The following is a 60,948-nucleotide window of genomic DNA, read 5'->3' on the forward strand; positions in this document are numbered from 1 at the left end:
GGTTCAAAATAGGGCTGGAGAAACACTGCACAGTCAACCCTTGCACAGTACATGCTGCTGGAGAACAAAGATTTTGCCTTTGAAAACTTCATGCTTGTTCTCATATTATAGAAGAGATCAGCTTTTGGAGAGACACAAGATTACGAGTAAGGAGGTTTTATTAGAAGCGCAGGTCAGGTAGTTTACAGGCTTTCGCTCCAGAGAAGACAAGTTAAAGCTGAAGAAGATCAGAGTTAGCTTCTTTCCTCGCCAAATTTCCTTGCTCCTAGAGTGGGCAGATTCCTTGACTATGCTTCACACGGCCTTTCTGCATCTCTTCCAGCATTGCAAGAACACAATGGATCCGGCTCATTTGAAGTGTCTAAATTCAGCTGAATAGTACTCAAAGAGACTTCAGCCATGAAGCAATTCAGCCCCGAGAACCTTTAACTCTAATGAAAATATTCTGCTCATGTTGTGTGCGTGTTCCTAATGGCAAATCCAAGATGCCAGGGGGAAGCGAACACAAAGCCATTGATTATTTCCACAACTGCTGTATGCTTCCTATCACAACACTATTCTTTTGTGCAGAATGGCAGCATGATTGCAGAGTCCTCTTTAACTTTACCATTTTAGCAAGCCCAGGTCCAATTAGAGCAATTATATCTCAGCAGAAACACTGTCTGTTGTCCTCTAGACCTGTCTGTCAAGTGTCCTATTCATAGCTGTTTATCTTGCGTGAGGTTTTTCATATAAAGCTGTTCTGACCCTGCTAAAACAGTCTCATCTGAAGAGTAGCCTGCATGTTTGTAGACTGATTTCACCGACTGATGTGAACAAGAAGAGTGCAAAATTATGGCTAGCCAACATGGACATCTTTCAGTCTAACCACGGTCTCCTCTTGCTTGAACATTATTGTTGGTTTGACACAGCATGCAGATTTCACTTTCAGTTACTTCACTTCACCCTTCACTTTCAATTATTTTACTGCTAAAAATTGAGAACATTATCAGAATTTGCAGTTCTTCCTCGCCTCATTGGAGAGTTTCCTTAATCAAATCCCCAACGTGAGTTGCAAGGCATGTAATGTTTGACGGCACATGATGTCAAACTACTTAACAGCTCTGAGGTCTGTGTGGGACTATTCGGTCATTGAGTTATTGAAGAGCTGCTGGGTAGTGGGCACTTCTGCAGAAAGACATTCTACGTTTTGCTGTCAGAGCCTGATGAAGGAGCTGAGTGACTCCTGCCAAGGAAGTCCCACTTGTTCCCGCTAAGGTAAAAGCTGAGAAGCAGAGCTAAGTGAAAGGCAGAAGTGCTGGGACTCGGGAAGGTCAAGGGCAGTGAAAAGAGGAACTCTTCTCTTTCTGAACAAAGTATAGATTTTTTCAGACTTCTCCTGGAAGGGAAAATCCAGGGAGCAGTGTTTGGGGTCTGCTTCCTGAAAGAAAAAAAACTCTTTTCTGAAAAATTCAGGAATTAGATTCCTGTGAGAAAGGAGCCCCCATCCCTGCTGCTGGCTCTGTGGCATCCATGGGAGTCCCAGCCAACTCGCACAGCAGTGCTGAGGCAGAGCACTGCTGCTTTAGGAACTGAAAACACAAGCTCAGACCTTAGTCGTTCTTCCTCCAGCATCATCAGGACAGCGGTTCCACCACATTTATTTCCTATTTTGCCTCTCATCTGCTAGGTGTTAGCCCACGTGGGAAAGTAACCAGTCCCTTTTGTCAGAATGACCTGCAGAGCAGCCCACAGCGGTGGACCAGATGTCACCTGTGCCTTCCTTTGGCACAGGATGCCGCAGGCAGGAGACCTGTGCCAGTGCTGATGAGGGCCGCAAGGAGACCTTGCAGACCTGGTCATACTAGCGGCAAGGTTAAGTGAGAACTGATGAAACAGTAATATAACATGCTCCATGTCAGCTCTGTGGGGCTCTCAGTGAATTTGTTAAGTTTATAATGTTTACCTGGATCTGCAGCATTGGCAGATTCAGTTTCTTTTCTTGCAGCAGTGATGGCCTTTTCTCTGTGAACCATGGGCAGCGAGCTGCTGTGCAGGGTTAGACCCTCCCATTCATCATATCCACATAGTGCTTGCGATGCTTCAATTAGAAAAATACAATTGTTTCGGAGATGACAAAAAGTGACAGAAGAGCTAGTAGGGTGACTGCTTGCCTGACTTCTTCTCTTTTTATTAGACACTGGGACCCTTGCAGAAGCCCCCACCTCACTTAATTCAAAGTGTCTGATTGAAAATTGAAGAGTATTTCACTATTAGTTCACTCTGTGTCAGTTATTAGTTCACTGTGGTGTTGCTCCCATACCAGGACAATGCAGTAAAACACAGCTTTCCTGTGTGCCACTCCCACCGTGCTTGCAGACAGCACTCCAGGCAGGGTGGTGGAGAGACAGCTGGGAGAGAAGGGGTTAAAACAAGCCACGGTTACCAGTTTGAGGCATTTTCGAAAATAGCAGATTTTCTTTTGTTTGCTGAATTCCCCGTGCTTTTCCAGTGCTGTTCCCATTATTCATTTCTTTCCCAAAATAACATTTTTAAGCAGAGGAATGGCTTGAACGGAGAGAGGAGGGAATTTGCAGCCGAGCAGGACAGCTGCACGCTCTCCTGTGTCTGCGCCAAAGGGGCTCTGAGCTGCCCTTGGATGCTAATGGCAACTATCAGGCACGTGGCAATTCCCAGTATTTCAGGCAATTTTACCTCCTGCATGGCAAGCCTGGCAATTCCTTCCTGACAGCCCTCAGTGGTGCTTCTCGGGGGCAAGCTTTGGGTTTGCACAGCTTGCAGATTCCCTTGCAGATAAATGGCTATTATTCTTCTTTCAAAGGGGAAGCCTGAACACATCCGAATGTCTTCCAGCTACACAGGGGACATGCTCATGGCCAGAGCGGTGGGAAGGTGCCCTGGCAGGCAGCGTGCTCCTGCCGTCCAGTGTCTTTGTAGACCAACTTGACTAGAAGCATCTCTTGCTGGTGGATGCTGCTTTGAAAGAGAAGGAGGGGAAACCTCTGGGAAAATAAGCCCGAGGGAGCCTGGCCCCCAGGACCAGTGATGCAGTGATCCCACTGAGCTGGGACACAGCCCCAGCCCTCTGGCTGCCTCGGGTCTCCCGTCCTTGAAAGCTGACCCAGGAAAGAAGCTGCTCAGGAGGGGCTCCCAGGCAGCACCCCCCAGAGTTGGCTGGGGACACCCATCTCTCATCCCTCATGGTCAGGCAAGCAGCCAAACACCGCATGCTGCAGAAACGGGTGCCGGCAGCCTTTCCCTGGGGATGCGGGGGCAGGAGGGGAGGACGGTGGAAAAGAAGCCCTGTAAGAAATTAAAAATTAAATGCTCACAGCAGCAGCTTGCTGTTACCACGTCCCAGCAGTTCACCTTCACTGTGGCTGGCCGGCTGCCCAAGCACTGAGTGGGGGGAGAGGAGCATCCCATCCTCACTGCCCTCGCTGGAGACCAGCAAGCCCTCCTGCGGCCCTGGCGGAGGGATGGAGAGGAGCTGCCCTCCACTGTGTGCGGTTCCTTTGGCATGCAGGTCCCCCCAGCCTTGCTTCACCAGAGGCAGCAGTGCCTGCCTCTCCGTGGAAATCCCCAGAGTCATAGTGAAAGGCACCGTGCGAGGAGGTAGCCAGACCCAGATGAGTCACCCACCGCTTGGACAGACGCTGCTGCTAAATACAGGGTGCTGGGGGGCTGGACCAGCCACGCCACAGCCCTCTCTCTCGTTTGGGGTCTGGAATAACCCCAGTGACGGGCTTGCTTAGTGCGGGCAGAGGCTGAGTCCACAGGGGCTGGCATTTGGGGTGCAAGGGTCAAGCCTGCCGAGGTTGGTATTTGGGGGTACAAGGACTAAGCCCCACTGGGGCTGGCTGACACTGGCGCATATGTGAAGAGCAGTGTCCATTGCGGTGGAGAGCAGGACCCACATATATGCAGTGTGGGAGGAAGGCTCTGGGCTGTGTCTCGCTGTCAGCAGAGGGCTGCCAAAATCAGACAGAAGCCTGGGTGCAGAGCTGCAGCGGAGATGCGCTGGCTCCTGCCTGCTTGTATCACCAGCACCAGGCAGATATCGTCCCCCAGCACCCTCCTCCCCAGTGGGGCTGCCACTGCCCACCTGACCATTCCCACCTCCCCTGGCCCTTCTTGCTGGGCATTTTTCCCCTGTGCATTTGGCCCTCCTTGGCGTGCCAGTCTGGCTGCTTGGTCTGCAAGTGTCCTGAAACCCCTTCAGAGCCCCAGCAAGCCCATCACAGAGTCCAAGGCCGCTTGCAGAGCGTGTCCCAAATGATTTGGACCCGGGGACTAATTCATAATCCCCTCTCAATACCCCTTTCCCAGTAGGTAAGAGCTTGCTTCCCCCAAGCCTTGACATTTGTTATTTTAGCATTAACATTCAAGTAAGAAACCTCCAGTTTCCTGAGGCAATGGCTGTGTCTGTACTAAGGCTGCTGGATGTGCCCGGACTGCTTTAAATAGGGAGCACCCCCAGCACCAGAGCTCAGTGATCAAAACCACTCTCTGTCCAGAGCCGTCCCTATCACAGTTTTGCTCCCAGCCAATTCAAATCCTCCCAGCTGGTGTCCAAGCCCATTCTGGGACTTAGCCTGTGCCACATGGGCCTGTCCCATGGGGCAGATGGCACATGGTCACTCTTCAGGAGGGTGCAAAATTTCAATAGCACAGAGGAGGGAATTTCTGTGCCAGCTGGTCCCCGTGCTGCGGAAGGCACCCAGATGCATTTGCTTCATAGTCACAGGTGATGTGCTAAATGCCATCATGCATAACTGGGAATCCTTGGGAAAAAAAAAATTAAAACCAGAAAAGCGGTTTTTCTGAAGCCCAGGGCTGGGGAGAGCTCATGAGCTGCAAGCTCTCGCCACGGCCACCAGCAGGAAACCAGCCCACTGGAGCATGACAAAAAGGCTGGCAGCTCCAGTCTGTCCAACAAAACAGTGGGGTTTTAACAGGACCAGAGCGAAGGAAGTGAGGAGCATGGCTAGAAGGAAGGATAAAGAAAAACCTTTAGTCTGTAAAGAAACAGCCATCTGTATAGAGGGACATTATCATGCACAGTGCTGACCTGTCTCTGTACAGAGGTTTCTTTCCCCTGTGTCTGGGTTTGATGCTGATTTCATGTTGGTCCTTAGTACACACACTTCATACTCCCTGGTTCAGTTTTAAACCTTTTCTAAGATGTGGAAACTGCAGAGATGGATATCCAGTGCTACACCCCTTCTGTTTCACTATTTCTCCAGAATGAGTAAATTGTTATCCACTTGGCAGATTATTATTATATATATACTATTATTATATTATTAACCCCCTCAATGAGAGACTAATGCTGTATTGTGCCTAAAATCTGTTTTCTAAATCCTCCCTTTCCTGAAGCGAGTACTGTGCGCTGCTTAACACCGCTGCAGCAACCCAGCTGCCACAGCCTCGCGCGGCAGCACTGCATCTGCCATGCAGCACTGCCAAGTATTTTGTATTTCGCTCTGCAAGAGGGAAGTGATGTCCAGGTGCTCTTTTCGTAAAACTTGAAAGAGGTAAGAAGGAGATTTCTGAGTGCAGTTTTCTCCAGGTGCTTCTGTTTTTGTTGAATTCAACCTTTACGTTTTTGGCCTTGGAGCATAATGTCAGTGGGGTTCAAGAGAGCCAGGGAAGCATTTACCTATCTCCTTGCCTGCGGCTTTTCAAGCACATTTGATTGTTTTTATTACTTCCTCTGTTAGACATGGAGTGTTTTCCACTTCCCCTGGATTTTCCAGTCAGATCTGGCTGCCCATGCCTCTGTTCTGGGGCAGCAGCCTCCTGCTGTCCCTGGGGACGTCGCCAGCTGCGTGGCCAGTGGGACGGGACTAAACCTCGGCCTTGCTGCATGCTGGAAATGCAGCTCATTTATCAGATGCCGAGCAGAGGTAGGCTATGTCACTTGGTAGCAGGCAAAATCTGTCACGCTGGGACTCTTGAGGCTGGGGTCCTCATTTAAAGCCCTCCGCAGGACCTTTCATGGAAGCCATGGCACGGCTTTCTGATATTATTTGCAGCTTTACATCAAATCCCTGCAGGCCATGAAGATATTGGCTGGGATGTTTTGAACAGTGGGGTTTAGTAAGGCAGGACCCCAGCTTTTAGTAAAGCAGGACATGGGCATGACTGCATTAAAGTGTGAAGTTTTCTACTTTCACTTGTAAACAGAAGTTGCTGTGCTCATATTGCTCCAAATAATAGAGGGAATTTAGGAAGACTAGCATTAAGACATTTTTTCAGAGTCACTGAATATGTTTTAATCCTTATTAGCCTTGAGCAATTGTCTCCCAGTGAACTCACGGAAGGATAGGTATAATTAAAGATCTGTCCTGCGCAGTCTGCCATGCATTTATAGCTACACAACTGCTCTTGCTAGTGAAACAGATGTATGTCTTTCTAAAGGAAAGCTCAACAGCAGGAAATATTTCTTTCACAAAACGGAGCACAAGTGTTTCTTCCAAGCACCATCAGATAAAAGCAAAAACTTTCTGAAATTTCTAGTTCCACTAAGCATCTGGCTCTAATGTACAATTCTTTGACTTTGCTAATTTTTTAACCAAAATGTGATCCTGTTTTAAAGCACAGTTGTTTCATTTGGTAATAAAAGCCTATTCAACTGTCTACATGTTTCATCAGTGTTGGCATTCCTTGTTCTGTATCATATTTTGCATTTTGCTTCAATCTTTCCACTGAAGAATCAGTGTTGTCCATATTTCCACTGCTCAACTGGACATGACTTCCTATTCCTTACTACTTAAAGTTGGTTATCTAATCCTGCTGGTGGGTAATTTTGATGAAGATTTCACAGCGTGCTAAATTTGTTCACACAGACAATACAGTGACAAGCTTTTCTCCCAGTCATTGATGAAATCTCCCACCCCACCCGTTGCAGAGGTTTATGACGCTGCCTCTCAGGTGTCTGGCACAAATGGAAGCGGCACCGTTGCGTGACATGCTCGTTACTTCAGGCATTAGCCTTGAGAAGTGCTGGGTAATTGGATGGTTTGCCATGTCTGTTTAAGCACTTTATTCCTGAAACTGCTCCTCCTCCAATCAATAAAAGACTCCATAAAATTGTTTAAACATATTAAGAAAAATGTGATTTACTCCAGGAATCTTTATTGCATTTCATTATAAGCTGCTGAATCTAATGTACAAAGAAGATCACTTTAATTGTAAATGGACAAAAGGAAGATCTATGCTGCGTTCCCACTAAGCAACTATCAGCAACATGCACTTTCTCCATCTAATGCAGTTACATAAACTAATTAGGTTTGGTGTTTCTATTGGGAGCAGTGGTTAACTACATTACACAGCCCCCAAGAGAAATTGGCACCAGTTGAATTTGTTAGGTATTGTGGTACCTGTTCTCAGCTATTTTTACCTGCCCTGAGGAAACTCATGAGACGATAGCCAAAATGTGGGCAGACAGTTCAGACGATGGGCCATTGATCTCCCCGCCTCATCTCGAACCAGTTTCACTGCCCTCGGTGCTGCCCTCTAGAACCTCATCAGACGGCAGAGGAACTGTGGTGTTCCTCTGCGCTTGCAGACCCGTGCAGGGCTCGTTTTTGTTTTACAAAGTGAAGTGCCTTGGTGCCATTCACTATTGTTTTTTGTACTTTATTGCTATTTCAAATCCTGGGCAGACAATTTTTGAGGAGGAAAAGAGAAAAGTCCGTCCAAGGGAGTGTCCTAGAGCAACAGAACCCTTCCACCTGTGTTCTTCCCCATTAAGGGGACAGTTGACAACTGTCATGCAAGTCAACTTGACTTTTTGCATATCAGCACCTGATAGCTAAACAGCAGAATCAAACATCTCCTGTACCCTGCAGCATCCAAAGGATCTGTGTTACATATTGCAGGAGCAGCCCTCCTTAAAACTGTCATTTATAATATTTGAAACAGAGAAGACACATCGAAGGGTGAATATTATGTTATTTTGTTACACAAAGTACTTTCCAGCCATGAATATCTGAGGGTCATTTTTCTCCCTGTGGAGGGATGGGTGTACTGAGGCTAGCGAGGAAAGGAGACCCAGCAGCAGAGCAATATGTGATGGGGATGCATGATCGGGAGCACAGGGACGTGGGAGCGCAAAGCCTGAGCAATGAAGCAGAGCCTGTGCACCGTGGCCGTGGGAACAGCCCCGTGTGTTCACGGCACTCCTGCGTGAACGTGATAAGTGGAGGGGTTCCTCCATGTCTGTCATGGTGTGGCTTGTGGGGAGCATGGGGCAAGGTCCCTCCCCACTGTCACAACCGAGACAGTCCTGGGCATGCCCTGGAGCAGAAGGATGTCTGTCAGGAGGTTTAAGTGCCAACAGCCTCTGTGGCCTGCTAGGGTCAGTCAGTGCCTGATGAGAGTCTGTCCTGTGCTGGTCCCCCTGTGAGTCCCTGCCAATCCAGGAACCTTGAAAACTGACCCCAGCTGGTCCAGGAGCACAGGACCAGCTGATACAAAAAGCCATGCAGATGTTTTAGAAAAACCTTTTCTCCCTCTTCCTGTGCATCGGTTCAGTCAACACTGAAATGCAGCTGTCACCCAGTAATCTTTGTAAAGTGGCCAGAGGTCTTCAGATGAAAAAGCTCTGTGGTATTAATAAGTTATTGTATTCCCTATAGGAGACAAAGGAAAGAAAGGAAGAAAACTTTGGAAGAGGAAGACACTTTGTAGAAAGTGTGAATTGCTCCATCAATGCTGAATAGAAACTGGGCACATGATTCACTTTCGAAGAAAATGGAAAACTTACTATTTCATAGACTTGGACAACATATTCTGCTAATCCTCTTGACTCCAAGGTTAAGCCCAACCAGCTGTGAATTTTACTGAGGTTCTCGTAAATCTTGATTTCAATTAATTTTTTTACAATAATCGTATTGCTGCTCCCAGTGGTCTCTGATGCTTGAATTGACAGAGCTAGCCAGCTCTCCTGACCTGTCTGCTGTGTCCAGGCAGTCACTCATCTGCTTGTATAACCCTCTGCTCACATTCGTGCCGTTCCGCATTACTGATGTGCGGTGGTGGGAGATTACATACTGCAGAGGAAGACAGAGGTACTGTAACACATTTACTTAACGTTACTGCCTATGGCTTTCCTCTTGGTGATCCTTTGTGCCAGAAAGACTCTTCCCGCTGTAAGAAGCACACTTGGTTTATAGGATACAGTTTCTTTTCAAGAGGAAGGCAGGACAGGAGGGGACCTCCTGACTCACCCAGTTCACTGCAGGTATCTACGTCATATAGACCCTATTCATGGATTTTTCAAACTCCATTTTCACATGAGCTAGGCCATTTGTCTTGTGATCTTTGGAGAAGGCTGTTCCACAAACTTCACTGCTCCTGTGGTTAGAGATTTGCTTCTCATTCCCAGCCAAAATTTATTCATGGCTAGTTTATACCCATTTGTTCTTGTGCCAGCATTGTCCTTCAGTTTAAATAGCTTTTCTCCTTCCCTAGTGTTTACCCCCTCTGATGTATTTATAGACTACAACCATATCCCCTCTTGGCCTTTCTTTAGCTAGGCTAAACAGCCAAGTGCCTCTGGTCTCCTCTGAGAGCACAGGCTTTCCATTCCCTTATTTAGCTTAATAGCCCTGCTCTGCAGCTACTGCGGGCCAAAATCCCTTTTCCTGAGCATGCTTTCCCGGCCACATACTACAGTAATCCAGGTGAGCCCTCATATCTCCAAACCCTTTTCCAACCTGCTCTGTTTTCGCTAATAGCATTGGCACTTCCCCCTCCCTGGACTCGCCAGATCAGTCTCAGCAGGTTCGTTAGGAAGCATCATTTGTCTCCTGCGGGTGACACCATATTGGTGTTTTCCAGTTATCTTACAGCTATAGAAGATCTTCAGCTCTTCTTCCTGCTTCATCATTTCTAGTTAAAAACATCAATTCTTCCTACGGGTCCCTCAGAAACTGTACTTTGTAATAAGGAATTTCATCCCATTGCACTATTCCAGTGCTAAAATCATCCCATTCTTGTGTGGTTGCCTGGCTGTCCAGCTGACAGTGCCTCTCACCTTGGTGCCATCAGCAACTGTACTGCTCTGAGATTATGCATCATGATTATTAATGAAAATGTTAAACAAGATCCATCCCGAGACTCATCTTTGAAGAACCCTATTGTAACCAGCTTCCACCTGATATTTCTCCTTTCATTTCACCCCATGATCCTTAAAGACGAAACATCTGTCTGACTCTGTCCATCACATCCCCCAGCAGGAATGATTTACCTTGATTTTACCTAAGTGGTTTTGAATTAACCTTTCTATATACATCTATGTATCTATTAGAAACGAAAGCTTAGGTGCTGGTTTGAAGGCCAGTGCAGGCAGACTTTCTACAGGGTTTCCATATAAGGTCAGTTCTGCCAAGAAACTTCAGTTCTAACCTCTAACATTTCTACAACTTCAGTCTGAGATCTCTCTTCAGCAGGACTTGCCAATTGTGGTGCTCAAGTCGGGGTGTTAGCAGACGTGTTTTGCTCTGCTTCACTCTCCCAGTGGGTTATGAAGCCAAATTCATGATTCAAATGACTAAACTCATTATTCAGGCTTAGTACACTTTTTTATGGGAATTTGGAATGGGGTGAAAATTCTTTTGTGCTCTGGCCTGTGTTCCTCTGATCTTGGCCTGCAGAGGAATAGCAAAAATGATATTTGTACCCTTTACATTCAAAATGGGTGAGACTATAAATATCTTGTAGTCCTAAAACAACATTCCTGCTAGTTCTTCAATTAAGACTGCAAGACTTCTCCCTCAACATCTCCCTGCAATTCCTCACAAAGATCTGACTGTCTTCTTTTCTTCTTTGTGCCAAAGGCTTTAGAGATTTTTGGAGGAGTTGGTGGTGACATCCCACAAGCCAAAGAACAGAGCTACTTCTCTTTTAGGCTCAGATAAAGCAAGACAGGAGAAATTACTGAATATTTGGCTGCCCTTTTGATGACAGGAAAAGCAGTCCTTGCCCTCCCTCCCATGTTTTGGATATCTCTCAATGTTATCAGCTAGTTCTTCTGAATGTGTTGTATACATGAGAACTGAATGATTCTCCCTTTAAAAAGAAGAGGAAAAAGCCTTCAGAAATACCAAATCAGTCTAGTTGAGCCTGTTCCCTGCATTATAATTTAGCTTTTTTTATTAACATTAGAGCATTCTATGATCTGATGAATAAACTTTCACCTTTGCATATTGAGGGCTGGCTGACAAGCCTTCACCTCATTCCTACATCTGAGATGTTGTAAAGCCAAGGACCAGATACTCCCATGACACTCCAGACTTCATCTTACTCACTTGATGGACAGTTATCCTGGCTGCAGCTCTAAGAATATTTGATTTGAGGATTTGTCTGCTGAGCAATTGGGCAGAAAAGGCTTTAATTTGGCATGAGATTGCATTTTCCAGCTCTTTTTGCTAAAATGAAGGAACTTCACAACAACAACAAATAATATAATTCAATTTGATATTGGATGTTGAGCAAACTGAGACGGTGTTCTCCTCAAGCAGTTTGGTGAAACTAGCCTCCAATATTTCTGTTTCTGCCTGAAATCAGCCCATGAATTTGAAGCTTGCTCAGTCACTCTCTAGACACCAGAGATGGTGTTGACTAGATTTCCATAGCTTGTATGGAGGCAGCTAAATTTAGGTTTCTGAATCGGGAGTTAGATGCCCCCTGCTTTCTATAGGTAAGTAATGTGGAGAGTTTGATAGTAAAATGATCACTTCCTGAGCTGCTGTTGAAGCATGTAACTTGGTAAAGGTTGTTTCTAGATTCAAAGCATTTAGTGTGTACCTGCACACATGCTCTGACCCGGTCCAGCCCCCTTGCTATATTCAGGCAACACTGTGGGTTCTGGCTGTGAATTTCCAGCGGAGGACCCCTCCCACCAAGGAAGCTCCCTGCTGATCTGAACCCAGCAGAGGGAACACTTTTGCTGGGCTCTGCCTCTCCTGTCAATACAGGACACAGGCTGAAGATGAACAGAGCCAGGCACGTGGGTCCCCAGCGCGTACAGAGCTCGTGGTATCAGTTGGAGACGTCCCTGGGAGCTGCAGACCCCAAGCCACTGCACTGGCTGGTGCAGAGTCACAGTGTACAGCCAGTGTGGAGCCAGATTTCTCCCCCTCTCCTCTCCTCCCCTGCTGAAGCATCGTCTGTTGCTGAGAAAAATTGAATGTAGGAAGCATCTGAACCAAAAGCATAGGGAGGGGACTGTACCAGCCTACCAGCCTGCAGCTGCTTAGCATCTCAAAGGGAAGACTGAATTCCTTGTATCTGGCAATCGAGATGCAGGCAGTCACTTTATTGACAGAATTAGTTCATATTCCAGCCCATCATGTGTACAGATAATGCACTCTGAGATTAAGCTACTGTAGCAATAAATTTGCTAACCTAATTTTAAAAGATAAAAGCTTCAGTGAAGTGAGGCTTCATGGCACACTCCACTCCCTTTGATTTCCAACGCTTTGGAGGAACAGGCAAGAAAACCCTCCCTCAGGTAGTTGCTCCGTGCCTCCGACTTCCTCCTCCGAAAACAAGTCTTCTGGGGAAGGAAATAGAGCAGGACTAAAACTCCTCTCCCTCTGTGTACCAGCATGTGCTGTCACTCTTCACAGCGCACGTGAAAGGTCGTACAGAGCAAGGCTTGAAGTCCTTCGAGCAAAATAAGGAGGAGTGCTGCCCTGCATCAGAAGACCTGCCTCCCCTTGCCCCATCCCTCCCCATTTCTGCAGCAGTTCCTGACTGCCCTCCTCTCCCCATGAGTTTCAGATAGCCACGAGCACTGCCAGACCAGCCTCTGGACCTCTTACTGGTCTGGAAACAGGGGTAGCTTCTGAGTACTGGTGGCACAGGAGATGCTGATTCCCACAGGCTATTGCAGCTCAGCAGCAAGAAGTGGCACCAGAAGGAGGACGGATGGAGCAGCCTGCGGCATGGAGGTGCTGGACAGACACCTCAGGTCTTTGTACGTGTTCTGGGGTGAGGGATGGCTGAATGCACTGGGCATTGCACAAGGTCGGATGGTGTCTGGGGATTGCTCAATACCCACAGGCCTCCTGTGGCAGCAATTTAGGGGTAGCTATTGCAGCCCGTAAGGAAACCCCAAGAGCTGGGTATTTCAAGCTGGATGGCAGCTCGGACCTCAGCAGAGGAACCGCTGAACTTGTCCATCTCTGCAGCCTCAGAGACAGGAATGGCTCTACCACAGTGTGATCCAGACCTGGGGAAAGAGGTGGCTGCGTGTGCATGGGCAGCTGTGCCAAGAGGCAGTCAGGTGTTTTGTGCCCCCTGCCCCCCAGAGCATCACAAGTCTTAACAGGTCATTGATTTTCACTCATGATTGAGCTGCCTTGCATTGCTAATAGGACCAGAGTTTCTTACGCATCTTAACTGAATTAGATTTTTCATCTGGTCATGCTGCAAGGATGGCATTGTTAGAAACCACAGGCACGAAGCCCATGTAATGTTGGTGGCAGTAGCTTTATTTCTCTTGGCCATGCTAGGGGAGTTTGCAAGCTACACCAAATATTCCTAAGCATTTATTTGGTTGTCTTCATATTTGAAAAGGCAGTATTTACATTGCAGGCTCTAGCAACGTATGCACAGTGCTTACAAGCTCATGTTTGAACGAGATGTCACACAGGTGCATAAAACACTGCACTCAAAGAAGCCCTTTCCTTCACTGCTGGCTCTTGGTGCAAGTGGTTTCAGTCATCCTGCACAGCTGCCGGAGCTGGTTATCAGCTCTGTGCACAGCATGTTCATATTAGCCCACAGACCACATCCATATTATCCACCACCACCTCTGTCTCAGCTTGTCCTGCCCCTCTCTGCTGTGATTTTTATTTTGTTGGGCTTCATTTGACTAATGACCACCTTCTCCACTGGTATGTGCTGGAGGAGCTGCAGCGCCTAGTGGGATGCAAGGTGGAGTGGACTACCCAAGCCACCGCCCCTGGGCAGGACAGTGTTAGAGGAGACACTGGAGGCAGTAGGACAGTGAGCAGGGTTTGATGAGGGCAGGTGTTTTTGAGGAGTCTCATCAGTTTCCATCAGTTCGCCCTCAGCTGAGCCAAGGAGGTTTCCAGGCTCCGTTCTTCAGGATCCTCCAGAAATGCTGCTTGTAGCTGCTGGGCTTCACTCTGGTATAAGCAGCTATCACTTCACTGATCTAAGGGAGGGAGACAGCTGCATGTTAAGGGAAGATCTGGCCCACTTCCATCATGCTACATTGTAATTTTCCACAAAAGCATTTACCAGCAATTGCTCCAGCCCATTGACAAAAAAGAGCAGTTTTTCTTCCTTCAAATGAGAGTGAATGTAGCACTTGAGCCACACCATGTTCTTATAAATAGTAGTTTCTCACAATAAATGTGCCACATGCACAGGAAGAAATCATAATAGAGGGACCAGCACACACATCAAGGCTTTGATTGTAAACTTCCAGCTCTGGGAAGGAGATGAGCAATCTTTATGTTGAATTGTAACTGCAGATACTTCCTTTTTCCTAAGCTGGTGTCTGTTACCATGGCCACAACCTTCAGAATTTTCTGGCTATTTTACAGTCATTAATAGGAGTGAAAGAGCAGACGTTTAATCACATTCTTCTTATTCCATTCACTAAGGTACAGCTGACATTTTAGGAGTCTTCAGTAAAAAAAAATCCATTTTTATTTTTTACCATTTTCCTAGAGAAAAATAACATAAGTTAATTCATATATCCCATATATTCGTCTACAACTTCTAAGTAGAAGTGAGGAAACCAGTCTCTTTGCATCTTAAAGAGTGAATATTAGACTGGTATTAGCAGCAGTCAGAGATAGGCGAAAACTATGCTGTAGAAAATAGACCAGGAGCTTCCAATTCTTGTCCTGGCCACCGATGACCCCAAATGACTGAGTATGTCCTTTGAACCCTCTGGTTTCCACCTAAAGAAACACTGTTGAGCCAGGGACCGTCTCTCCGTGTATTTGTACATCACCAGCAGAGTCCTGCACGGGCCCTGCAGGAGCTCCTGGTAAGCTGCCCAGGTGTTGTGACTGTAGGTACACTCTCAGCATCCCCACTGTGCGGACAAACCTCTGGGATTTATTAAAACACGAGACCTCGCAAGAAGCTGCTTCTCCACCACTTCGTGGCTCTTCTGGTTTGTGAAGAGAGACAATAATTACCCAGGAGATTCCTCAGTCAACAGGACTGCAATGCATGCAGTCCTCTAGGTCTCTCATGGACTGTTCTTGGTCTGTTCCTCTGCTTATACAACATTACCACATGTGTCACAGTATAGAAGATCTGTTCATTAAAGTTTTCTGGAGAGACAAAACCAAATACAGGGTTGCCTAAGTTTAACATTTTGTCTCTAAATGGTGTTGACTCTAGAACGTCATAAGAGCCTTGGCATCTCCCTGTGCACACCTCCCCACTAGACTCTCTCAGGCCAAAGGAACAACTAATTTCTGGATCATAAGAAAGGTCAAGTATGAGGTAGGTGCTGAGTCCTACCGAGACTGGTATGTAACTTGGTTTATGCCGAGAAATGTGAAAAGAAGGCAACCTCTGACGTCTGTGCACTGCCAGGGACAAACAGCTGCTGAGCAGGGACTTTTGGCTGTTTGGCTTGAGCATGTTTGGATGGAGGGACCATACTTCTCATCTCGCTCTTACTTTCAGTCTTTAAACTTATTTGGATCTGCGTCTTGTTTCTCTGTGTCCGAGCTCTTCACTAACGACTTCCTTGATGGACTGAAGTGTTGGGAAGGTGAATGCCCTAGAAGAGCGGCTCCCGAGATGTGAATTCAGATCTGCATATTCAAGCGGCTCTCCCATTCCCTTCTAAAGACAGTTGGTCTAGTCCAATGCTGTTTAACTCCCTCTTTAGTATTTTCTTGACTTGGAGTTGCTAGGTATCACCTTTTTGATGAGTTACGAGATTCCATTATTTTGCTGTTGTTGCCCGGCTCCTCTTGGTGTTGGAGTTTGCTCTAGCTAGTACGGCTGCTAACTTGAAGCTATTCATGTACTAAGATGACTATAATCTCAGCAGCAATTATGCTGATGAACACTGATTTAAAGATTTTGCAAACCAGAGCAAAGGACAGTGCTGTCTTTCCCTCAAAAGCAGAGCACAAGCTATGGAAGGAGGTCCAGCATGGGATTCTCACTGAAACCCCAAATGGAAAGAGAGATGCCAAAAGAGGGAGTTTAGGTCAGGGTCAATGGCTGCAGAAAGTCCCACAATGAGAGATGTGGTCAGTGTATAGCAGCTTCTCACAATCCCTGCTACTACATAGTGCTTATGGCATCTCCACCGTACCGCTGGCTCTGGGTGGGCATGGGAATAGCTGACCGATGACGGACATTCCTTTCAGCCGTGGCGGGGAGCAGGCTAGTTGCCCAACAGTCCCTTCTCCTTTGACCATGTGAAGGTTGGCTGTCATGTTTTTGCCTTTATTTTTGGCTATGCAATTATTTTGCTAAGTTGCAATCCATTTTGTTGCTGTAAAAGCTGCTTTTGCCTATGCAGTCTATGCAATTAAATGTGTCCCCTCTCATTATTTTGTGCCTACAGTGCACTATCCACTATCCAAAACTCTCATTTTCCTACACTTTTTCCCATTCACCTGTTTCTTAGAGGCAGTGTCATTTCCCTGGTGGCAGTGAGTGCAGCTGATAGAAGGCTTGAGCTTTGGGCTTTAGGAACTGATTCTTTCTACAACAGTAGTAGAATGCTACGGATTTATCCTAAATAACTTGGTGAAAGCTTCACACCATGCTACCTAGCCTGGCTGAGTTGGTGTAGGACAGAAATAAACTGTTACCTGCATAGAGCAGAAACGTAATCTCCCTGGAGCAGGAGAGGAAGCAGGAGAGGGTCCATTCAGTGGGCAGCAAGCTTTTAGGCAATCCCTTGCTTAAGGCGCATTTTTAGTTTGCAGCCATGGAAGAGAAGCAAGTGACCAGCTTCCAACATCTGCTTCACACTCCGTGCATGTCTGATCACATCTCTCACTGCAGCCACTCAACAGACCTGCAGTGCCAAGGTCACGTGAAGGTGCAGTCAGTTCTGTGCAAAGCAGCTCTGATGGCTGACCTCAGATCTGATCCGTCTAGCAGATCTGAAGGACCCATTTGGTTCTTTCCTCAAGGTATTCACTGTTCAGTCTGGCATCCCACCCCTGCAGCCTGCTCCCCACTCTGGTTTGTACTAACCTATCTGTAACCTAATCAGGGGGTCTCTTGTTTTCTCCTCTTGAAAGTGTTTCCATTTTTCTATATTATTTAAGCTAATGTTATATATATACACACACATATGCACACGCATATATACATATGTATTGTGTGTATATATATATGTAGTTCATACATGTCCATATACATATATTACATGAAAAGGTAAAGGTGAATTTTTAAAGTCAGATAGTTGGAAAAGTTGAAGTTTGAGTGACCTGTGCTTTCATCTCCCAACTTTTCTAGCTTGCACCTATTTTCATATAATTAGAGCATATATATTAATGCAGTGAGATGTGCCTTTCCTTTATGCTTCATTTTTGTGACTCTCCTTGGAAACTAATTGCAGAAATTCAAGAGTGGGATCTCTTTGTGAATGAGAAAGATCGCTTTGGAGAAGGGGAATTTACTTATAATTCAAAAGCTGTGCACCCCTGAGCCTTTTATTCAGTGCTTCCTCAAATGTAGAGAGAGTCTTTACTTGCAAATTGGTGGAAACTCCCCTGCATCACACCACAACTCTCCCCCCCAATAGTTTCAGCGTTTCTGTGTGTGAGTGTACAAGGGGACTTACAAGCGTTACTGTCCCATCAAGTGCAACTTTGCCCATTTACTTGAGTATGGGTCTGTGAATACCTCAAGAAATATCTGGAAAGCTTCCTATTTCAAACAATCCAATCTATATGTCTTTCTCAGACATAACAAGATGCATCCAGGCATCCTTGTTCGGTGGTGATTACAACGCAACCTTCAGTAGGGTCTCAGTGTGTTTCTAGAAGATCATCTCATCGAGGAGCCATAGTTTCCTCTGCAAATGAGATATTCTACACATTTTTCAGTCAAATTTTAATTAAATATGCTTTTGTTATCAGCTAGCTTTGTAAATGAATGGATTTGGAATATATAAGAACTGCTGAACTCCCAGATGAAAAATGTGATTTCCCAAGTGACCAGTCATTGAAGACAAGAGTGGTAATCTGCTGAGATAAACTTCTGCTGAAAAAAAATCAACAGAATATTGCTTTTTCATTTGAGACTACTTTCAAAGTTCATGTGTTGCTTTTTTTAGGAAACAACATACTGTTGAATTCGGTGATGATATTTTTGTCCCTCTTTGCATCAATTATTTGCTGTGCTTAAATTTGAGTGTTAGATCTGGCAACAGTATTGGAAAAAACAGTCTGTGCTTTGTGTATAATGTCTGTATATGTAATACAGTAAGATTATACAAATTTAAACAAACTGTTCTTTCACCTCTGTGACCATTAGTATGTTGGTAATTCAGCAGATGTATATAGAATGACTCAGAAATGAGAGACAGAATCATCCCAGCATTGTATCAAATCTCTGACAAATGTACGATTTTTTTGTTCTCCAAAATGTAGCTCCTTTCATCATTCCTCCAGTCCAGCTACTACATACAGAGGCTACTTTCTTTGAGCATCTCACACGTATTCTGATGAACAAACAATTTAATGATAAACCTGAGCTGCCTAATCTTTCCTGAGCATCCTTGTTTACTTTGGGCCTGCTTTAAAGCTGTGCCTAAAAGGTCTGTTATTTATTTACTAAAGAGTAAAATGAGATTCTAGGTGAAATATGTAAAATACTAGGAAGTCTATGCTCATGATTCCAAGGGGAGCTGGACAGCCCATGCTCTGCTCAGTGTAAGGCACCACATGCTGCCTAGTGCAGAGGGCATTTGGAGCTATGTTGTTGCTACATGTTTAGCCTAGGCAGTCCAGTTCTGCCTTCTAACTTTGGGCAGAAGGAAAAAATCCCCTGCATGTGTGCATAGATGAACAACTCGCACTTCTTAGCTGATAAGATGCTGGCAAAACTGAGCAACTGCTTGGCTGTGAGGTGTCTGTGTTTAGACCTGTTATAGCATTTGGGAGCTCCCTTCTCCGTTTCTTCATTCTTTATTGTCACCAATCAAGAATTAGACAAGTGAATACATATGTGCACGGATATACCTGCCCATATAGTGTGAAACAGGTGTTGTCACCATGATGGTTTAAGAGTATAAGAGATTTGTAAGAGAGAGAATATTTTTATTAGATTAGTTTATATACTGTGAAAAAGCAGAAAGCAACTCTGATGTATGCTGGTGAGTGTTACAGGCTGGAATCTACATGAAAAAATCATTAAAGAATTACAGCCCAGGCTGGAATGAGGTCCCACCTGGAAATAAGTTTTTTCCTGAGGTCTCCCACTTGGTTTCAAGTAGCCTCCAACCTCGCCCAGTTCACCAGCAGAAGTCAATTGTCCCAAGAACCAAGAAGCATCAGGTGAAATCAGGCCTTGCCAAAGCCCCCCAAGGTCTTAAAAATCAGTGGGTTCTAGACATGTTTGTCACCAGATATGATACAGGCCTTCTAATACATCATCCGCTTCCTTTAAAATGAAGAAGATGAGACCGCATAAGGTCTGCAAATCAGAATGAGCTGACACAGACAACTGAGAAGTACAGAGATGTATAATCATGATTAGGAAAATGTTCTTTTGTAAAATGGCTGATCTAATGCTGGCCTCGCAGTCCTGTTCCTGAAGAGAAGGCCTATATAAAATCTTTAAAATGAGCTTGAGGTGTCCAATACAGACCATGGTCTCAGGTTTGGCAGTTTGTGGCACGCTGCAATACACCTCTCACCACGCTTTTGTTAATCCGCTGCTTTTCAGGTGCTAACTGCCTATTGCCCCCTCCAGAGAGGTTGATGACCACCTCCCCCTCCACTAATATCCCTCTCTGCTCCAAACATGCTAGTTACCCTCTTCTGTCATGTTTCTAGTGCATTAACAATGATTAATTTACAGGCAACCTGCTTCTCTCCTGTGTTTAGCTTGGGGGGTCACTGCTTTGTCGGACCTACTAAGGTAACTGTGAAAGTCCATTTATTTTTACCTCATTAGGTGGTCAAATAAAAGATCAGTGAAGACCTTTCTTCAGAAATACAGCTTCTTAGCAGTGGTTTTTAACTGTTCTCATGCAGTTGTGTAGTATTTGTCCTTTTCTATCCATGTCATGTGTAAAAGAGGGTGAAGACACACAAGCTTTGTGCCGTTGAGGACTACCTGCTGGTACCCTGCTAAGGGGAAGCATGTGGGACCTTCCAGGAGTGCTAATATAGACCTCCAATCAGAAAGCAAACCCACTATTATATTTCCAGATGCATATCTAAGCTGTGGGTGGAGAAAGGTACACAAAACTTGTTGGAAAGACCTTTTTTTTACCTACATGAGCAACAGGGAAAATCTAAGTGATGAGACTTGCATTATTTCACAGCAGCTCCCCAGCTTTCAGCTTTGTGTTTGAGGTGGCTAGAATAACTGTTCTGCCAGGACTCTAGCAGACCATGTCATTGCCAGCATGGATTCTCACCTCTTGCCCCATACAGGGTTTTTTACCACTTGCTAGCCACATGCAAAACTACATTATGGTTGAGCCAGCATCACGGGGCATGGATTCTCCTCCATGCACTCATGTGCCTGGCCCCTGGTAGTCCCTGTTAGAGGCCCTAGTATGTCCATGTCCTTTGCTCCTTTGGAAGGATATATAGATACGCAGGCAAGAAGACTGCTTCCCGGTCTCTGTGAGATAAATCAGGGTTTATTCAGGGACTGGGAATTGGGGGCTCACCATAGGATGCCCCCACCCACATAGCACTGATGAACACTTGTTTCTGCGTACATATAAAACTCAGAGTACTGGGATCCCATCATTTAAGTGAAGTACATGTAGCTGAACTTTGGCCGCTACTGCTTTGACTACAGCAGAAAACAAGGGTCTAAAAATAAGGAAATGTTTGCCTCTTGGAAATTTTCTAAGCAATTAATCTAAGAATTATTGATGTTTCTAATTTTGTCAGCACGGGGAGGATCATCAGTCACACTCAGAAATGCCAGCTCTTTGCTGATAACTCATAAAGTGGAATGGCTTTTTAATGAAGTTGCCAGAAGAAAGGTTTGCTGCCAAAATCAAGGCTATTGCTCTATCCCACTCCTACTCCTTCATCAAGGAAACTTCCAAGAAAATACTGGCTTTCTCCCAAAGTTATTGTGTGGGGTTTTTCTTTTTTTTTTCTTTTTTTTTTTTTTTTTGAGTCCCTGAAAACCAACTCCAAAGCCAACTTTAATGCCAACCTTTTAAAAATCAGAGGAATGACAAGACATGGTGATAGGAGGTTTCACAAATCAGTATGAGATCACTGAAATCAGTTCCCATCTGATCACAAATGAATGAACAATGTGTGGGTTTGAACTGTGTTCATGATATGATGATAGCTACATCTTTCATTTAGATTGAGATCAAATGAATCTTACCAAGTGCTGGGTGGTAAACTGTTGATAAGTAACTTTTTTATCATCCTGTGGAGACTAATGTGAAAACATCCTTATTTTAATTTAACTGAGTGATAGATTTTAGAGCCCCTTGCAATGAAATACATACTGTTTCTTCATGAATGGCTCCCTTTCCTAGAACATTCATTAAAAACCAGTAAGTCTCCTGGGGAGCATCCTTCTTTTAATAACGAAAAAGTAAGTAGAAAATCAGTTTTATATATATATTTGCATAGTTATCAATTTCTTAATCTTTCTTGGAGGAATCCTTTGGCAATTCACAGGAGGATCCCTGTGTTGCTCACTGATTTAAGTGACTTTCCAGTGAAGTCATTAGAACATTAAGATATGAGACATGTTTGGTGGAACAGGATGTGCTTTTATTACTGAATAAGTGATTTGTATGGTGATTTTATATGGCACTTTACAAACAGTGGGCTGATTCTTCAATGTTCATCCTGTTTCTAAGCAGTGGAGCTTCACTGGTTTTCATAACATTGGTAGCAGAGGAGAGAATTAGGAAATATTTGATGCATGAAGTGAGAGGAAGCATGGAGTGTCCAGGGAGTGGGTTGGGACTGAATTTATTGATGAAGATCATGTGAAAAGGAGAATTGACAGCTGACGATGTTTTAAGGACATCTTAAAAGCTATATGTAGCAAGCAGTGAGAGGGAGAGATTTCAAGTACAAGGCCTTTATTTTTATAAGGCATGATACTGAGAATGCAAGAAGTTAAGGTTACTGTATAAAGAACAGGGCATATGGGGCATACAGAGCAAGAAAAGAAACTGGAACAAATAATGCCAGAGATAGAGATCTCTGTCAGTGAGATTATGATTACATAAAGGCATATGTTGCTGGATGGATCTGAAATATTGGCCATCATGTAACTGGTGAATCTTCCATTAGCCACAGGCAAAAAAATTCTGATTAGAGTCAGCATCTCACAGACTTGCATATGTTTCCACTCCTTTTCATGTCTGAAAAGTATTGTTTCCCAGGAAAAGGAATTAAATCATCAAAATCTGAAATTCTAATCAAATGTTGGTGATGATGTTGTTCAGAGTTCAGAAACTGCTCGTACTAACGGCAGCACTGGTACTCTACCATTAAGACAAAAGCAGCAAGGCAAAAGTATGGTGGATGAAATAATTTGCTAGGAATTAGATACAGAATAAGTCTTCCCTACATATGTCTTTTGGATGATTTAATTAGAGAAAGAGACACAGAGATTAAGCCATAGATGGTCTCCTTCCAAGGTTTCCAAACCCTGCTGCTTCTGTCATAGTATATTTCGTTGTTAGGATACTGTTTCGACTCAGTGTACGGTGTGGGAAATGCCACTACTTGGAAACGCTAAGAGTAGGAACAGAAATACAGAGGAAATAGAGAAAAAATTGAGAGAAATTATATGACATGGACTTTTTCAAAGATAATAGAAAAAGTAAGAAAGGTGGTGTTTGTTCTAGGGAGCTAAGAAATCGTAGTGAAAAGTAAGAGATAAGGGAAAAAGAAAAATAAAACATCAAAGAAAGAACAATGTTTTATACAATAACACAATAAAAAAAAGTCCTAGGAAGGGAAAAATGGGGACAGGGACTAAAAGTCATGTACAAGAAATCTCAGAGAAGCCGACGTCTTGAGAACACCAAAGAGGCAAAAGTAAACTGGCCTAAAAATGTAACAGGATCAGCATTTCTATTTATTTACAGTCACGAGGAAGTGGTGAGAAGTGGCATTTTGTTGCATGTTAGGTAAAATCTGGTTTTTCTAAAGTTAAACTTTGGAAAGTTTTCTGGTTCTGCCACTTCTACTTTTCTACAACAACAATACAAATTGTTTGTTGTTCACATAAGAAAAAAATAGTTTGTTTGTCTGAAAACAGTTATCTGATGAACTTTGTTTACTTCCTTGGAGGATGTTAATAGTGAAGGCAGAAATGCTGTTAACCCATTCATTTGTGGAGGAGTTTGTGTTAGTTGAATTTACAGAAAAATTTCAATTATGCCAGAAAAGTTTCCAAACTGATAATTCAGATTTTTCAGTCTAGATTCAGTCCTAGTTTTTATGCAGTATTCCTCACTGCAGTTTGTGTAATGCTATGAACATGTAAATAGTTTTTGTTGACTTCTTGCAAACAATTTATTTTTCTTGCTACAGTTTGTATTATGACTATACAATAGATGCAATTACAAAAGTTCCTTTGTAAAACAGCATTGTTTATATGACTGGCTACTACCTACACTTAATACTGAGAACTGTTAGGGTTTTGCTTATTGATAACAAGTAATAGTAAGAACATAAAGATTACACAAGCATTTGTTTATATATGTGTGTGAGAAATGGACAGAGAAGCATATTTTTGTACTTAATGTGTAAAATGTTTTTCTATGCCTCTTAAGGGAGTTTGCTTACCGACCTTTACCATGTTGTTCAAACTCCCAAATTCATTCCTGTTGAGTAATTTCTAAAATCAGGCAGCACACTGTGTTATGCATGAAATAGCAGTCGGGTAATACATGGGTCTGTGTTTTTCACGGCAGGCTGTCAGGACTGGATGTCATTCTGACTTTCAGAATGAATACAAATCAACATCTTCTTCCAGTAACCTTATAGATCATATCCAAGCTAAGTTTCCCATCAGGTTAGTACACAAATGGTGCTCAGAGGGAACAGAGAGCAGTATCTCTACATGAAACGCCTGTTGTACTTCCCAAGATCCAGCCCTCCCAGGTCAGCTGCCCCCGTAGAGTGGGGACAAGCAGGTACCCTGAGGTGGCTTGAGGAATCATCAAATTGTTAGGAAAAAGAGGAGATACTGTCATCACCAAAGGTAACTGCATTCCTGTCCACAGGAAACTTTTCAGGGGGCACAGCCAAGTGCCTGAACTGAGGTCCGTGGCTGAGTTTAACAAGCAGACTGGATTGATGGACCAGCTTGGGGGCAATTATGTGATTTTCCTGTACCTTATCTGCAGCATGAAGAATATATCTGTCAAGACAGAGAAGAGCTTTTAGAGAAAATAACAAAAGCATTGTCTTAAACCAGAATTAAAATGGTTTTTTATTGATGCTAGTCCTCCTTGTCAATAGGACTTCTCAAATAGAATTCAAATTATGACTCATCTGGATGAAGTTATCTTTTGAAAACAAATAGATTTGTCTTCCTATGAACATTCAAAAATAGGCATTTAACATGGAATGAATATTTTATTTAAATTATCAGTTTAAAACCTTTGTAAAATGACAGTAGCTTTCTGCACTGTAATTTGGGAATTACGAGTTCCCTTCAGATGTAGGGGGTGTAGGCTGTGCCATATGTCACTGGGAGGATGTTTTCTCATACATTCGCAGGAAAATCTTGGGTTTGAATGATGAATTCCATGAATTTGGCAAGACAGCATGAAGAATAAAATAAAAGTGGCTAGCCTCAAACTTCCCTAGACAACTAGGAGCAAGAAACTTGCCATATGTCATTGGCTTCCATTAGCAATGCTGAATAGTAGAATATCACCCTGTTCTACAGTGTTGCATACTGCCCTAAGTCATTAATACAAAGCAGATGGCTTTGTTGTTGATCAGAGCTGGTTAGAATCTTAAATTCCCATTCCAAAGGAAATTTTGACATTTCTATTTATTTTCACTGCAAATTGGAACAAAACATCAAAATTTCCTGGTGGGATGGAAGTTAAAAATGATCTGGAAACACCGAGTTATTTCATTTCATTGGCAATGAATTGTTTTCTCAATAATGTCAAAACCACTGTAATGCTAAAATTAGCATTAATATAAATGCCAAAACAAAATTAATAAAAATATAAAGTCACACTGAAACTTTTTGCTTTATTAAAACGAAAAGATAAAGTTGAAATTATCAGTTCTGACATTTTCCCAGAATTTCTTTTCCTGAGTGTGACACACTTCCACAAAACATTTTTATTTCAGCTAAGCTGCATTTCCTGATGGAAATGAGTTCTACTGAAAAAGTGTTCACCCAGTGCTGTTCCTTCCAGGGCCAGTAATTCACAGGCTCATCTTGCTAGTTCAAGGATACAAACATTCTGAGAAATAAGACATGCACAAAGAGAAAATTAACACTTTATCTGCAGTTTAGAAACTTCTTGGAAAACTGCTTTAAAAAATTCCTACAACTCCCACAAAATTCCTTTAGTCATCCATATCACCTCTTACATTAGGTCCCTTGTGTTCAGGCACACTTGACAGTGCTAGGTGCTGGACAAATCATCCCTGGTGTGGACCTTCATATTTATGAGCTTATAAACTCTGACATTATCTTAGTGCATCTTGTTTCCATCTCCTTAGCAAGATTCTGGTCCTGGCTGCCAGAACCTCCCACTCCCACTCTCCTGTTGCCTACTTTCCCAAAGAAAGTTCCACTAGATTTCTTCAATATGGAACAGAAGCTCAGTTACTTTCCAGGTAGGAACCTCCACCATCATTCCTTTCCCCATCATAAGAACATCTTTATAGGAACCTAGTTTGCCAGTTAATGGCTCCATTTTTCCCAGTATCAGGCTTTCATTTTATCTGTCAACACCAAGTCTCTGCTGTGGGATAGGAGACCATCTGCTAACAGTTTTTTTAAGGGTAGAGTAAGCACGAATGTCACTCTTTGGGAGTCACATGTTATTTATTTACAAAGATAAAAGAATCAAGATCATGAATTCACATCAGCTTCTCATGTTACTTTGTGCAACAGTAGCTCTCTGCTTCAGTTTCCACTACCTTCCACCAAGATATTGCATATATGGTTACATAAAAGGACCAAACGAGATGTAGGACAGATTAGAAACCCAATAACGTTGCTGCTAGATGAGTTTGATGACTGGTGCGCTTAGGTGCATTGGGGAAGATTATGTTACTACCAGTGAGTGCCTTACACAAAGGAGAGAAGCACTTCAGAAGGAGAATGAACCACGTTTGATGTAGCTGGAGATGTGAGTATCAGGATGAAGACAAATTGCAGTGATGCAGACATGGAGGAAGGCTGGCTTTTCTGAAGCACTCAAGCCCTCGTTAGGTACCAAAATAAGTGGTGTGATTTTCTGGGAGATCTCAGTTTACTGCGTACAGATGCTTTTTGAGAAGCTGCCTATTACACAGGTGCCCAAATGGAAGATGTGTTTCTTTTGGGAAGCCTGAGTTTAATTTTTGGTGCTGAGCACTTGAAAAATGTGACCTTGAGCATTTTAGGAAATGTGGTACAGAAAGGGATTGTTAAACAAAGAAAATTTAGGCTCCCAAGTTGCTCTCATAATAGGAGACACAATAACTGCAGAAAATGTCCGTCATTCAGATCTTGATATATGGTCTCCTTTTGAAAGGAAGCCACTAGATAAAGTCACCTCCAGCTGGAACGGGCTGAGAAGTTTTGCCAGCTCCCCTGCTGTTAGCTTAACACCCATGTTTACAAATACTGCAAATGTCCTGTGCTTAGTGAAACGGTTGAATGCAGTGAAATCTGGACAAGCAACCTCCTGAGGGTGGATGTCCTAATGTACTGTGTTAGCAAAGTCTTCCTTGCCCTTTATCGTACAAAATTAGGCAAAGGCAAACATACTTTTACAAAAATACTATTTCCATAGAGTTTGAAGAAATCAAATATATAAATATATATCTAATTCCCAAAAGAGTCATGTGAAGTCTGCCAAGACAAAGAGTTAGTTGTTTCAAAGACCTTAGATGGTTCTACCCAGGATTAATGAACAAATCTTTTTTTTTCTTACAAAGCCTATGGTAAACTGTTCTTCCTCAACTCTTCACAAATAAATTATTATGAACCAAAAAAGCACATGAATATTGGCATGACTTTCATTGTTGTGAGCTCTTAAAGAATGAGGAAGAAATGCAATGAAATAGTGAGACCCTTTGGGAGTCTGGGAAGAGGGCTTAACAAAATCTGTGTGAGTTTTTGCCCTCTTGTCTGGTTTCTGTTTTCTTTTTTATTTCCTCATGTCTCACTAAGCAGAGAAAATGTTACTTTTAAGCTGTTCTGGGAGGGTGAAGCCTTTGCTGATCAGCCCTGGGGAATGACTGACCGAGACTTAGAGGATTATTTTTCACACTGCTCGTAGGTTGGGGTCCTCTGCATCACCTCCCAAAGCACTCTGGACAAAGCCCAGGGTGCTGAGCAAGGCTGGAGGTCCAGACCACCCTCCGTGTGCACAGGGAAGCACAGGACCCCCATTTACACCCACTTACACCTGGGAGGGTCACTGTAGGATTTGGGAACATTGATTGCTTTATGTGTAGCCCCAGTAGTCTCTTTCCTGGCCATCTTCACAGTCTGTCTACCCCTATGTGGAGGCAGAGGTTATACATTAATTGAGCAGAAAACCTTCCTGAAGATGCTTATGTGCATTCTGTCTGAAGTGGCAGAGATTTTGTGCTAAGGTGAGTGACCTCCACCCCCCCTGTGTAATGGCCATGCTCTCAATGCACTAGCAAGTAGCTGATCCCCAGTAGCTTAAGAAGAGATGTGGTAATGCCCCCACACAATCAAAATCTGGTGTGTGGAGGTGGAGCAAACAGAGTCCATTACATAAGCAAATACAAAGACACTCCTCTTTGATGGATAGATGTACGCCATGTTTCAGTTAGGAGCAGTTTCACAGGCAAGCTCTGAGTCCTAAATACAAGGCTTTAAGATGGAAAGAGTGACCGACTGTGAATGAGAGAGGAGTCACTGCACAATATGCCATGCTGTGCAAATCTGCATAACGTGCTCTTTTTCCCCAGCTCCCAATATCAGAAATACTCATGCCTAGTCATTTTTCCCATACCACATACTCAGCCTTACAGGAAACGCTTTGGAAACAGAGACCTTCTCTGGAAGCCCCAATGATGCTGAAGCTGATGCAGAGGTGAGGGGGTGTGAGGGCATCATCCCTTTCACTGCTCGAGGACGAAACGCCTCTTACTGGTCTCAAAACTATTCCAGCCAAGACTGTGGGCATTGCTGAGAGTGACGTGATAAGCACTAGGCTGTTATGTAGTTAACCCACTGATGCTGAAGACCTTGGTGGTAATGTACTAGCATTTATTAACAGGGGCTCTGCCTTTCTGCTGCTTCTCCCTCCTCCACCCCCACGCCAGCCCTTGTTGCTAAAATGCACAAAGGAATTACAATAAAGAGAAACAGGAGACAACGTGGGGCAGCTGTAGCATTTCTCTGCCAGGGTAAATCTGAAGGGATAAGAGCCTGGGCTTTTGATGTTCGATATCCATAAGCGTCTCCAAGTTTGAAACACATGAACTCTGTGCAGCTGCTCCTGCTTGGACTGCCCATCTCAAGTAAAGCACAGAGCTAAAAAGGGTTTACTTTTGTCTCTTGTCTTGAGTTTCTCCTGGGGGCTGTAGCAGGAAAGCACAGAACAAGTACTATCAGAGGAGCAATTAGGGGCACCTTTCGTAGGGGAAGGATCCCCAGTAAGGGGGCTGGAGGAGCAGGAAGGTGGCACAAAATAAAACAGTAACTTGCAGCAGTGAAAATGTCAGGATCCTGGAATCAGACTAAAAGCCTAATACAAAATGAGTGAAATTTATCATGAAAAACACATTACGAAGTACCGATGGGTAACTGGACAGCAGATGTGTCCCCTGTTCCTTCTATTGACAAATAAAGCATAAATACTGAATGATGATCCAATCCACACCTTTTCCTCTGTTTTTTCCTTTTTCATTTCTGCATTATTCTTCCTTCCTGTTCCTCAATGTCTGCTATAGTGTTAGCCAGAAGTTTTACTCTGTAGTATGTGTTTCAGGCCTTGGGTACTTGTTACACTGCTCTGCAAATCTGTTTACTGCTGTTCTTTGTAAATATTCATAAGAAAGTGTCAGATTTTTTAATGAATCTTGCTCGTGAATTTTATCCATTTTTTTGCTCTTTGCCAATACAAGCAGATAAATTGAGGATGGCAAGGCTCAGAATTTTACTCTGCATGTATTTATTTTTTTGCTAAGTCCCTCTGTGATTTTTAATAAGTTTGGTTTTCTTTCAAAAATATGTTCCAAGATGCTGTTTTTAAAAAAATTAAACAAAAGCCTTTCTTGGCAAGCATTGCCACACTGGTTACTCAAATGAACGTGTGAAAACAAACTAGAAATGGCCAGAAGGAAACAAAGTGCCTGCTTCCAAGAGCCTGCGGGGTAGTTTTCTGTAGAACCGAGAAGAAAAATCTCCTGAGCAGATAGCGCTTGCGCTTCATGGCGAGAGGCTAAAACCCGAGAAGTTATTCTTTCCAGCGCTGCTGCTGCTTTAACAAAAAGCACTACGTCCCACGAGTGGGATCTTACACTGGCACTGAAATTTCCAACTGCAAGGTGGAGAGCAGCACTGGAGGTGGCTCTGAGGTTGTGAACGTCAGAAGGGCAAAACGAGAGCAGTGCGAAAGAAGAGTGCTCTGGCTGACCTGCTCATTGTGAGCTCAGTGAATGATTACAGAGTTTGCCTGTGCTGGGGCATGGCAGACATCACAGAAAACATGTTCCTGCCTTGCTCACCTGAGTCCCACTGGAGAGCTACAAGATGACAGTGTGTTGCCCACATTTACTGTCGGGTTTGCATTCATGATCAGGCCATGGCAACGCTGGTGTTCCAGCCACAGGGAAACAGTACACACAGATGGGAAGAAAATGTGTCATTTGAGATAGCTGCTGCTTTGAACCATTTCATTACATAGTTTGTACAGCAGTTAGCAGTATTGCAGCCTGAAGGAATAACTGACCTTATGAAGGAAACTTGGCTTTTATACCAGAAAGTGTTCACCAAGGCCTTAACTTTTGTAAATGCACATACCTTCCCCCATTCTGCAAGGGTGTGGACAAAAAGGAACCAGAGATACATCTGGAAATGTGTGTACATTGGATCACAAATTACAGCAGAATTTGCAGAGACTGTCACTTGCTGTAACAGGTGAACCAGCTTTTGGTATCTGAAGCTTTACCAAGCAACAATAGCAGCTGGCAGTGAAGGAAGAGAATAGCTCTTACTGTGAAGAGTGTTGAGAACAGGGCAAAATTTTGCCGTGGAAGCCTTGGGGACACATGCCTAGCCAAGTCCCATGCTCTGAGATGCGCTGTAGCCTCCCCCTGACATCCCCCTTATTGCAGGGTCAAGGGGGTGCCATGCTGCAAGGTTTGGTCAGCCAGAGGTTTGGTCAACCAGAACAGAGCAGCACCCCTTCTTTGAGCTTGTGACAGTGGAGTTGCACAGTGACAGGCAGAAATGTAACCGGAAGGAGTGGCAGAAAGTGATGGCAGGAGAATTTAGCTTGCGGAAGCCCTATACGCTCTACTGTGGAGGCTGGTATGCAGTGACAGCTGATGACTATTGATGGGTAGGACATGAAAGAAGGTGAGATCCCTACCACAGATGTGTAGACAGCTTGAGAGATAGACGGTGTATATGAGTCCACTTGTCACATGTCCAGGTTTTTGTAACGATCAGCAGTTACTCTGGAGGAAACACGACAGTAGTGACGGTGAGTGGAGAACCACAGGGGCTGCAGAAAGCGCTCCTACCGCAGGCAAGCCATTAAACACTGCCACAGGGGACTGACTCATCCTGGAGCACCGCTTTCTCGAGACTGTCAGGTAGCAGTGCTGGTTCAGAGTGGTGCTGTTGTCCCACTCAACCTTTGGCTTGTTCCAGCAGTCGTCAGGAGCTTCTTCAGCTGCTCCGCAGAGATCGAAATCCCACGATTGCTGTTCTCAGGGAAATTCTCAGATTATGTGTTAGAAATGTTAAAGGCAGCATTGCCTCCATAAGCAGATTATTTCTTGGAAACAGGTCAGACCGTGTGTGTAAGAAACCAAAAAACAGCAGTTTCTGAGGGCAAACAATAATGAGGTCATTCATCCCTGTTTTCTGTAATACTACAGAGCCATATTAGTAGTCAAGTAAGGTGGTACTGGACAGCCAACATCCAGCTGTCTCTCAGCTATGCTGGAGAAGTATCCTGCTCGCTTTAGCAGTGTGTTACCAAAGCTTTCTTCATCCATACCCCAGAATTACCTCTGTGTGCATCCTGTGGCTTCAGGATTGTATAGACCAGCTGTGTAAAAGGCTTCCTGCATTGTCCAGTGTTATCTCTCTGCCACTGAAAGATTGTTCCCTAAAGCTCATGTTTTGTTATCTAGGGCTTGCTAATTTTAGATTGTGGAATAGCACTGAAATCACAAAATGGAGCTTTCATTGCTTCTTTCTGAAAAGTTTTCTGCCTTCATTTTTACACAGTTGGTCTCTGTAGCCAAGCCTATGGTGTGATGTGTGTTGCTATCCTCACTGGAAGTATATCAGGCAGGACTTGCCTCCAAACTGATTCTTTACACCTTTCAGGTGCTTTGTACCCTGTTAGCTATGAAGTACCCAATATTCTAAATTCTCCACTTTTAGAGCAACACTTCCCCCTGGACAAGTGTCCCTTTCCCATTTTACTTTTTCTCAGCAGTGGCCTTTCCTCCAGGTTCAAGCCTAAATCAAAATTAATACGTCTTGCTGTCTTTGGCAGACTGAGCTCAACCAAAAAAAAAAAGAAGGGTTGTGGTTGTCAAGTTTGAAGAGCAGGAGCATTTTTAGAAATGTGTTGCTCGCACCTGTTTATTATAGTGAATCCCCAACAGAAAAAATAAATTTAATTTCTTTCAAGGAAATGTGTTTAGATGCTTGCATGGCATTCACACAGCAATGGGTTAGCTGCATGCACTTGGCTGTTGCAGCTTCCCAGCTCCTGCGAGGCTGTTGCTTAAGCAGGCAGTATGTTTGCCTTACCCTGAGGTTTCAGATCGAGGTAACAACTGGATGTGAGTAGCAGCAAACTGCTGACAAGAGACACGTGATAGAGTAAGTGTTCATTGCCTTTCTGTCCAGTCAGTTGTCCCTATTTGAGGAGAAGGCTGTAACAGCATCAATGTCCTGTCTGCACACAATATACTGCACTGCAGGGAAAGTTAGTTGGTGTGGTGTCAGTCACTACTTCACTTATTTAATTCTCTTAGATGCTGAATTGTCACAGCCTGTTGTCTGTCAAAAGGCTCTGTCTTCAGTCTCATATTTAAAACTCCGCACCTAGACTTGATTAGAGCAAGTCCTAAATATTTACTTTATGGAGCAGCACCTATGGCATTTCCTACAATAACCAGTGAACAGAGATTCTTTCCATAGCAACCACACAGTAGTGATGCTTTCCTTTCTGATCTTCTGTAGTTGTTGGCTGAAATGGTATCAACCCTTCAAGCTATAAACACATCACATTCTTTTACCAAACAATATTGCCTTGAGAATTAAGACCTTAATATTTTTGTGGGTCATGTTGTCCCTTATAGGAAGTCATTCGTATATATTATGTCTAACACCATTGTATCAGAGGAAGAAATTGTAGAAATGCAATTAAACATCATAATTAAATACTTAGTTTGTCTTCATTTTGTGTACCTACAACATCCATTTCTCAGTATTGTCAATATTTTACTTTGCCACTGTGATTGATGATCACTATTTACTCGCTGTATTTTTAGCATTCGATCATTTATTAGAAATTTGAAAGATCTACAGAGGTCATAAAGCATGAAAAAATGCCTAAAATCAGATTCAGTTTTATTTCATTCTGTGCATTTATTGCTGTCATTTTTAGCTCACTGTACTCTGCCCATAATCTAATCTATCCTGAAGAGGCAGGCAGCAGTGTATGAAATGATTATAAGGATCTTCAAGTGTCTTCATGGATTTTCTGTACTTGGACTGCAAAAGCATTTTGATCTGTTGTTGATAGAACGGGCACAATAAATCCCATCGTTACAGTTCCTAGAACACCACCTATTAATAAGGAACAATCTGGAGGGCAAAGAACATGCTACAAATTCATCACAAGTGGACTCAGAAATAATCCTACCAGTTTTGACTGCGTTGCCTGGCATCACAGCGGCTGTGAATTTCAACCCCTACTGCAAGTCACATATGGTTAGCTCTTCCTCTGTGCCTGGAGAACATACATTTTTCTGGTTGTGATGTTTTGCCCCTATCAGTGCAATGCAGTGCATTCTGCTATTCTGTATTTTTTTATTATTTGGTAAAAATATGTTGCACCTGTGGCCATGTGCAGCTATGAAGGCATCACTTCTTGGACTGAAACACATTCTTATCAGCTGCCTTTTGAAGGCCACTGCCTGCGTGTTACTTCACTGTTTTATTTTTCAAAAGACTCTGGACTGGAAGCATGCAAGATGAGTTTTGCATTTTCAAATGTTTGAGATATTAAAAAGCAGCAAGGGATTTTATCACTAATGTCAGCTCACTCCTACTGCAGCTGGCTTGCACATTAGTCATAGACCTTCCCCTTCTACTCTAACGGTCTGAGAAGTGTGCAGCCCCCGGGGCTGCGGAGTAGCTGCCGGCCATGGGTGTGGGTAGCTGCTACCTACTCTGGGGATTTTACTGGTTTGTTTTTTATTAAACTGGTGCTGCTCTAAACTAAGCCGGCCCACTTCACTTGTCCAATTGCTTTTCCATCCTGCTGACAGACCCTGCTTGTGTTGTTTTGCCTGACTTAAACCCATCTGACTGCCCTAATGTAATCCATTCACTCAGCTAATTCCCAGGTTGTTTATTGTGGACCCCGTCCAACACCCACTGAAGACAACGCAACCTTCAGCTGCCTCGGCAGCTGTTGGACCGGGCCTATAAAACAGGGACTTTTTTGCTATTTTCAGGGTATTACGAGCTCGAATTACATAAAATCTGTACAGCATGTTTTGATCAGGATGAAAGGAGGAAAGGCAATAGAAAAAATTACCTTTGAGGTGGCATCTTCCACTTTCCAAGTGTTTTGGAGACACTTTGGAGGAAAAGACGTTGTTTGGATCAAGGTAGTCACCCAGGCCCCTGAAATAGCCAGGAGATGGAAAGGCTCCCATGGGCAGGACTCCTCACCCCTTTCAGCCTCCCCTCTGTGAACAGGGGAGTCTATTCTCCATCAGCTGTGTAGGCAACAAGTTTAGACTAGACATCTAGTCACCAGACAGCCATCAGTGGATCCTGTGGAGACACGGATGGGTCCCACCATTTTACCCTTGAGAAATAAAGCCTTTTGGTGATTCTGGTCCAAGAATACAGGAGATTAAAGAGTCAGTCCTCTAGCTGCCTTGGTGGGTTCAAATTCACCTTGGGGAGAAGGGGAGCTTCTCAGCACAGGAAAAAATTAACATCAACCTGGGGGACCCTCAATTTCTTCTTCCCAGTGCCAAGTAGGAGAGACAGTAGATTAGCTTCCAATGGTGATACATTTCTAACTAGCTGCCTCTGACATATAGTGATACTGTATTATTCTTCATTTTTAAAAGTATTACCTTGGTCTAGAAAGGACATTTTATTAAATGCCCACTAGCCACTCCAGACATCATTCATAAATCCATCTCTGTGGCCTAGAGACTCCTTTCTGACAACAGTGTGGGAGTCTTGTATAAATTATTTTGGAATTCTACTTAAGTTATCCACACATCAGATTTCCGTTGTGACTGTCATTTGCATGACAAATTTTCAGGCAGGTTTCTGTCAATAGAGAATAGCTTCCCACAATTCAGGTATAATGCTAAGTTTCCAGTAAAACTGACAATGTTGCCTTTTGGAGTCAACACACTCAGGCTCCAAAACTTAAAACCCAAAGGGCATCAGTTATTAGTAAATCTGCTGTGCAATGTGATGTGTAGCAACTTGCCTTAAATAAAATATAATTAAGGTGATTTAACAGAAGCTGTATCCAGTAATATTTCTTAATGGTTAATTTAAGGGAAATGAATTTCCAATTTTGTTGTCTGGGTACTTTTTTTTTCTCCTCCTTTTTCTTAAAGAGTTTTTTTTTCAAAAAGAGCTGTGACCACCCAGATTACTATTACTTAGTAATAGATCCAATTTCTGGCTACAAGGAGAATTAAAAAGCACAGTAGTAGTTTTGGGTGGGGGAATCCATCATTGATAAAATCTTTTCAGATTTTATCTGCATTTTGAACTAAAATGGGAATCGGTCCATGCCAAACAAGAGAGGCAACTTCTGGGTTGCTCTGTTTGATTCTGACTATAAAGATATATCTAGAAGGGCTTTGGAGCTCCTGGTTTCAGTGTACACTGCAGATGCACCTTGGTCCCATTTTGGAGCAAGACCAAGTGAACAGAGCCCTTTGTAGCAACCTGGTTTCCACCAGACATACAAAAAAATGTGTCTTGTTCAGGTCAGGTCCTTGAGACAGTTGGGTGGTTGAGATGCAGCGTGTGCTGCAACACACTGCTACCGGTCAGCTACACTTTGCAACATTCATTGCTTACCTCGTGATTTCAAACGCAAAGTAGGATAGCAATAAATTCAATATCATTACAGTTCTCCAGACTGTGAAAAGACAATGTAATCAACATGTAGATTAAGCTTGTTAATTTTTTCAGAGTATACTTGTAGTAGTGCACACTGCCCAAATTTTCAATTGAGTCCCAAGAGTGAACTATCAGAAAACTCAGAATCCAGCACGCTGTTCTCCTACAGCCTCCAAGCTAATAGTTATTAAGTAATACTACTACTACTACTAATAATAATTCATATGTGTTTGTTTTTGCTCTGCAGTTAATATTTTGACACCAATATGGGAAAGCAAAACAGCAAACTACGCCCTGAAGTCATGCAAGATTTGCTAGAAAGTACAGACTTTACAGAACACGAGATCCAGGAGTGGTACAAAGGCTTCTTGAGAGACTGTCCAAGTGGACATTTATCTATGGAGGAGTTTAAAAAAATATATGGGAACTTTTTCCCTTATGGGGACGCTTCTAAGTTTGCGGAACATGTATTCCGCACTTTTGACGCCAACGGAGACGGAACAATAGATTTCAGAGAATTCATCATAGCCTTGAGTGTAACGTCGAGAGGTAAACTGGAGCAAAAGCTGAAGTGGGCATTCAGCATGTATGACCTCGACGGGAACGGCTACATCAGTAAGTCAGAGATGCTGGAAATCGTGCAGGTATGTACTGCTCAGAGACACCCTTTGGCCTCCCTCCTTCCAAGCAAATTATGAAGCAATGTTGCAATGTGACACTGAATTAAAAACTCTGGCAGCATTTGGGGGTTTGTGTTGTTGGTTCTCTGTATAACTGCTTGAATATAAAATGTTATTTCATTTGGCAAAGGTCATGTCACAGTTCAAACTACAGCATTCGATATACATTGCAAGTTTTTCCTGAGCAAGCCGCTGCGTGGTAAGTTGTCCTTTGGGAGTTCTGTTGGTCAGGAGCATAGCAACTAACCTTCTGATAAATGTGATTCTGTCCTCTGGGAAATCACTGTCAATTAATTACAATGAATTACAGTTGAACCAAGTAGGTAACTATCTTAGATCAACAAGGTAGTGTACTTTTAAGGAAGGCAGGCTCCCTCCACAATAAGAAACAAATCTACTTTGAAATCTTGTTGTTATGGAGAACCAGCTCACATATTTTAAAAGATGTCTGTCTGCCTAATTCCAGCAAGGTCTGTGTACTTAGTATCATCCTAGCTGTCTTTATATTAAGTTGCCAGTATAGATAAAGCTTATCTGGGGAGATGATGATTCCATACACAGCTTCTTTGGGTGCATTTTCTTGTGGTGTTAGTAGGAGCCCCACTTCACTTTGGCTTCCTCTAACATGTGCCTTGAGGCACATCACTCTACTGAAAGCTTTAAAACATTTTTGATATGATGGCATATTTACACAGCTTGAGTCTGTATAATGCAACACTGTTTAAAAAAAAAAAAAAAGCCTGTTATCAAGATCTTTTCTTTCCCTGGAAATTCTGAAATGCTAACTATGTACTGTATTATTCAGATTTATATTTGTGCTGGAAATCAAGGGAAAGGAATGCACACAAATTACAGGCTGTGATGGCAAACTGCGTGTATGGAGTCAGCCTAATGTGTGGTGCCCTTGTCTTTCTACCAGGGCTCTTCTCATGTCCTCCGAACAGTAACTAACACCAGCACTTGCATTGCTTCAGCAAGACCAGATACAAAGCTCAGCTGCAAATGAGGGTTGTTTTGTCATCTTTCACTTATTCTGTTTTGTGTTCCTGTGTCTGAGTTGAGCAGGATTGCATTCAGACGCAGAGACCTCCCTATCTCTGTGCCGTGACAAACCCCATGGAATATTTGCATTAGAAGATACTCTGTTCCTTACAAATCTTCCTCTCCCCCGAGCAGGGTAAACAGGCTATCAGTTGTTGTTTTCCTAGCCGTATTTCTCCTCATGAGAAAATGAAGAGAATCCCAAAAGGACTAACAAAGTGCAAAGCAAACACAAGGAGCCAAACCCGAGCAAGCGCCTGCCCCTCGGGAGGAGGAGAGGCCCCGGGGACCGCAGGACCCCTTGCTGCTCTCGAGTAGCCCCGGGGAGCACGAGCCCCCCAGACCAGAAGATTTATAAACATGGAGAACAATGCCACAGATACGTTCATGTCAAATTTAATGAAAAGATCAGTGGCTGGATTCTCTGTAGCAAGACAAGCAAGGACCAGCAAAACTGGCAGCTTTTCCCAGTTACCTCAGATCTGCTCACCAGCATGATTAGAGGCTGAAATGCTCTGCCTCCTCTTCGCAGTCGTGTTGGTACCAAATGGTAGCATTGTCCTTTACAACCGTGATGCTACCATCAAATGAACCTGCAGCTTAGGGATTAGCGTAGGGCGACATTTTGTCAATTCGTACATCCAACCCAGAGCAACACTTTGACTGCATACAGCCCTCCGCCTGGCACTCCAGCTCTCCCACTGCACTTGGTGGGAGGTTTGGCTCTCTCCTCCTTTCAGATCACACCTGAAACCCAACTGAGAGATGCTTTCTCTTGTTAACTCTCACCCCACATTTTGAGGGACCACACAAAAATCGGTTATGGAACAGCCTAATAAGCCTGAGCAACAGTCATTTCTGCACCATGGACCATCAGTGGTTTTACAGTCCAAAAAGCTGCCCTTGTTGTGATGGAGCTTCCCATGAGGCAATGTGCCTGTAGATCTCACCCTGTTCTCTTCTTCCAGCTTTTTACGGTGGTAGTGATCTCCCTGTATTGCACTGGTCACCTGTAGCTCCTCCTGGTGGGGTAGGATTTGTTGCGTAGCCTCTGGAAGCGTGTTCGGCTGATATGCGAAACTGAAGTAGATGAGCATATTTTCTTGCTTTATTGAGAGGTTCCTTTGATGTAGAGTGATTAGACTTATAAAAAAACAGCTAGCAACTATCACTTTTATTTACAAAAGATGATTGTTTTTTTAATATGGGAAGACAGGATTCTGTATCAAATGTCTTCCTGGGGGCCCTCAGCCGTCACAATCTTTCTGATAGTGAAAAACAGAACTCTGTTGTATCTCTGATATATGTCTCAGAGGAACCTACTACAAGTCCCTTATCTAGCATACATTTGCACATTGATATAGCAGGATTTATTATGTTTACATTGGGATTTTTGCATGAGACAATACATCAAAATGAATGCTAAAAGAAACACCATCAATCTAGAAGTCTTAGTTTCACAGAAAAATACTGCCCCTATTACTGTGGGATTACTGTATCTTAAATAACATAGGGGCAAGGCATGCTTTTCTTCTTTTTCAGTCTGCTTTTCTTTGTGCTTTGAAAGTCCTCTCTCTGCAGTGATTTTCACTGTTATGCTGATGGTTACTTGCATTTCCTTTCTCATGCTCTGGCCTAATCTACAGCCTAATCTAAGGCATTGCACTCTTCCTCAACATTGCAAGAAAGTGTTTGTGGTAACAGCAGCAGCACTGAAACAGCGGAGCTACTGGTTAAAATGGCTCATGTCCCACGGGAGCCCTAGTAACTGGCCAGCTGCCAAGGAGATGAACATGAATGGTCCATAACAGCTTTTTGAAGCCCATTTTCTCTGCAAAGCCATGGGCTAAAGGGCAAAGCACCTGTATTCCTTTAAGCTCCGTTTACCATAGTGCTGTTAACCACGTACGCATAGCCTATCACAGACTCACCACGCCTGCCCGTGAGCTTCCCCTAGATAAGTCTCCAAAAAGCCCTGCTTATTGACACACGTGAGCCATCCACATGGAGCTGGCTGCACAGTTTGCAGGATCACATAACTTGAAGGGCTCTGGCAGTGGGCTGACAATTGCAGAGCCTAATGAAAGAAGGTCCATGGGATACTGCTACACCTACCAGGCGTAGCACATCTGCAAAGTACTGTGGGAAGATGCTTCATAGCCTGCCCTCTTGACAGACCTCGCCACAGATCCTCCTGCTCTAGAAATGCTTTTCGTGTCTCCCATATGTTTACCTATAATCTAAATAGCCCAGTCCACTCAAAAATAGCTGCAAACCAGCTAGAGGATTTGTGTTTGTTCCCCTTGCTGAAATGGGACATATTTGGTGAGGCTCTTAAAATAAGAGTTCAAATAAGAGTTGGAAACTTTGTTCTAAGGGTGCATTTTTTAACCGTGTGGAGTCATAAGGCATCTTAAGAATACTGAGCCGAGAGATGAGAATAAGACCTCCAGTTTAATAAAAATAGGGCACTTGCATTTCACTTGCTGGGCTAGCTCATTTGTAAGTCAGGACGAAACAGAAGCCGATATGGGAAGAAGCAGCAGCTGATACAGCTCTCAGTAAAGACAGTGTCAAAAATCCTGTGGGATTGAGAGGAAAGCAATTTTTTCAGGCCAATTATTCATTTCATGAGATTTTAACTGTCAAAATTTATTTCAACAGAGTAAAAAGGATTGCCTCAAAATTTGTAGTGTCATTGCTGCCATCACCGTAAGGAGCTCTTTGACACTTTGCCAAGTGCAGCAGTAAAGTGCAGCCCCCACCAAGGTTTCTGGCCCGAGTGCAGCAGTGGCAGTCAGCAGCTGGGAGCAAAACCTGTGCGAATGGGCAAAGGGGTGAGATTTGCCCTAAATCACCCGTTGCCACTCATCCACATACAGGTGGAAAATCAAAGGGGAGAGCTGTGCAGGGAACCAGCCCGTTCAGATGAAGCTGGAGCCTGTGCTCACTCCAGTGATGCACTGGGCTCTGGAGGCACAATTCCTTGGTGGCATTCAGGGGTGCCAGGGAGCTGTAAGGAGCCCTCCTGACAGAAGTCTACCTGCAAAGGCTGCCCTCACTCAGGTGGCTGCTGATAGATAATGACCTCCAAACCTTCTGCTGAGTGCCACCTATGGCTTTCAGCCCAAGTGCTGTGAGGCTGAGGAGTCGTACTCCACGTGGAGTGGATCCTCTGCAGCCTTTCGGCCCCAGGTTACAGCCCAGGGTTAGTGCAGCCCGGCTCCCATAATCATCGCATGAAACCCGCTTCCTTTGAAAGCTTGCTCTTTCAAACATGCAATAAAGAACTCTGTGTAGCTGCACTGAATTAATATGGGGCAGGTCTCAAGATTCTTAATCAGCTTTAGCTGGCTTTTACTTTGGGAAAACTTCCCACTGAACTTCTGAGTAAGGGCATAAGAATTTGTCCAGAGTAACCATTTTCAGCATGAAAAGAACGCTTACTATGTTATTCCCATCTGGTTTCCTAGAATATCTCATCTGTTATTCCCTTCACACGCCTCTGTGAAAAGGACCCTGTAGGATGAAGTCATCTTGAAGTGCTTTTTTTTTGTCCTAAAAATCTGCATATTCTTACTATGGTTACTTTGATCAGAGTAAACACGCCTGCACTCCCAGCCCGGGGCATTCCTCCCACACTTTCAATACAGATTCTCCGCTTTGCCGTCCTCTCACCCAGAGTGAGGGAATGACCCCTCCACCTCTCTTCCTACCCCAGACAAAAGCCAGACAGCTTGAGATGCTTAAACATTGGCAGATTTATAAGCCTCATCTCTGCTCTGACCTCTGTGAGTCTCGCATGCTGATGAGGATGAGAAAGGTGTAAATTCTTGCTGTTCACCCTCTCGGTTTTTTTCTTCCCCTATTCCCTCCTTCCCCCAGCTCCCTCGTCCCTATGTTCATGTGCTTGCATGTTCATCCCTTCTTCTGTTCTCCTGGTTACCAGATGATCATGCTTGTGTGGATAGCGTCCCTGCCTGTACTGAGGCTCTGCCCAATACTCTGGCACCCAAATTCTCTTGGGAGCCTTTGGGCATTCCTGCAGTACAAAACAGGATGACGATGGTGATGCTTAAAAAGGTGCCCACCGCTTTCCATTCAGCCAGCAGCTGTTCATGCTGAAATGTTATCCTCTGTTCCCCTGCTTGGGTCCATAGCCAGCGTTACACACTTACCGGAGGGCAGACTAGGAAATCTGCGGCCACGGTGTTGGTGACATAACTGAGGGAGCAGATGTTTGACTGTGCAGAGCATAAGCAACGGATAATTAATTAAACAGACAAATGCCTTTCTCAGGGTGTAACCCTTTAAGTTATTTAAAGTCCAGGAGATGTGAAAGGTGAGTTGCTGACAGAGGAGAAGTCAGCAAGATGGCCAAGGAAGCGGGTACTCCCTTGTCTGACTGTAAAATGTCTGTGCTGCTTAGCAGCATCCTCCAGCTGGTGAATCTGTGCTGTCACATTCCTGGAGCCGTCCCTTGGGGACCCTGGGCCAGATGATGGGAGCGTGCTAGGCAGAGTGCCTTCATGAATGGGAAAAGGGGAAAGGGGAGATCCAGTGAGCGATCGTGGGCTTGCACCAAAGACCCCCCCTCCCACAACAGGAGGAAGCAGAGAACAAATAGCTAAAGAAATCACATCTGCACTAAGTTATCAACTGACCCCTGCAGACACCGTACTGGGGGGGAAACAAGAATTTGAATCTGTGGAAGAAAGCAATCCACATGTACAGACCAGGGCTGGAGGGCAAAGTGACTGCCCAGTGCAGCACCCGTCAGTCAGAGGCCAACGAGCTGCAACGGGAAGCAGAAGGAGCTGATCAGACCAGGGTAATGCTGCCTTGGGCTGGGATGTGCTGCCTTTCCAAACGTCTGGGAGGCTTCCCCAAGGCCACCACCCTGCAGCCGCCTGGCTTCTGCTGTTCTCCCAGCTGCGTGGCACCGTAAAGATATCTGACACACAAAACGCTTGTATACTGGTACTGCATGCTCACATTTGCAGGCAACGTTTGGACAACCAGTTCAGAAACAACTACTCATCCTTGTTCTAAAATTAACATTACCTCTCTTTTAGGGGGAGCTAATACCATACGTGTCTAATGGATTTGTCTGTGCAGAGAATAGCTATGGGTGGCACCAGCGCCGTGTGGGACCAGAACATCTGGTGTCTGTGGAACGAATTGTGAATGTGGTTTTTTAGCTGTGCATGCACACCAATCCCCAAGGAAAAGGCCACCTTGTTGCCGGTCTAGCTTTATTATCTGTGAGACAGGGCAAATGCAGGGAGTGAGTTACTGCCTTCCCCCCCTCCGGGCAGGATGCTGACCAAGGAGGGAGAGAAAAGAGATGGGGGGAAAGCGAAGGCAGGGTGAGGGGATGAGAGTGGTGAGGACAGAGCCTGGGTGGCTGAAGCGCAGAGGCACACCACAGCGTGGGACAAGACCTCAGTGGTCTTACCATTCCCCCAGGCACAGGGTGCTGCCAATGCCTAATATGCTGTACAAGTGATAATTCATCCAAAGACTGTTTTAATAAGGAAAAATGTAACCTCAGTCCAAACCCAGCTTTTGTTCGACCGTGACTAAATAAGGAAACACAGTATTTCATAAATGAGTGTCCCACTGAAAATGGCAGTTGCATGCACTGGTGCCACCCGACTCCCTTCAGCATCCGGACAGCAGGTCCCAGCCAATGTTCCTGGGATATTTTCAGCCTATTTCTGTCACCAGGAGATAATCATACCCCTGCATTAAGATAATGTGTTTCTTACCAGTGCTTTGCTCCTGTCGTATCACACAGGCAATCTATAAGATGGTTTCTTCTGTAATGAAGATGCCAGAAGACGAGTCGACACCAGAGAAGAGGACAGAGAAGATCTTCCGCCAGATGGACACCAACCGTGACGGTAGGCACCCTCCAGGCACCGGGGCAGCCGCCTCTGCCCCCGTGTTGGGTGGCTGGGGTGTCCTGTCCACATGGGGCAACCCCGCAAAACCCACCACTCCTCCTTCAGCCACCCAGGCAAAGCCACTGCCGTCCACAGCCAGCGGGGTGCAGGCAGGCAGGACTTTGCCTTGCAGGATTGCTTTCCCAGGGACTTTCCTTGGGGTCCCCAGCTTCCTTCCACTATGCTTGTCCAGAGGCTTGGCAGGTGTGCTGCGATCCACCATGTGCGCTAAGCAAACGTGTTTCTTTTCTAGGAAAGCTCTCTCTGGAAGAGTTCATCCGAGGCGCCAAGAGCGATCCATCCATAGTCCGTCTTCTGCAGTGTGATCCCAGCAGCGCCGGGCAGTTCTGAACCCACTCTTTGGATGAATTATGTATCTGCTTTTTTTTTTTTTTCCTTGCCAAACAACATTCATGGTAGTGTTGCCTCTGTATGGCCAATTATGCCTTCTTTTGTGGCATCTTATAGCTTCTTTTGTTGTGGATTAATTATAAGAATGCTGAATTGCTCTTAACAATTTGTCCAGAGCACGGGCAGTACTGTTTTAAACAGATATTGTGGTGTTATCATTATTTTAAAGATTTCATTTTGGTTTTTGTTTTAACGTGTCTATTTTGGAAAGTACGCGTTGAGAAGGAGGAAACCAACAACAAAACCCTTGGTAGCAAGACACACTGACAGATTTTTAGATTGCTGCTTTAGTAGCTGAGTATTGACCCACAGGACCTGAAAGTGTAGTAGAGGTTGAACCAAAGGGGTTGTGATTGGTGGGGTAGGATTCACCTGGAACCTCCTCTCCTGTCCAGGAGGCACCAGTTAAGGTCAAAGACAGGATCGGGAAGAAGTACGAAAGTGCAAAACGGGTGTGGAGTGTATCATCCGGACCCCTGCTCCTACGCCTCGTTGTTTCAATGCTGTGAACATATTCCAGGTTGTGAAGGAGAAACCAGTTTTTCCTAGGTTTACAGTGTTTGATTTCACATGGCTTTACCTGAAAATTCAGCAATTTGTAAACCTGATCCCCAAATCCACAACTGACAATACCTCTTGCTGTTTGGGATCAGCAAAGGCAGACACAAATATGGAAAACTGGGTCTTGACAATGAATTTAAGGGAGATGATACATGTTGAATGTGAAATTTTCAGGTTAGTAATAAAGCAGTTTCTACTAAGGAGAGTGGGCATTCACGTGAGGAACTCACGGACATGCAGTTCCAGCTGAGGCACATCTGCTGTTCTGAATGCTCTTGCGTAGTATGAAGGTTTGGGGTGGTTTTGTCTCTCTCCATGTAGCTAACAGTTTCTGGGCCTGCTCTTAGGGGAAGGCTGTCATCAAAACTTATTTTAAACATAAAATTGTAGCATTTATATTTCATTTATTTTAGTAAAGTTCAAAAAATCTGTACTGAAACGAGGAAATGGTACGCTTTATGGTATATTTATATATATAAAAATTAAAACAAAAAAAAGATCAGCTCTTGAGAGAAACGTTGAATGTTTATCTTTTCACCTAGATGCAGGAGTTCTGAAATTTGCTGCTGCAAAACTTTATCCTTTGGTCAAAGTTGCTGTGTGCAAAGCTAGTACACACACGTGGGATTTCTTAGGGACTTTACAAGCGCTGGTGCAACGGAAAAGCTTTAGCAACAGGATGCATTATGCTGACTAAATTGGCATTAATCTGTCATTAGCTAAAGTCTGCTCTGTGATCCTGTTGGAGAGGTACCCATGTAGGCAGTGCACAGCGTTGGGAATTCGTGAGCTCGTTAGCGTAGCCTTTGTCTGACAGGCAAGGTTGGCATCTTGTCAAGTGACCTTGTAGATGCTAATCCCCAGTAGCCTTAATTTAAAATAAACTAAGTAAAATAAGTCTGCTTTGCAAATGATGATTAGCTAAGTACTAATTAGAAGTCATGAATAAGTAGCCAAGTATGAATAATTTTTTGTTGAACACTAGTTAGCATGTACAATAACTGACAGAAAAAATCCTAGACTTAATTTTTCCATACCATTTGCTTTGCCAGGTGTGAAGTGCAGAGCACGTTAAAATAAAATAAAATAAAAATAAATTGAAAAGAACATTGCTAATCAGTTGCACTAAAATTATTATGAGTGGCTAATTGCACTCAATAAATGTCTTCAGGCACACACCTTTGTCTTAAATGATCACAGAAATTTAGTTGATGATATATTCCCATTGTACTAATCAAAATACTGAGCAGACATGCGTGTGGGAAAATGAGAAAGCAAAAGACACAACCACAGACACAAACAGACTTCAATACCTAGCACTTTTAGCTGTTACAAGCATCACTGGCAAATTTTGCAACAGTTCTTCTGGTTAATGGAAATGTTCCCTATCTCTTTCTCCCTGATCTTCATTAGACATCCTGTGCACAAATCTAACCCGTCAAAGGAGAGCCTGTGCCTACCTTCTTCAAGGTAATTTTCTGCTCTACCTGGAGAGGTTCTGGCCCTCTCTCCCGTATCCATCACCTCATGTATATTGAAAGCCACGTTCCCTCTTGAGTGCTGTGAGGGTAGTCTTCCAGCAGGACAAGCCTGGTCAGACTGCTGGGGATTGCTGCAGGAAGGTCAGTGCACATGCACTGATCAACACCCCCTCTGTCAGACAGGAATGACCAGTCCCGCTGCCCCAGCCGCTCCCGGGGTGCTCCGTCCCCACCACTGCGCGGGCAGGACTAGGTGACGCTAGAGGAACCCTGCTGAACTTCTAACCTACGGCTCAGTGCAGGCACCCAGAGCCAAAGCAGCCCAGACCTACAGAAGCTGGCATTTACTGAAGGTGAACTTGGATACCTTCTACCATTCCATCTTCTTCTTAACGTTGTGAAAGCAGTTGCACGTGACTGAAACCTTTAAAACATTGCCTTTTGTTTAAGCAACTGCATTCCATCTCTTTTTAGTTTTATAAGATATTTCTGGCCCAGAACCTAATCTCTCAGTTTGGTTTTGCTCAGTAGTTTTGGGGCTTTGGGGCCGGGCTTGCTTCACATGTCAATATTGTACAACATGTGTTTGAAAACACAACCTGCGATATGACCCCAGGCCAGCGGAGATGTAATTCTTCCCACAGTTCACAAAATCTGGAAGAATAAGAATTAGCCCACAGCTGCAGAGGGCATAGCTGGAGATAAGACTATTGTATAAACATTTACAGAGTGAACTAAGGTTATTCTTTTACCTGACTACCACTGATGATTGGTATTGTTTTAAATTATTAACTATCCCTTTCTTTCTCTGCCTCTGCATGTACTTTAAAAGTGATCCATAGCTGGAGTTGTGATAGGAGCATCTGCAGACCTCAGATCGGCAGGACAGCAGTGGTGTGCTGCACCTCAGATCGGAATTTTCTGCTTTGCCACCATTCGTGTTTGCAATCCTAACCGCCTTCATAAACCTTCTGAAGACAAAATGACCTACCCTGTATAAAATAGCACAGCAAGTCAGACACTTTCAAGCGGTCAGTTAGCAATATTTCCATACAGGAAGGATGGCAGACAGCACGTACTATTTCACATCACCTCTCAAATTTTGTAGATACATTCTTCAGTGTTAGTTGCATGTGACAGAGGTAACCTTCAGTCATGTGTTGTCCAAATGAATTCATGAGTACATCCCGCACGTAGACTGAATCCATGGAAAATGCCAGTCCCATTTATCCAGCATTCCCAGTCAGCTTGCCAAACTCTGGGCCAGAAGATGTGAAGTGAGGACTATGGCTTCTGCAATCTGCAGCAGCTTGTTTTTGGTTTAGGGTGCTTTGGGAATGGAAAAGGCAATGCAACCCTTGTAAAACCAGCATGCATGTGTTTTTGTGAGCACTTATGGTTTGAGAGGGACTGAAAAGATCTATGTTTCAACATTATTTGAAGCCCTGTGAGTTCACAGCAGTGGGTGTTCCTGCGGTACGTGGAGCTGTGCTGTTCCTCTTGCTGTTCTTAGGAGCTTGTAGGATTTTTATCTTATTGCTGGGGCATTTTGGCCTTTGTTGTTCTCTGTTATAAAGCATAGCCTCCACATCTTCTGGACACTGCTGCTTAAAACAGTAAGCCAGAAGTGTGCAACTTCTGTAGCTGGACGAGGTCTATGTGCAGAAGTATTGCACACCAGCACAAGAAGTGGTCACACATGACTAAGTCCCCATGGTTTAGTAACTGCCCCTGGGGGCTGCGTCCCAGGACTTCTCTGCATCTGCTCTCTTCACTGATGGCAAATGTGCAATAATGCGGCTTAGCTTAATTTTCTTTCACTGCAGACCAGGGTAAGTCGCATTACCTTGCACTTGCTGTGGGCTGGAAGCACACACACGGGCAGAAACCTCGGCTCAGCTGACTCATGGAAACTTGGTGAACTGTGGTAACTCGATGTTGAGCCCTAATCCGCAGACTAAGCTGAGATGAGGACGTGGCCGTGGCCATACGTCTCTCAGTACATGTGAACCAGGGAACACGGTGACAACTGGCAGGTCCCTGGGGACATGTGGCAGTGGGGAGGGAATCTCCTGCCTCAGAAAGAACGCCCTGAGCTCATCTGTCTCCCTTCTTTTAAAACTCTCTTTTTTTTTTTAGCAACACTGGTGAAGATGCAACATGATAGCAATATAGCATGGTGAGGATAAAGGAGGCATCCTTCAAAGGAGTCTCCTTTTGAAGCCTAGCGTACAAGCGCCAAGTGAAACAATCGGAGGGGAGGGCTGGACAAGACCTCCTGAACACCCGCTACGCCAGCACCTCCTTTTGTCTTTCTCATGGTGCTCCCTCGATTTCCTGGCGAGGCGGTCCTTGGGCTCAGGAGTTAGGTGTCAGGTAACTAGTGCAAGGCCGGTGGAGAAGAGTATTTGACCTGCTCTTTGCACAAGGATTTGGATGCATTCTTTGCTCCGTGTCTTACTGGGTGGGGTCTCACGTAGGAGTCTTAAAGTGGGGGAAGTCGGTTTCCTTGGTATCGTGAGCAGAACTTGTGCTTAGAAATGCAGAGAAACTTGGCAAGCGTCAGACAGCCGAGCAACGCTCAGAGCTGCATGCGGAGTTTTCCATTGACTGTGCAGTAGGCAGATAAGATACAAAGCAGTGATATGTCAGACTCGTGGTGTGACGTGCTCTGAGATAGGGCTAGACCAGAAATGGCACCTTCTAGCTGAGCAGCTCTGTCTGCTGCATATTCAGTCAGAGGCGCTGACAGAATACACTTTTGAATACCTTCAGCATGAACATGCAGCTGCAGGAGTAGAATAACTCTGCTCTTTCTTACATATAAGCAACAGAGCTCTTCGCTGTGCCCCAGGAGGAGCATAAGGCATTTCCTAAGTGTAACTGAGGGCAAAATGTTGCCTGCAGGAGCTTTCTTCCCAGTCGTGGCAGACAAGAAGGGAAATCTCCATTTGACTTTCAAAGCCCAGGTGCCATTTTGCAGGCTGGAGGAGGTGGGAAGAACACCTGTGCTTTAAGCACAGAGAGGAAAAAAGCAGCAGGGTTTGTAAATCGGCATGGAAAGCAGTGACACTAGAAATCAGGACCATCGCTGAGGGGCTGCAGAAGCTGTTAAGTGCCTCTGGCATTCAGAGCAGTACAATGACAGATGCAAAGTCAATCTTCTCATCCCTTGCAGAAACCATCCCTGGCTACCATGGGTGTCTCAGTTAGCAGCACCCCTTATTCCAGCCCGGCTTTTGCTGCTGTTGCTTCCAAATCATCCATACTGCGAAGTTGTTTTAGGGGTGGGGATTTTCACAGGATAAGATATAAATCTTTTCAGACATACTCTCCATATCTTAACAAGTAACAGCTGGAAAGGCCAGATGTGAGGGGCTTCTTGCAATGTACAGATTTGATTTCCTCATTGCTCCCACAGGTCGTGTTATTTTAATCTGTGTAGTTGGGATTAAGCTATCACTTGTAAAATGCTGACTAATGCACAATAAACAAGGCAAAAAAAGAGCTTGGGTTGTAGTGAACAATGTGAAAAGACTAGAGAAACAAAAAACTGTAAGAAACATCACTGCCTTTAGATCAGGGTCTGAATTCGCAAGGTGAAACCCCCTTAGCAATAGTCAGCACAGAATAGCTCCTCTGCGCCAGCCCGGTCCATGGGACCTCCTGGGCTGCTTCATCCCCACGTTGCCGTGCGCTGAGGCTGGGGACCCTGGGTCCTGCCGCAGAGATGGTCATCTGAGGTTGTTCAACCTGCTGAGTGCTTCCCAGATCTCAAAGCACACGACGGCCACCCTCTCCGTAGTGTTCACTCACTGTGCAGCTGAGACATCTAGATCTGCCCCTCTTGCCCTGACCTTATACCAAAGATGCTGTTACCTTCCCAGGGCAGGTGCTCTCTGAGGCTTTGCACCCACCTCCCAGTTGCCATCTCTACCCTCTGTGTGAATGAATAACAAACACCAGCCCTTGGCATCTGGAGGAGCCAGGCTTGATGCACTTAGATAGAACAGCTCCTGATTTGGTTCCCAGCCGTTGGCCCTCCTGTGTATACCATGCCAACCACACTATTTATTTCCTATTATTAAGTAATGGCAGTATTAAACATTTCAAGAACACACTGAACCTCTGGAACAATGTGTCTTTCATTATCGTGTGTGCGTTTGTTGATGCACTGCAGACTGAACCTGACCGGTGCTCGCACTTTGCTCCCATGGTTTATTCCACAGAGAGCTGATTTCTTCCAGGGAGGAGCAGTACCTTCCTATGTGTCACCATTCAGCATGCGGTGCCCCATTGCTGCCTGGAGCGCCCATATGCTGTGGACCAAGAGGTAATTTTGGTGCAGTAATGTCAGGCAGAAACTCTTCCTGCCATCTGTCAAAAACATGTGTAGAGTGTCATCCTCGGTTTTCTCCTCCCTGGGGACAGGGGTTTCAGCAGTATTCAGGACTGGCCTCATGTTCCCCCACCAAACGGGATGATGGTGATTAGTAAACCCACCTGAGAAAATCCTCTTAAATTCTAAGCTTCATTTGTGCTGTTAATTGGCTGCACTCAGACGGAAGATTAATGGGTCCTATGCAGTTGTTTGGGGGAGAACTTGCACTTCCTTGCCACCACCGCCTTTTTATTTCTTGTCATTAGCTTATTCCCATTTCCAGGGCAACAAAACAGTTTTTATTAGTATCTGGGAGAAAAAGAAAAAACAAATCCCAAGTTTCAATCTGATAAGGATCTAAGGAAGCTTACTAAAGACGTCGTGCTCCATGTTAGTCATATGAATGCTCTACAAGACCATGTTTCTTTTGTATTTTGTGTTTAATTCCCTTATTCATGTTTTAGTTGTGTTTGTGATTTATTTATTTATTTTGGATCCTCTTCGATTCAGCCCTGCCGGTCATTTAGCTCATATGTTAGAAAAAGTCCCAATGAACCCAGAGCTGCCTGAGCAATTACTAGCGAGGTGGGCTCACTGTGCCTAGTAAAAATGAAGTGCTTAATTATGTTAGGGATTATTTTTGTCTGCACATTTGCTGCAAGGAGACAGATTGAGCCGCATTCCAATATGCTTTTCTCTTCCACTTGCTCACTTCAATTCTGTCCGAGCAGTCTTGTAGTTAATATTTGTATATTCAGTTCTATTTTGCCCTTGAACGCAAGGTGACCAATATTGGCCTCTTCTGACAGAAGTACTTGATACCTTTTGATTTTTAAATATTGCCGAGTGAATGACATGATGGATGCAAAAGTAAATAGTTATACATTTGTTTGTGTAAATTTGGGCAGATATTTTTGATGCTATAGAGACTAATAAACTGAGATAAACCACGGCCAAAAGCTGAATGGATCCAAGTGTCCAGTTCCCGTTTAAGTCCATGATCATTCCACAGGGAGAGCTTTCTCATCTCTATTCCCTCAGGCGGTTTCTACATTGCAGCATAGAGTAGAGGTACCAAATCTAACTTTAAATAAGCTACCACGGGCAGACTAACTGCAGCAGCATGGAGTTCAGCGTATCCTGTGTCTTGGCAAAATTAGATACCTCTCTAGATGAATGCTTTGTAAGCAAACCTACATATCCTAAGGAAGACTTACAACTCAGAAAGGAGAGAGACAACTATGAATTAAATGAATTTGGTCAGCATATTTTTCTTATGGCTGTCTAGAATTGCTAGTGTCCTGTGTGTAGTTGCCTATAGCTATTGTGATGTGTTAATTTTTCCCCCTGGTTCTGTTGTAAGCTCATCTAGTGGTATTCTGAGTCTCCAGCCAGATCTCAGCCAGGCAAAGCCCACGGAAAGGACATCTAGAGGTGAGCTGCCTCCAGGAAGACTGAGGGCAGCTCTCGGGATTTGGCTCTGTGCTGTCACATGCTTTGGGAGCGTGTACCCGCAGAGTGGTATGTTAAACCTACGCGGTAAAATGGAAGTAGATGATGAGGCCACCGGAGGAGACGGAGAATTCGGTGCAGGGTTGTGTATGTGTTTTGTGCCCCACAGCACGCGCACCGCTCCCCCTGCTATTAACTTGCGGTTAGGACCTTTCTTGAACTCTTAGTGTCGGAGTGAAGCTTTCTTATGCTGATAATGTATTATTTGTATTATGCAATGTACTCAGAAAAAAACCAGAAGATTATTTCTCTACGACTGTCCTCTCCTCTCAAGAAGCTGTTCTCTTCTGTACATGTGATATGCAGAATATACGGGAGTCTTACCAGCGTTGGTTTGCATTTTTAAGACTGTACTAACTAATGTGTGATACTATTGTGTTTTCGTAGTGGCATCTTTGATGTAAGATGTAAAAACTATTTAAAAAAAAGTTTTTGTTATTGTTCAGCTTTTAGAGATAGCACCAAGGACTGCATGTTCACTAGAATCAGCCTTTTTCAAGGGCGTCATAGCTGCACACAGGCACCGGTGTTGTACCCGGAGCATAGTACCTGCATTCTCGTTTTAATAGGGGTCAGTTTTGAGCGGAAGCTTAGTTCTTCCTGAACAGTCTAGTTTTCTGTCTTTCCCTCTTTCAGACTCAAGCTTCCCCCTCCGGCGCTGTGTTGCCATCCCACCCTGAGGAGACCCGGCCGGGGAGTCCCACCTGCAGCACCCCGCTGGCCCCAGCGTCAGGCTTCCTTATCCCTTAGTTCACTCATGTGCACGCTCGGTTTTCCTTGGGACTGGTGGCTATACCAGGACAAAACTGATGGGTTCGCATTTTAAGACCATTTGTGCAAGTGACTTTAAAATTAATTAACTAAAATTTTGAGGAATTAAGCAATTAAGGAAAAGAAGAGCCTGAGTGGCAAGTTTGGGGTCATGATCTTATTGGGGTGCTTAATATAGCGAGAACTTGGGGTCAGTCCCTAAAAGACGGGACCATTTAGGCGGCTTAGGTCTACATTTCTTGTCGGGTTTGGAGGGGGAAAGACGGGCTCGGATCCAGCCTTTTGGGCAGGGCTGACATATTCAATGGATTGAGTCTGAGAGAGATGCTTCTCCAGATCGTGTCCTGGGCTGAAAGACAAGATAGGCTGAAGCTTAGGATGTTTTTTTCTTTCAGGTTTTTTTCTTTTTAATGGAGAAAGCAGTTCAAACTGCACCTGGCAAAATGACTGACTTCAAAAGCATGTTTTTCCTTGTTATATAGACACTCACAAAACAGCATTGTGTGGTTAAAAAGGCGCATTTGTGATAGTTTCTTTTTCAGTGCCAAAATATATAAGCAGTATTGTTTGAAGGGAAATAAGAATTTTTTTACTGTATTGTTATTACTGTTGAACAAATATTGTTTTTAAATGTTAGATTTTGAAGACTTTTGTATTGTAAACTGTTTTGTGACATGGTGCTTTTTCATACTGGAATTACTGATTGCACCTAAATATGAATTATTTTGTTTTCTTATATAAATATGTAACCTTGAACAATCTTGATGAAAACCAATGTATGGTGGATACCGACGGTTCAAACAAATGCTCCTACTGAAATCCCCTAAATGTTCTTTCCTACTAATAAACATTCTGCTGCAGCTAGCTATGATGTGCCATGCGCTGTTACTGCCTTCATACCAGAGCCTTAAAGCCTCATGTGGCCCCATGGTCTCGTGAACAAACCTCAGAGACGCCTTTGCCTGCTGTCCTCACAGCCCCCAGCCCTCTCACCACCGCGGGAAAGGGGCAGCAGCTGGGCAAGCCAATTTGGAGGGCTTAGCGAGGGCTTAAGCCGTGCATGGACGCTGTGCCGGCACGTTGCAGCCGGCTGGGCTCTCCACCGCTAATACAGTTTTTCCTCCAGCATCTAAAGCCAGCAGCCGGGCGTGGGGTGAAATAACGTGGAGTGGTTTATAAAAGCAAAGGAAGGACAGCACAAGGCTGAGAGTCCTGGTCCTCCGGAGCCAGGAAGCTCAGCTTAGCTGGCTGATGGAAGCTTTCCCTGCCATAGATAAATCCCTCTCTCCAGGTTTAGGGCATGATTTTATCCCCGAATGACTAGCACACCATCAGGGGAGCAGGATGTGGAGAGGGACCACGGGTTGCTGGGTGGTAGCTGTGGTTAGTCGCTCTGAGACGTGGCTCGTGGGGCAGCAGCAGAGCCCCCCACAGCAGGGGCTCCTGCCAGCCTCAGCCGGGCTCTGGAGGGGGCTGGCTCGTGCTCCTGTGCATGCTCCTTAAGCTCCTCAAACTTCTACCTGGGTTAAATTTGGAGTTGGGATTAGCACCAGGGTGCTAAAAGTAGTTTAAATCCCTCTGGAAGGTAACAGAAACCAATGCCTACTTCCTCTTGAGATTAAAAAAAAACAAACAAAAAACAGGCTCTTTGTGGAACTGCACATTAATATGGGCTTGAAACAGGCTGGAGACTGGATGGAGCATCAGTTACATCGCCCAGGTACCCTGTATGCTCAGCGCACCTTCAGACCGACTTTATTACACGAGCTTCCAGTATGCCAGAGTCCCTGTGACATATCTTCCCCTCATCCTCCCATTAGGGCTGTAATACAATTTAGCATTAAGGTCTAAAAAAAGGTAGAAGTGTAAGGAGGTGCTTATTTGCATCGGGATGCTAAAATCCTCCACTTACCACCTTTGCTGGCCCGTGCATCTTGTTGTGCAAAGCCCAAGGCTTCTGTCCCAGGACAGGGATGTGGACACGCTCCCACCGCAAAGCCTGGCTTCAGGTGATGGCCACCACTAAGCACTCGAGCACATGTTGCACCCTGGCAGCCCAGGAGTGTCCCTGCCACCACCTCGGGGAGGAGGGAACCCGAGACCCTGTGGCTCACCTGCTTGTGAGCCCTGCATCTGGCCCTGTCTGGGAAAGAGCACGCTCCAGAGTCAATCTGGTTTTGGCAGCACGAACCGAGCTGAGAGCTTGGGAAGGTGCCAAAAAACAGTTTTGCTGCCCCATTGAGTCCCCTAAAGATTTGGTCAAGAGCTAAGGAGGGGTGTTTTGCTCCCCTCTCCTAGGAGAGGGTCAGTTTTTCTTAAAGACCTTGTGGGTCACCTTGCTAAACCCTCGCTCAGCCACGCCAGAAATGACCCGGCCTTTGACCACGCTGTGGGTGCAGCAGTTACCATCAGCTGACACGCTTCTCCTTGCTCCTCCGCAGCCTCCCAGACGGAGCACTTCCAGCCACTCAGCAGTTAAAGCATTCACATTTTAAGAGCCACTCAGTAAAATGACTTCCTATAAAACACGATTAAACATCTATCACAGGCAGTGCCCAGGAAACGTGGTTGAGAGCCCCATGGGAGCTGGTCCTGGCTCACCCCACACCGCTCATCCAGATAGCATCCCCGGGGCCTGGCAAAGCCCCCAGGAAACTCCCCAGAACCTGCTGGGCTGATGAACCACAGCAGCAGGGGCAGCACCTTGGGCTGTGAGCTCATCCATGGGGGCTACCAGCACCAGGACACTGCAGCCAGTCCCACAGCTGCCATTATATATACACACACACACAGAGCATTATATACATATGACTTTTGGTTTCTGCTGTAGCTCAGGTGCCGACTGCAGATGGGCTGGTGGGGCAACACGGGCTGCACTGGAGATAGTTGTCAGGGCAAAGAGCATGTGGTGGGAGGGGAACAGGTCTCTGTGGTTTCTGGTGCATCTGGGAAGACCTCTTCTGCTCTTGGTTAGTCAGTCATACTCACCAAGCTTAGTGCCTAGGTCTCATGCTGTATCACAAACAAACAGCTGACAAATGCTTTTCAAAATTATTAGAAAATGTCAAGCACACAAGAAAGCCTTTTTTTAAAACCTTTGGTGACTGTGAAAAGGCTCTTAGAGCTGGACACAACTGGGTGAGTTTAGCTTGGATGGCGATGGGGATGGGGAAGGGGAAGGGCCAGAGGAAGCTGGACTCTTGGAGCCAACACTCCACCGACCAAGACATTTCAGGTGAATTAACTTCTTTCCTCATTGCCCAGGTATGGTCTCTGCTTGACACAAGAGAGGAGATCTCAGGGGCTGGCTCTCACATGGTAGCTTGTCCTACTCAGGACCTGCCCTCAGCAGGAGCACTGAACTTCTCCGCCCTACGGTAAGGCAGGGCTGCCCAGCCACCGCTTGGGCAGCCTCCCTTTGCTGAGGCAAATGCTTTCCCAAGCAATTTTCCACTTACTTAGATGTTCTCACCTCCTGGATTCTTGACTGAAAAGACAAAGTCAGCTGGTAGAGAATAAAATGGTTGATGAAAATATATTACCGCAAGATGCATGGCCAGGTATGCTTTAGTACTTTGGGCACGCAGGGCACAGCAGGAGATGCGGGTAAGGATCTCATCCCAGGTGCTCTGGACTCACAAAGATGTTAGTGCCAGCACTTCCAGCCAGGTTCCCAGGACACTCCAATGTGTCACAGAATCACAGAATGGTTGAGGTTGGAAGGCACCTCTGGAGGTCATCTGGTGCAACCCCCTCGCTCAAGCAGGGCCACCTAGAGCTGCTTGCCTAGGACTGTGTCCAGACAGCTTTTAAGTATCTCCAAGGATGGAGACTCCACAATATCTCTGGTCAACTTGTGCCAGCGCTTGACAACACTCACAGTTTCCTGATGTTCAGAGGGAACCTCCTGCATTTCAGTGTGTGCTCATGGCCTCTGGTCCTGTCACTGGGCACCACTGAAAAGACCCTGGGTCTGTCCTCTTTGCACCCTCCCTTCAGGTATTTGTACACACTGATAATATCTCTGCAGAGCCTTCTCTTCTCCAGGCTGAATCGTCCCAGTTCTCTCAGCCTGTCCTCATAGGAGAGGTGCTCCTGTCCCTTCATTAAGTTAATGGCCCTTTGTTAGTCTCTCCAGTATGTCCATGTCTTCCTTGTACTGCAGAGCCCAGAACTGGGCACAGGACTCCAGGTGTGGCCTCACCAGCACTGAATAAAGATCACCTCCCTTGGCCTCCTGGCAATGCTTTCTCTAATGCAGCCCAGGATACCATCAGCCTTCTTTGCTGCAAGGGCACATTGGGTCAACCTGGTCTCCACCAGGACTCCCAGGTCCTTTTCTGCCAAGCTGCTTTCCAGCTGTGTGGGCCCCAGCATATGCTGGTGCATGGGGTTGTTCCTCCCCAGGTGCAGGACTTTGCACTTGTTGAACTTCATGAGGTTCCTGTTGGCCCATTTCTCCAGCCTGTTGAGGCTCCTCTGGATGGCAGCACGACCTTCTGGTGTATCAGCCTCTGCTCCCAGATTTGTGTTGTCAACAAACTTGCTAAGGGTACACACTGTCCCATCATCCAGGTCATTAATGAAGATGTTGAATAGGACTGGACCTGGTATTGACCCCTGGGGTACACCGCTAGTCACTGGCCTCCAACTAGACTTCATGCCACTGATCACCACCCACTGAGCCCAGCCTTCAGACAGGTTTCAATCCACCTCACTGTCTACTCATCCAGCCCATACATCAACAGCTTCTCTGTGAGGATATTATGGGAGACAGTGTCAAAGGCCTTACTGAAGTCTGGCAGACAACATCCACTGCTCTCCCCTGTCTACCAGGGCAGTCATTGAAGCCATGTTCTGGTGATTATTTTTTTTCAGTCTCTGTTCTTGTTTTCTCAGTGGAATGAATTTCTATTTTCTTCTTTTTGAAAAGTTTTCTGGACTCAGAAGTAGGAACTCAATCCCCAGTATGTAGTAATACACACCACAGCAACAGAAATACTATCTCTTACATAGGAATATTTATTTTTTTCCTTCTTAAAAATGTACAAAAAATAAAATAACTGTATTTACAGTTTATCAAACCCCTCTCCCAGTTGCAACACTATTAAGTTACAAGAGCTATTTTCTTAATATAAAAGCACACTATTTATACATAAAGTTTCCTTGTCTGCCAGAAAGAGGGCTTGTCAGAAACTTTGGCACAAACATTCTTGTTTGTATCTTGTCTGAATTCATAGGAAATGGAAAAGCATATAAACATTTCATAAGCTTTACATTTTAAAAGTTATAAGATACTCCTTTCCAGTTCCATATCAATCAATATACAGCATCTCTGACAGGTGAAGAGTTTAGTTTTTACTAATTGTTTGAATTAATTTACAACATTTAAACAATCCATAGACTGAAAGAGGAAAATATACAAGAAAAGACACTTGATCTCTGAATTCCATTGACCAAAACTTCATGAGAGAATACACACAGGAAAAAAAAAAGTTCTTTTCTTCGTAGTTTACATTCAGTGGTAAAAATACTCCAAAATGTCTTGATGGGGATATCACTGTATATCAACAAAGCTTTACTGCAAGGATGCACTTTATTTTGGGGCTATCAGCACCTGACTGCATAGAAAGAAACTAAAATTTGAGATTTGGGGGTTTCAAAGCAAAACGTCATGTGGACAGACATAGTGCCAAATCTGTAGCAGGAACCAAAATTAGAGCTTAGAAGACTATTCTCCTTTTGCATATCTCTATCAGAGCCTTTCAAAACACACCATCTACAGACACTGCACTGCTCTGATTCTTCATAGGGAAAATGAGTTAGGCAGCAAGCCACCCTTCAGGCTGCACTAGTTCAGATCAAGACTGCTGTCTTGAAGAAGGAAAGGAAATCAGAGTTTTGTTCCTTTAAATAAACTGCCACAGCAGTACCACAAAGAGACAAAAGGAGGCAAGGTAGATATTCCTGTCCCCTGCTGAACAGTAGCCAAATCTTTCTTCCATTTAACTCAATATTTGGAAGCTCCAGCCTTAATCAATATTTTTCATTAAGCAAAAGCAACCTGTATATTTTAAACAATATACATATGAGCACTTTGTACGTCTCAAGACCTTTGAAGCAAACAGGGCGTGAGGCAAGCCACTGCTTCAGAAGTTTGCATTACTCATACTGGCCCTTCCCCATCACTATGACAGCCTGGTTTTGACCAACAAAGTGAACCCTGACAGCCTGAATCTTGCCACGACCAGAAAATCCAAGTTCATTGCTCCTCCAGCAGCTGATGCTGTAACTACAACTGAAGGGGTGCAGGGTTATGTGCTCTTTGTAATGTCTTAAGTACTTGCAATGCATCTGCATCTGGAGCAGAGAAACAAAACCCTCAGACCCCGGTGGATGAAGTTAAGGGAAATCATCCTTAACTAGCTCTAGGTGTTGTTTTAAAATAATCTTAACCATCACGGTAAATCCTACTTGTCTTCCTCAACCCTCCTACCTTCATTGGGACTGTAAGAAGGAACTAAAGGCAGGAGTATCAGCTCTCTTGTATCAGGAATTCGCACACTTTTAAGATGTATTTGGAAAAGCTTTCAGTTAATCTCGGAAGCAACCTTCCTTCCCTGGACAGTGCCTGACTGAAAGCTCCTAAAATGGCAATGGAAAGATAGCTCCTTAAGCCCCAGTATTTCCTGGAGCACTGCACTTCCCACTGATCCTACACTGCTCCTTGGTGCAGGATGCTGCAACATCCAACAGATCACAGCTCATCTCCACCCATGTGTAAGACAAGAATGTCCCATTAACCTGAGTGCTGGTGCTGCCAGGACAGCCCCGACCTTCTCTGTGAACCCCAAATTCTCACTGTCCTCCTTTAATGCAGAACATCACAACCCAGGCCAGCCTCGGGCACCACAGGCATTCCCTATAAGTAAGAGAGCTTGGATGGCAGGTTTGCTGAGGTCAGAACCAGGGCTCAATTCCTGCGTACATTTACTCTTACGCTTCACTTGCAGCTTCTGCCCAGGCATCATAACCAAATGAGAGATCCCGGCTAATATCCTTATGATCCTGAACACCATCAAACAACAGAGAAATACGAGAACCAACACCACTGCTCACCAGTCCTGCGTGCTGGTCCCAGTTCCTAATGCCACCTGCCAAAGCTGTCCTCTTTTTTCTTTAGGAAAAATGTATCTGGGCTAAGTCAGCATAGATCTTTTATCTGAGCCTGAGCCAAGTGAAAACAAACTGAACCACTGTAAGTCCCTTCTATTCCCAGGATGTCTGCTCTTAAGCAGGGTAGCAAGAGCATCTTTGCTGGAGTATGTATTTTATAAAAAGATAATGAAATGACTACTCAACTCTGCATCAGAAGGAGAAAGACCACACGACGAAGCAAAGGGGAGGGAGGGAGGGAGAACAGACACTTTGCTTCGCAGATGTATGTAGATTTTGGATATGTTAGCCCTGACGCTAATGACCCGGCCCTTTTATAGGTTCTGGTCCCACAGAAACTTCGACAGGTACCTAACATTTCTATTTGAAATACGGATTTTAATGGGATGCTATTGCTAATGAAGTTAAGAAAGTGTGCAAGAGCTTGCAGGACAATTCATGGAAAAACATGACCAAATCAGACTGGTCAGCTATCCCAACCAGTTTGCTTGGATGTAAATAGCTCCACACAGCTCAAAGCACTAGAGAATGAGACCCGTTAAACTAGGCAGTGTTTCTTTACTCCATTAACCACCTAATAAAAAAAGATTCTGTGACTAAATGAAAAAAAGATTTCAGAAGGAAAAAAAATAAAGAAACTCTGAAGGTTGCATGTAGGAAAGAACCCACATTTCTGTCTGTTGCATGGGATCCACATACAGTGCATGAAGAATAAAATGCTTGCAGCTGAAACTCACAGGATTGTATGCTGAGTGAGGAACTCTCTACGATAGCCAGAGGAGCTGGGAAGGAGAAAGGTGCTGGGTTTGGATGCACTAGGGACATGCAGGCCTTGAACCCCTTTCCTGGTATGATTTTAGCCTGCAACCTTCTCTCTTCACAGAATTCATGAGACAGGGGTGAAATTTGATGGGATAACCTTGTAGTTCTATGTGGGTTCAGATCCAGCCCTTGTGAGAGACCTATCTCCACACCCCAGTTGTGGGCTACTCAGTCTCCAGTGATAAAAT

The 60,948-nt window shown here is 44.6% G+C and overlaps 1 protein-coding gene across 1 annotated transcript; it reads left to right on the forward strand.

Annotated features, from left to right (window-relative positions):
* The first annotated feature begins 36,236 nt into the window (after positions 1–36,236).
* On the forward strand, positions 36,237–44,019 carry NCALD (neurocalcin delta). Its single transcript, XM_009812838.2, has 3 exons — positions 36,237–36,620; positions 43,498–43,603; positions 43,899–44,019. Exons 1-3 carry the CDS (start codon positions 36,243–36,245, stop codon positions 43,994–43,996), a joined length of 582 nt encoding a protein of 193 aa, XP_009811140.1. The 5' UTR covers positions 36,237–36,242; the 3' UTR covers positions 43,997–44,019.
* Positions 44,020–60,948: the final 16,929 nt, after the last annotated feature.

The sequence above is a fragment of the Gavia stellata genome, chromosome 3 (genome assembly GCF_030936135.1).
Source record: "Gavia stellata isolate bGavSte3 chromosome 3, bGavSte3.hap2, whole genome shotgun sequence".
Taxonomy (NCBI): Eukaryota; Metazoa; Chordata; class Aves; order Gaviiformes; family Gaviidae; genus Gavia; species Gavia stellata.

Bases quoted from the DNA above. Each gene is read 5' to 3' on its own strand.
- NCALD (XM_009812838.2), top strand. From the start codon at position 36,243: ATGGGAAAGCAAAACAGCAAACTACGCCCTGAAGTCATGCAAGATTTG. The intron at 36,621-43,497 runs GTATGTACTGCT...CGTATCACACAG, and splicing joins AGATGCTGGAAATCGTGCAG to GCAATCTATAAGATGGTTTC. The intron at 43,604-43,898 runs GTAGGCACCCTC...TTTCTTTTCTAG, and splicing joins GATGGACACCAACCGTGACG to GAAAGCTCTCTCTGGAAGAG.